The sequence below is a fragment of the Triticum urartu genome, chromosome 6 (genome assembly GCF_003073215.2).
Source record: "Triticum urartu cultivar G1812 chromosome 6, Tu2.1, whole genome shotgun sequence".
NCBI lineage: Eukaryota > Viridiplantae > Streptophyta > Magnoliopsida > Poales > Poaceae > Triticum > Triticum urartu.
Genome location: NC_053027.1, coordinates 43412364 through 43484452, shown reverse-complemented (window position 1 = coordinate 43484452; position 72089 = coordinate 43412364). Strand labels below are relative to the sequence as shown.

At 44.2% G+C, this 72089-nt stretch overlaps 2 long non-coding RNA genes across 2 annotated transcripts; both read left to right on the top strand.

Annotated features, from left to right (window-relative positions):
• The first annotated feature begins 25969 nt into the window (after window positions 1–25969).
• LOC125515802 lies at window positions 25970–29235 on the top strand. Its single transcript, XR_007287132.1, has 2 exons — window positions 25970–28126; window positions 28716–29235. It is a non-coding gene; the product is annotated as an uncharacterized LOC125515802 (long non-coding RNA).
• A 13217-nt stretch (window positions 29236–42452) lies between these two features.
• On the top strand, window positions 42453–47647 carry LOC125516106. Its single transcript, XR_007287235.1, has 2 exons — window positions 42453–46543; window positions 47128–47647. It is a non-coding gene; the product is annotated as an uncharacterized LOC125516106 (long non-coding RNA).
• Window positions 47648–72089: the final 24442 nt, after the last annotated feature.

Genomic DNA, 72089 nt, shown 5'->3' with positions numbered 1-72089 from the left:
GATACCGACGATCGAATCTCGGGCAAGTAACATATCGATTGACAAAGGGAATCGTATACGGGGTTGATTGAATCCTCGACATCGTGGTTCATCCGATGAGATCATCGTGGAGCATGTGGGAGCCAACATGGGTATCCAGATCCCGCTGTTGGTTATTGACCGGAGAGTCGTCTCGGTCATGTCTGCTTGTCTCCCGAACCCGTAGGGTCTACACACTTAAGGTTCGGTGACGCTAGGGTTGTGAAGATATGTATATGCAGAAACCCGAATGTTGTTCGGAGTCCCGGATGAGATTCCGGATGTCACGAGGAGTTCCGGAATGGTCCGGAGGTAAAGAATTATATATAGGAAATGCTGTTTCGGCCATCGGGACAAGTTTCGGGGTTATCGGTATTGTACCGGGACCACCGGAGGGGTCCCGGGGGCCCACCGGGTGGGGCCACCTGTCCCGGGGGGCCACATGGGCTGTAGGGGGTGCGCCTTGGCCTACATGGGCCAAGGGCACCAGCCCCACTAGGCCCATGCGCCTAGGGTTTCCATGGGGGAGGAGTCCAAGTTGGTGGAAGGCACCTCTAGGGTGCCTTGGGGGGGAGGGAATCCTCCCCCTGGCCGCCGCACCTAGGAGATCAGATCTCCTAGGCTGCACACCACCCCCCCTTGGCCCTCCTATATATAGTGGGGGAGAGGAGGGACTTCATACCACAGCCCCTGGCGCCTCCCTCTCTCCCCGTTACGTCTCTCTCGCGTAGTATAGGCGAAGCCCTGCTACTGTGACGCCCTGCATCCACCACCACGCCGTCGTGCTGCTGGATCTTCATCAACCTCTCCTTCTCCCTTGCTGGATCAAGAAGGAGGAGACGTCTCCCGTCCCGTACGTGTGTTGAACGCGGAGGTGCCGTCCGTTCGGCGCTTGGTCATCGGTGATTTGGATCACGTCGTGTTCGACTACATTATCACCGTTCTTTGAACGCTTCCGTGCGCGATCTACAAAGGTATGTAGATGCATCCAATGACTCGCTGCTAGATGAACTCCTAGATGATCTTGGTGAAACGAGTAGGAAAATTTTGTTTTCTGCAACGTTCCCCAACAGTGGCATCATGAGCTAGGTCTATGCGTAGTTCTTCTTGCGCGAGTAGAACACAATTTGTTGTGGGCGTAGATTTGTCAACTTTCTTGCCGCTACTAGTCTTTTCTTGCTTCAGCGGTATTGTGGGATGAAGCGGCCCGGACCAACCTTACACGTACGCTTACGTGAGACCGGTTCCACCGACTAACATGCACTAGTTGCATAAGGTGGCTGGCGGGTGTCTGTCTCTCCCACTTTAGTTGGAGCGGATTCGATGAACAGGGTCCTTATGAAGGGTAAATAGAAGTTGACAAATCACGTTGTGGCTTTAACGTAGGTAAGAAGACGTTCTTGCTAGAACCCTAATTCAGCCACGTAAAACTTGCAACAACAATTAGAGGACGTCTAACTTGTTTTTGCAGCAAGTGGTTTGTGATATGATATGGCCAAAGTTGTGATGAATGATGAATGATCTATATGAGATGTATGAGATGTTCATGCTATTGTAATAGGAATCACGACTTGCATGTCGATGAGTATGACAACCAGCAGGAGCCATAGGAGTTGTCTTTATTCTTTTATATGACCTGCGTGTCATCGAGAAACGCCATGTAAATTACTTTACTTTATTGCTAAACGCGTTAGCCATAGTAGTAGAAGTAATAGTTGGCGAGCAACTTCATGGAGACACGATGATGGAGATCATGATGATAGAGATCATGGTGTCAAGCCGGTGACAAGATGATCATGGAGCCCCAAGATGGAGATCAAAGGAGCTATGTGATATTGGCCATATCATGTCACGTTAATTATTTGATTACATGTGATGTTTATCATGTTTTGCATCTTGTTTACTTAGAACGACGGTAGTAAATAAGATGATCCCTCATAACAATTTCAAGAAGTGTTCTCCCCTAACTGTGCACCGTTCCTAAAGTTCGTCGTTTCTAATCACGCCGTGATGATCGGGTGTGATGGATCCTTACGTTCACATATAACGGGTGTTGACGAGCCTAGCATGTACAGACATGGCCTCGGAACACATGCAAAACACTTAGGGTTAACTTGACGAGCCTAGCATGTACAGACATGGCCTCGGAACACAGAAGACCGAAAGGTCGAGCATGAGTCGTATAGAAGATACGATCAACATGAAGATGTTCACCGACGTTGACTAGTCCGTCTCACGTGATGATCGGACACGGCCTAGTTAACTCGGATCATGTAATACTTAGATGACTAGAGGGATTTCTAATCTAAGTGGGAGTTCATTAATAATTTGATTAGATGAACTTAATTATCATGAACTTAGTCTAAAATATTTTACACTATGTCTTGTAGATCAAATGGCCCACGTAGTCCTCAACTTCAACGCGTTCCTAGAGAAAACCAAGCTGAAAGACGATGGCAGCAACTATACGGACTGGGTCCGGAACCTGAGGATTATCCTCATAGCTGCCAAGAAAGATTATGTCCTACAAGCACCGCTAGGTGATCCACCCGTCCCACAGAACCAAGACGTTATGAACGCTTGGCAGACACGTGTTGACGACTACTCCCTCGTTCAGTGCGGCATGCTTTACAGCTTAGAGGCGGGGCTCCAAAAGCGTTTTGAGAGACATGGAGCATATGAGATGTTCGAAGAGCTGAAAATGGTTTTTCAAGCTCATGCCCGGATCGAGAGATATGAAGTCTCCGATAAGTTCTTCAGCTGTAAGATGGAGGAAAATAGTTCTGTCAGTGAGCACATACTCACTATGTCTGGGTTGCATAACCGCTTGTCTCAGCTGGGAGTTAATCTCCCGGATGATGCGGTCATTGACAGAATCCTCCAGTCGCTTCCACCAAGCTACAAGAGCTTTGTGATGAACTTCAACATGCAGGGGATGCAAAAGACCATTCCTGAGTTGTTCTCAATGCTGAAATCAGCGGAGGTAGAAGTCAAGAAGGAACATCAAGTGTTGATGGTCAATAAAACCACTAAGTTCAAGAAAGGCAAGGGCAAAAAGAACTTCAAGAAGGACGGCAAGGAGGTTGCCGCGCCCGGCAAGCAAGCTGCCGGGAAGAAGCCAAAGAATGGACCCAAGCCTGAGACAGAGTGCTTTTATTGCAAAGGGAAGGGTCACTGGAAACGGAACTGCCCCAAATGCTTAGCGGACAAGAAGGCCGGCAACGCCAAAGGTATATTTGATATACATGTAATTGATGTGTACCTTACCAGTACTCGTAGTGACTCCTGGGTATTTGATACCGGTGCCGTTGCTCATATTTGTAACTCACAGTAGGAGCTGCGGAATAAACGGAGACTGGCGAAGGACGAGGTGACGATGCGCGTCGGGAATGGTTCCAAGGTCGATGTGATCGCCGTCGGCATGCTGCCTCTGCATTTACCTACGGGATTAGTTTTAAACCTCAATAATTGTTATTTAGTGCCAGCTTTGAGCATGAACATTGTATCGGGATCTCGTTTAATTCGAGATGGCTACTCATTTAAATCTGAGAATAATGGTTGTTCCATTTATATGAGAGATATGTTTTATGGTCATGCTCCTATGGTGAATGGTTTATTCTTAATGAATCTCGGGCGTATTACTACACATGTTCATAATGTGAGTACCAAAAGATGTAAGGTTGATAATGATAGTCCCACATACTTGTGGCACTGCCGCCTTGGTCACATAGGTGTCAAACGCATGAAGAAGCTCCATGCTGATGGACTTTTAGAGTCTCTTGATTATGCATCATTTGACACGTGCGAACCATGCCTCATGGGTAAAATGACCAAGACTCCGTTCTCAGGAACAATGGAGCGAGCAACCAACTTATTGGAAATCATACATACTGATGTGTGCGGTCCAATGAGTGTTGAGGCTCGCGGTGGCTATCGTTATGTTCTCACCCTCACTGATGACTTGAGTAGATATGGATATGTCTACTTAATGAAACACAAGTCTGAAACCTTTGAAAAGTTCAAGGAATTTCAGAGTGAGGTTGAGAATCAACGTGACAGGAAAATCAAGTTTCTACGATCAGATCGTGGAGGAGAATACTTGAGTCACGAATTTGGCACACACTTAAGAAAATGTGGAATAGTTTCACAACTCACGCCGCCTGGAACACCTCAGCGTAACGGTGTGTCCGAATGTCGTAATCGCACTCTATTGGATATGGTGCGGTCTATGATGTCTCTTACCGATTTACCGCTATCTTTTTGGGGCTATGCTTTAGAGACTGCCGCATTCACTTTAAATAGGGCTCCGTCGAAATCCGTTGAGACGACATCGTATGAATTATGGTTTGGGAAGAAACCTAAGCTGTCATTTCTAAAAGTTTGGGGATGCGATGCTTATGTCAAGAAACTTCAACCGGAGAAGCTCGAACCCAAGTCGGAAAAATGCGTCTTCATAGGATACCCTAAAGAAACTATTGGGTACACCTTCTACCTCAGATCCGAAGGCAAGATCTTTGTTGCCAAGAATGGGTCCTTTCTAGAGAAAGAGTTTCTCCCGAAAGAAGTAAGTGGGAGGAAAGTCGAGCTTGATGAAGTATTACCTCTTGAACCGGAAAATGGCTCAACTCAAGAAAATGTTCCTGAGGTGCCTGCACCGACTAGAGAGGAAGTTAATGATAATGATCAAGATACTTATGATCAACCTCCTACCGAAATTCGAAGGTCCACAAGGACACGTTCCGCACCAGAGTGGTACGGCAACCCTGTCTTGGAAATCATGTTGTTAGACAACGGTGAACCTTCGAGCTATGAAGAAGCGATGGCGGGCCCGGATTCCGACAAATGGCTAGATGCCATGAAATCCGAGATAGGATCCATGTATGAAAACGAAGTATGGACTTTGACTGACTTGCCCGTTGAACGGCGAGCCATAGAAAATAAATGGATCTTTAAGAAGAAGACAGACGCGGATGGTAATGTAACCATCTATAAAGCTCGACTTGTCGCTAAGGGTTATCGACAAGTTCAAGGGGTTGACTACGATGAGACTTTCTCACCGGTAGCGAAGCTGAAGTCCGTCCGAATCATGTTAGCGATTGCCGCATTTTATGATTATGAAATATGGCAAATGGACGTCAAAACGGCATTCCTTAATGGTTTCCTTAAGGAAGAATTGTATATGATGCAGCCGGAAGGTTTTGTCGATCCTAAGAATGCTGACAAGGTGTGCAAGCTCCAACGCTCGATTTATGGGCTGGTGCAAGCATCTCGGAGTTGGAACATTCGCTTTGATGAGATGATCAAAGCGTTTGGGTTTACGCAGACTTATGGAGAAGCCTGCGTTTACAAGAAAGTGAGTGGGAGCTCTGTATCATTTCTCATATTATATGTAGATGACATACTATTGATGGGAAATGATATAGAACTCTTGGACAGCATCAAGGCCTACTTGAATAAGAGTTTTTCAATGAAGGACCTTGGAGAAGCTGCTTATATATTAGGCATCAAAATCTATAGAGATAGATCGAGACGCCTCATAGGTCTTTCACAAAGCACATACCTTGATAAGATATTGAAGAAGTTCAATATGGATCAGTCTAAGAAGGGGTTCTTGCCTGTATTACAAGGTGTGAAATTGAGCTCAGCTCAATGTCCGACCACGGCAGAAGATATAGAAGAGATGAGCGTCATCCCCTATGCATCAGCCATAGGTTCTATTATGTATGCCATGCTGTGTACTAGACCTGATGTAAACCTTGCCGTAAGTTTGGTAGGAAGGTACCAAAGTAATCCCGGCAAGGAACACTGGACAGCGGTCAAGAATATCCTGAAGTACCTGAAAAGGACTAAGGAAATGTTTCTCGTTTATGGAGGTGACGAAGAGCTCGTCGTAAAGGGTTACGTCGACGCTAGCTTCGACACAGATCTGGATGACTCTAAGTCACAAACCGGATACGTGTATATTTTGAATGGTGGGGCAGTAAGCTGGTGCAGTTGCAAGCAAAGCATCGTGGCGGGATCTACATGTGAAGAGGAGTACATGGCAGCCTCGGAGGCAGCACATGAAGCAATATGGGTGAAGGAGTTCATCACCGACCTAGGAGTCATACCCAATGCGTCGGGGCCAATCAAACTCTTTTGTGACAACACTGGAGCTATTGCACTTGCCAAAGAGCCCAGGTTTCACAAGAAGACAAGGCACATCAAGCGTCGCTTCAACTCCATCCATGAAAATGTTCAAGATGGAGACATAGAGATTTGTAAAGTACATACGGACCTGAATGTAGCGGATCCGTTGACTAAACCTCTCCCTAGAGCAAAACATGATCAACACCAGAATTCCATGGGTGTTCGATTCATCACAATGTAACTAGATTATTGACTCTAGTGCAAGTGGGAGACTGTTGGAAATTATGCCCTAGAGGCAATAATAAAAGCATTAATATTATATTTCCTGTTCATGATATTGTCTTTATTCATGCTATAATTGTGTTATCCGGAAATCGTAATACATGTGTGAATAACAGACACCAACATGTCCCTAGTAAGCCTCTAGTTGACTAGCTCGTTGATCAACAGATAGTCATGGTTTCCTGACTATGGACATTGGATGTCATTGATAACGAGATCACATCATTAGGAGAATGATGTGATGGACAAGACCCAATCCTAAACATAGCACAAGATCGTATATAGTTCGTTTGCTAGAGTTTTCCAATGTCAAGTATCTTTTCCTTAGACCATGAGATCGTGTAACTCCCGGATACCGTAGGAGTGCTTTGGGTATACCAAACGTCACAACGTAACTGGGTGACTATAAAGGTAGACTACGGGTATCTCCGAAAGTGTCTGTTGGGTTGACATGGATCGAGACTGGGATTTGTCACTCCGTATGACGGAGAGGTATTGCTGGGCCCACTCGGTAATGCATCATCATAATGAGCTCAAAGTGACCAAGTGTCTGGTCACGGGATCATGCATTACGATACGAGTAAAGTGACTTGCCGGTAACGAGATTGAACGAGGTATTGGGATACCGACGATCGAATCTCGGGCAAGTAACATATCGATTGACAAAGGGAATCGTATACGGGGTTGATTGAATCCTCGACATCGTGGTTCATCCGATGAGATCATCGTGGAGCATGTGGGAGCCAACATGGGTATCCAGATCCCGCTGTTGGTTATTGACCGGAGAGTCGTCTCGGTCATGTCTGCTTGTCTCCCGAACCCGTAGGGTCTACACACTTAAGGTTCGGTGACGCTAGGGTTGTGAAGATATGTATATGCAGAAACCCGAATGTTGTTCGGAGTCCCGGATGAGATCCCGGACGTCACGAGGAGTTCCGGAATGGTCCGGAGGTAAAGAATTATATATAGGAAATGCTGTTTCGGCCATCGGGACAAGTTTCGGGGTTATCGGTATTGTACCGGGACCACCGGAGGGGTCCCGGGGGCCCACCGGGTGGGGCCACCTGTCCCGGGGGGCCACATGGGCTGTAGGGGGTGCGCCTTGGCCTACATGGGCCAAGGGCACCAGCCCCACTAGGCCCATGCGCCTAGGGTTTCCATGGGGGAGGAGTCCAAGTGGTGGAAGGCACCTCTAGGTGCCTTGGGGGGGAGGGAATCCTCCCCCTGGCCGCCGCACCTAGGAGATCAGATCTCCTAGGCTGCGCACCACCCCCCCCTTGTCCCTCCTATATATAGTGGGGGAGAGGAGGGACTTCATACCACAGCCCCTGGCGCCTCCCTCTCTCCCCGTTACGTCTCTCTCGCGTAGTATAGGCGAAGCCCTGCTACTGTGACGCCCTGCATCCACCACCACACTGTCGTGCTGCTGGATCTTCATCAACCTCTCCTTCTCCCTTGATGGATCAAGAAGGAGGAGACGTCTCCCGTCCCGTACGTGTGTTGAACGCGGAGGTGCCGTCCGTTCGGCGCTTGGTAATCGGTGATTTGGATCACGTCGTGTTCGACTACATCATCACCGTTCTTTGAACGCTTCCGTGCGCGATCTACAAAGGTATGTAGATGCATCCAATGACTCGTTGCTAGATGAACTCCTAGATGATCTTGGTGAAACGAGTAGGAAAATTTTGTTTTCTCCAACGTTCCCCAACAAAAGTCTCATCGTAGTCAACTCCTTGAACTTGTCGGGAAACATCTTAACGACAAGTTGAGCTTTCTTAATGGTGAAACTTACCATCATTGTCTGTCTTCCTTTTAAAATCCATCTGCACCCAACAGCCTTACGTCCATCAAGTGGTTCTTTCAAAGTCTATACTTTCTTTTATACATGGATCCTCTCTCGGATTTTATGGCCTTGAGCCATTCTTCGGAATCTGGGCCCACCATCACTTCTCCATAGCTCGTAGGTTCATTGTTGTCTAGCAACATGACTTCCAAGACAGGATTACGTACCACTCTGAAGTAGTATGCATCCTTGTCGACCTATGAGGTTTGGTAGTGACTTGATCCAAAGTTTCATGATCACAATCATAAGCTTCCACTTCAATTGGTGTAGGTGCCACATGAACAACTTCCTGTGCCCTGCTACACACTAGTTGAAGTGACGGTTCAATAACCTCATCAAGTCTCCACCATCCTCCCACTCAATTCTTTCGAGAGAAACTTTTCCTCGAGAAAGGATCCGTTTCTAGAAATAATCACTTTTGCTTCCGGATCTGAAATAGTAGGTATACCCAACTATTTTTGGGTATTCTATGAAGATGCATTTATCCGCTTTGGGTTCGAGCTTATCAGCCTGAAACTTTTTCACGTAAGCATCGCAGCCCAAAACTTTTAAGAAATGACAACTTAGGTTTCTCTAAACCATAGTTCATACGGTGTCGTTGCTACGTCTTGAGCTTGCGTTGGTTTTCCCCGAAGAGGAAGGGATGATGCAGCAGAGTAGCGTAAGTATTTCCCTCAGTTTTTGAGAACCAAGGTATCAATCCAGTAGGAGCCCACGCTCAAGTCCCTCGTACCTGCACAAAGCGATAGCTACTCGCAACCAACGCGATTAGGGGTTGTCAAACCCTTCACGGTCACTTCCGAGAGTGAGATCTGATAGATATAATATTTTTGGTATTTTTGATATAAAGATGCAAAGTAAAAAGTAAAGGCAAAGTAAATAGCAAAACAATATAGAAGTGATGGAGATTGATATGATGAGAATAGACCCAGGGGCCATAGGTTTCACTAGTGACTTCTCTCAAGAGCATAAGTATTCTACGGTGGGTGAACAAATTACTGTTGAGAAATTGATAGAATTGTGCATAATTATGAGAATATCTAGGCATGATCATGTATATAGGCATCACGTCCGTGACAAGTGGATCGAAACAATTCTGCATCTACTACTATTACTCCACTCATCGACCGCTATCCAGCATGCATCTAGAGTATTAAGTTAAAAACAGAGTAACGCCTTAAGCAAGATGACATGATGTAGAGAGATAAATTCATGCAATATGAAATAAACCCCATCTTGTTATCCTCGATGGCAACGATAAAATACGTGCCTTGCTGCCCCTTCTGTCACTGGTTAAGGACACCGCAAGATTGAACCCAAAGCTAAGCACTTCTCCCATGGCAAGAACTACCAATCTAGTTGGCCAAACCAAACGGATAATTCGAAGAGACTTGCAAAGATAACCAATCATGCATAAAAGAATTCAGAGAAGATTCAAATATTATTTATAGATAGACTTGATCATAAACCCACAATTCTTCGGTCTCAACAAACACACCGCAAAAAGAAGATTACATCGAATAGATCTCCACAAGAGAGGGGGAGAACTTTGTATTGAGATTCAAATAGAGAGAAGAAGCCATCTAGCTACTAACTATGGACCCGAAGGTCTGAGGTAAACTACTCACACTTCATCGGAGGGGCTAGGATGATGTAGAAGCCCTCCGTGATGACGGCCCTCTTCCGGCGGAGCTCCGGAACAGGCCCCAAGATGGGATCTCGTGGATACAGAAAGTTGCAACGGTGGAATTAGGTTTTTCGCTCCTGTTCTGATTGTTTGGGGGTACGTGTGTATATATAGGAGGAAGGAGTACGTCAGTGGAGCACCGAGGGGCCCACGAGGCAGGGGGCGCGCCCTGGGGGGGGGGGGGGCCCCCCCCCCCCGTGACCACCTCTTTGATCCCTTGTAGTAGGCTCCAAGTCTCCTGGATCATGTTCGGTGAGAAAATCACGTTTCCGAAGATTTTATTCCGTTGGACTCCGTTTGATATTCTGTTTATACGAAACACTGGAATAGGCAAAAAACAGCAATTCTGGGCTGGGCCTCCGGTTAATAGGTTAGTCCCAAAAATAATATAAAAGTGGAAAATAAAGCCCAATATAGTCCAAAACAGTAGATAATAGAGCATGGAGCAATCAAAAATTATAGATATGTTGGAGAAGTATCAGGCATCCCCAAGCTTAATTCCTGCTCGTCCTCGAGTAGGTAAATGATAAAAAGAGAATTTTTGGTGCGGAGTGCTACTTGGCATAATTTCAATGCAAATCTTCTTAATTGTGTTATGAATATTCAGATTAGAAAGATTCAAGACAAAAGTTTATATTGACATAGAAAATAATAATACTTCAAGCATACTAACAAAGCAATTATGTCTTCTCAAAATAACATGGCCAAAGAAAGTTATCCCTACAAAATCATATAGTCTGGCTATGCTCCATCTTCCCCACACAAAGTATTTAAATCATGCATAACCCCGATGACAAGCCAAGCAATTGTTTCATACTCTAACTTTTTCAAAACTTTTTCAATCTTCACGCAATACATGAGCGTGAGCCATGGATATAGCACTATAGGTGGAATAGAATGGTGGTTGTGGAGAAGACAAAAAGGAGAAGATAGTCTCACATCAACTAGGCGTATCAACGGGCTATGGAGATGCCCATCGATAGATATCAATGTGAGTGAGTAGGGATTTCCATGCAACGGATGCACTAGAGCTATAAATGTATGAAAGCTCAACAAAAGAAACTAGTGGGTGTGCATCCAACTTGCTTGCTCACGAAGACCTAGGGCAATTTGAGGAAGCCCATCATTGGAATATGCAAGCCAAGTTCTATAACGTAAAATTCCCACTAGTATATGAAAGTGACAACATATGAGACTCTCTATATGAAGAACATGGTGCTACTTTGAAGCACAATATATGAAACTCGCTATATCATGGTGCTATTTTGAAGCACAAGTGTGGAAAAAAAGGATAGTACCATTGCCCCTTTTTTTGGGCCTTCTTTTTTTCTTTGGCCTTTCCTTTTTTGGGGGACAATGCTCTATTGAATGATGATCATCACACTTCTATTTATTTACAACTCAACGATTACAACTCGATACTAAAACAAAGTATGACTTTATATGAATGCCTCCGGCGGTGTACCGGGATATGCAATGAATCAACAGTGACAAGTATGAAAGAATTATGAACGGTGGCTTTGCCACAAATACTATGTCAACTACATGACCATGCTAAGCAATATGACAATGATGGATGTGTCATGATGAACTAGATGGTGGAAAGTTGCATGGCAATATATCTCGGAATGGCTATGGAAATGCCATAATAGGTAGGTATGGTGGCTGTTTTGAGGAAGGTATATGGTAGGTGTATGATACCGGCGAAAGGTGCGTGGTATTAGAGAGGCTAGCAAGGGTGGAAGGGTGGGAGTGCGTATAATCCATGGACTCAACATTAGTCATAAAGAACTCATATACTTATTGAAAAAATTTAGAAGTTACCAAAGCAAGGTATTACGCGCATGCTCCTAGGGGGATAGATTGGTAGGAAAAGACCATCGCTCGTCCCCGACCGCCACTCATAAGGAAGACAATCAATAAATAAATCATGCTACGACTTCATCACATAACGGTTCACCATACGTGCATGCTACGGGAATCACAAACTTCAACACAAGTATTCTTTAAATTCACAACTACTCAACTAGCATGACTTCAATATTATCACCTCCATATCTCAAAACAATTAGCATGCTTCAATCTTTTATTAGTATTCAACACACTCAAAAGAAAGTTTCACAAATCTTGAATACCAAGCATATTATTATTAGGCAAATTACTATGCCATTAAGAGACTCTCAAATTAATATAAGTGAAGCATGAGAGATCAATAGTTTCTTTAAAACGAATCCACCACTGTGCTCTAAAAGATCTAAGTGAAGCACATAGAGAAAACTTATAACGCTCAAAAATATATGTGAAGCACATAGAGCAAAATTATCTAGCTCAAAAGATATAAGTGAAGCACATAGAGCAAAATTATCTAGATCAAAGGATATAAGTGAAGCACATAGAGTATTCTATCAAATTTTAATTCAGGTATGGCTCTCTCAAAAGGTGTGTACAGCAAGGATGATTGTGGCATACTAACAAACAAAGGCACAAATAATACAAGACGCTCCAAGCAAAACACATATCATGTTGGTGAATAAAAATATAGCTCCAAGTAAATTACCGATGGAAGTGGACGAAAAGAGGGGATGCCTTCCGGGGCATCCCCAAGCTTTGACTTTTTGGTGTCCTTGGATTATGTTGGGGGTGCCATGGGCATCCCCAATCTTAGGCTCTTGCCACTCCTTGTTCCATGATCCATCAAAAGAATTCACCCAAAACTTGAAAACTTCACAACACAAAACTCAAGATAGAAAACTCGTGAACTCCGTTAGCGAAAGAAACAAAAGACCACTTCAAGGTACTGTAATGAACTCATTATTTATTTATATTGGTGTTAAACCTACTGTATTCCAACTTATCTATGGATTATAAACTATTTTACTAGCCATAGATTCATCAAAATAAGCAAACAACACACGAAAAGCAGAATCTGTCAAAAACAGAACAGTCTGTAGTAATCTGTAGCTAGCACAGAATCTGGAACCCCAAAAATTCTAAAATAAATTGCTGGACGTGAGGAATTTATCTATTAATCATCTTAAAAAATAATTAACTAAATAGCACTCTTAAAATAAAAATGACAGCAGTTCTCGTGAGCGCTAAAGTTTCTGTTTTTTTACAGCAAGTTCAACAAGACTTTCCCCAAGTCTTCCCAACGGTTCTACTTGGCACAAACACTAATTAAACACAAAAAAACACAACCAAAACAGAGGCTAAATAATTTATTTATTTAATAACAGCAAGGAAAAATATTGGGTTGTCTCCCAACAAGCGCTTTTCTTAAAAGCCTTTTTAGCTAGGCATTGATAATTTTAATGATGCTCACATGAAAGACAAGAATTGAAGCACAAAGAGGGCATCATAAAACATGTGACAAACACATCTAAATCTAACATACTTCCTATGCATAGGAATCTTATAGGAAAACAAATTGTCAAGGCAAGCAAAAACTAGCATATGCAAGGAAGCGGAAAGAAACAATAGCAATCTCAACATAACGAGAGATAATTTAGTAACATGAAGATTTCTACAACCATATTTTCCTGTCTCATAGTAATTACATGTAGGATCATAAGAAAATTCAACAAAATAGCTATCACATACAATATTTTCAACATGATCCACATGCATGCAAAGTTGACACTCTTCCAAAATAGTGGGATTAACATTAACTAAAGTCATGACTTCTCCAAACCCACTTTTATCAAGATTTTCATAAGATTGAACATTCTCCAAATATGTGGGATCTAAAGTTGACACTCTTCCAAACCCACTTTCAATAATATTGCAAACACTATTATCAATCTCATATTCATCATGGGGTTTAAATAAATTTTCAATATCATAAGAAGAATCACCCCAATCATGATCATTACAACAAGTAGTAGACATAGCAAAACTAGCATCCCCAAGCTTAGGGTTTTGCATATTATTAGCACAATTGACATCAAGAGAATTTATAACAAAATCATTGCAATCATGCTTTTTATTCAAATATCTATCATGAGTCACTTCATAAAGCACTTCATCACGATTTTCAGATTTACGGATTTCAGGCAAAAGCTTATAAAGATATCCAAATCACTAGGAATTGGTTCATCATAATTGGATCCCTTAAAAAGATTAGCAAGCGGATGAGGATCCATAGATCTTTAGTTCTCTGTTTAGTAATAAATAAACAACTATTCCAACCATACGAGCAAACAAAAGGCAAGCGCGCAAAAAGAGAGGGAGGATAGAGAGAGAAAGGGCGAATAAAATGGCAAGGGTGAAGTGGGGGAGAGGAAAACGAGAGGCAAATGGAAAATAATGTAATGCGAGAGATAGGGATTGTGATGGGTACTTGGTATGTTGACTTTTTGCATAGACTCCCCGGCAACGATGCCAGAAATGGCTCGTTGTCGGGAGTCAAATCTTGACTTGCGCGAACCTCCCCGACAATGGCGCCAGAAATCCTTCTTGCTACGTCTTGAGCTTGCGTTGGTTTTCCCCGAAGAGGAAGGGATGATGCAGCAGAGTAGCGTAAGTATTTCCCTCAGTTTTTGAGAACCAAGGTATCAATCCAGTAGGAGCCCACGCTCAAGTCCCTCGTACCTGCACAAAGCGATAGCTACTCGCAACCAAAGCGATTAGGGGTTGTCAAGCCCTTCCCGATCACTTACGAGAGTGAGATCTGATAGATATAATATTTTTGGTATTTTTGATATAAAGATGCAAAGTAAAAAGTAAAGTCAAAGTAAATAGCAAAAAAATATAAAAGTGATGGAGATTGATATGATGAGAATAGACCTGGGGGCCATAGGTTTCACTAGTGGCTTCTCTCAAGAGCATAAGTATTCTACGGTGGGTGAACAAATTACTGTTGAGCAATTGATAGAATTGTGCATAATTATGAGAATATCTAGGCATGATCATGTATATAGGCATCACGTCCGTGACAAGTAGATCGAAACGATTCTGCATCTACCAATATTACTCCACTCATCGACCGCTATCCAGCATGCATCTAGAGTATTAAGTTAAAAAACAGAGTAACGCCTTAAGCAAGATGACATGATGTAGAGAGATAAATTCATGCAATATGAAATAAACCCCATCTTGTTATCCTCGATGGCAACGATACAATACGTGCCTTGCTGCCCCTTCTGTCACTGGGTAAGGATACCGCAAGATCGAACCCAAAGCTAAGCACTTCTCCCATGGCAAGAACTACCAATCTAGTTGGCCAAACCAAACGGATAATTAGAAGAGACTTGCAAAGATAACCAATCATGCATAAAAGAATTCAGAGAAGATTCAAATATTATTCATAGATAGACTTGATCATAAACCCACAATTCATCGATCTCAACAAACACACCGCAAAAAGAAGATTACATCGAATAGATCTCCACAAGAGAGGGGGAGAACTTTGTATTGAGATTCAAAGAGAGAGAAGAAGCCATCTAGCTACTAACTATGGACCCGAAGGTCTGAGGTAAACTACTCACACTTCATCGCAGGGGCTAGGATGATGTAGAAGCCCTCTGTGATGACAGCCCTCTTCCGGCGGAGCTCCGGAACAGGCCCCAAGATGGGATCTCGTGGATACAGAAAGTTGCGGCGGTGGAATTAGGTTTCTGGCTCCTGTTCTGATCGTTTGGGGGTATGTGTGTATATATAGGAGGAAGGAGTATGTCGGTGGAGCACCGAGGGACCCACGAGGCAGGGGGCGCGCCCTAGGGGGGGCGCCCCCACCCTCGTGACCACCTCTTTGATCCCTTGCAGTAGGGTCCGAGTCTCCTGGATCACGTTCGGTGAGAAAATCACGTTTCCAAAGATTTTATTCCGTTTGGACTCCGTTTGATATTCTGTTTATCCGAAACACTGAAATAGGCAAAAAAACAGCAATTCTGGGCTGGGCCTCCGGTTAATAGGTTAGTCCCAAAAATAATATAAAAGTGGAAAATAAAGCCCAATATAATCCAAAATAGTAGATAATATAGCATGGAGCAATCAAAAATTATAGATACGTTGGAGACGTATCAGTCGTCTCAACGGAATTGTGTGGTGCCCTATTTAAAGTGAGTGCGGTTGTCTCTAATGCCTAACCCATAAAAAATAGTGGTAATTCGATAAGAGACATCATGGTATGCACCATATCCAATAGGGTGCAGTTGTGATGTTCGGACACACCATCACACTATGGTGGTCCAGGCGGTATTAGTTGGGAAACAATTTCCACAATGTCTTAATTGTGTGCCAAACTCGTAACTCAGATATTCATCTCTATGATCATATCATAGACATTTTATCATCTTGTCACGACGATCTTCAACTTTACTCTGAAATTACTTAAACCTTTCAATAATTCAGACTTGTGTTTCATCAAGTAAATATACTCAGCATCTACTCAAATCATCTATGAAGTAAGAACATAACGATATCCACTGCGTGCCTCAGCACTCATTGGACAACACACATCAAAATGTATTACTTCGAACAAGTTGCTTTCTTGTTCCATCTTACTGAAAACGAGGCCTTTCAGTCATCTTGCCCATGTGGTATGATTTGCATGTCTAAAGTGATTCAAAATCAAGTGAGTCCAAACGATACATCTGCATGGAGTTTCTTCATGCATATCTACCAATAGACATGGTTCGCATGTCTCAATCTTTTCAAAAATGAGTGAGTCCAAAGATCCATCAACATGGAGCTTCTTCATGCGTTTTATACCAACATGACTCAAATGGCAGTGCCACAAGTACGTGGTACTATCATTACTATCTTATATCTTTTGGCATGAACATGTGTATCACTACGATCGAGATTCAATAAACCATTCATTTTAGGTGCAAGACCATTGAAGGTATTATTCAAATAAACAGAGTAACCATTATTCTCCTTAAATGAATAACCATGTGGCGATAAACATAATCCAATCATGTCTATGCTCAACGCAAACACCAAATAACAATTATTTCGGTTTAATACCAATCCCGATGGTAGAGGGAGCGTGCGATGTTTTATCACATCAACCTTGAAAACATTTCCAACACATATCGTCATCTCACCTTTAGCTAGTCTCCGCAGCCTTTTATTTTGAGTTACTAACGCTTAGCAACCGAACCGGTATTTATTACCCTGGTGCTACTAGGGGTACTAGTAAAGTACACAATAATATGATGTATATCCAAAATACTTCTGTCGACCTCGCCAGCCTTCTCATCTACCAAGTATCTAGGGTAGTTTTGCTTAAGTGACCGTTCCCCTCATTATAGGAGCACTTAGTCTCGGGTTTGGTTCAACCTTGGGTTTCTTCACTAGAGCAGCAACTGATTTGCCGTCTCATGAAGTATCCCTTCTTTCCCTTGCCCTTCTTGAAACTAGTGGTTTAACCATCAACAATTGATGCTCCTACTTGATTTCTACTTTCGCGGTGTCAAACATCGCGAGTTGCTCAAGGATCATCATGTCTATCCCTGATATGTTATAGTTCATCACGAAGCTCCAATAGCTTGGTGGCAGTGACTATGGAGAACCATCACTATCTCATCTGGAAGATTAACTCCCACTCGATTCAAGTGATTGTAGTACTCAGACAATCTGAGCACATGCTCAATGATTGAGTTTTTCTCCCTTAGTTTGCAGGCTTAAGAAACTTGTCAGAGGTCTCATACCTCTTGACATGGGCACTAGTCTGAAATTCCAATTTCAGTCTTTGGAACATCTCATATGTTCTGTGACGTTTCAAAAACGTCTTTGGTGCCACAATTCTAAACCGTTAGTATTACGTACCGAACTATCACGTAGTCATCAAAACGTGTATGTCAGATGTTTCCGAACATCTACAAACGATGCTCGAGGTTCAACACACTGAGCGGTGCATTAAGGACATAACCCTTCTGTGCAGCAATGAGGACAATCCTCAGTTCACGGACCCAGTCCGCATAATTGCTACTGTCAACTCTCAACTAAATTTTCTCTAGGAACATATCTAAAACAGTAGAACCAAAGCATGAGCTACGACATAATTTGCAAAGACCTTTTGACTATGTTCATGATAATTAAGTTCATCTAATCAAATTATTCAATGAACTCCCACTTAGATAGACATCCATCTAGTCATCTAAGTGATACATGATCCGAGTCAACTAGGCCGTGTCCGATCATCACGTAAGATGGACTAGTCATCATCGGTGAACATCTTCATGTTGATCGTATCCACTATACGACTCATGTTCGACCTTTCGGTCTTCCGTGTTCCGAGGCCATGTCTATACATGCTAGGCTCGTCAAGTTAACCTAAGTGTATTGCGTGTGTAAATCTGGCTTACACCCGTTGTATGCGAACGTTAGAACCTATCACACCCGATCATCACATGGTGCTTCGGAACAATGGACCTTAGCAACGGTGCACAGTTAGGGGGGACACTTTCTTGAAATTATTGCGAGGGATCATCTTATTTATGCTACCGTCGTTCTAAGCAAATAAGATGTAAACATGACAAACTTCACATGCAAATCATAAAGTGACATGATATGGCCAATATCATTTTGTGCCTTTGATCTCCATCTTCGAGGCGCGACATGAACACCATCATCACCGGCATGACACCATGATCTCCATCATCATGATCTCCATCATCGTGTCTTCATGAAGTTGCCTCGCCAACTATTACTTCTACTACTATGGCTAACGGTTAGCAATAAAGTAAAGTAATTACATGGCGTTTTCATTGACATGCAGGTCATAAATAAATTAAGACAACTCATATGGCTCCTGCCGGTTGTCATACTCATCGACATGCAAGTCGTGATTCCTATTACAAGAACATGATCAATCTCATACATCACATATACCATTCATCACATCCTTTTGGCCATATCACATAGCATACCCTGCAAAAACAAGTTAGACGTCCTCTAATTGTTGTTGCATGTTTTACGTGGCTGCTATGGGTTTCTAGCAAGAACGTTTCTTACCTATGCAAAACCACAACGGTGATATGCCAATTGCTATTTACCCTTCATAAGGACCCTTTTCATCGAATCCGATCCGACTAAAGTGGGAGAGACAGACACCCGCCAGCCACCTTATGCATCAAGTGCATGTCAGTCAGTGGAACCTGTCTCACGTAAGTGTACGTGTAAGGTCGGTCCGGGCCGCTTCATCCCACAATGCCGCCGAATCAAGATAAGACTAGTAACGGCAAGCAAATTGAACAAATCATCGCCCACAACTACTTTGTGTTCTACTCGTGCATAGAATCTACGCATAGACCTAGCTCATGATGCCACTGTTGGGGATCGTAGCAGAAATTGAAAATTTCCTACGCATCACCAAGATCAATCTATGGAGTAATCTAGCAACAAGGGGAAGGGGAGTGCATCTACATACCCTTGTAGATCGCTAAGCGGAAGCGTTGCAAGAACGCGGTTGGTGGATTCATACACACAGCGATTCAAATTGCGGTCGATTCCGATCTAAGCGCCGAACAACGGCGCCTCCGCGTTCAACACACGTACAACCCGGTGACGTCTCCCATGCCTTGATCCAGCAAGGAGAGAGGGAGAGGTTGGGTAAGACTCCGTCCAGCAGCAGCACGACGGCGTGGTGGTGGTGGAGGAGTGCGGTACTCCAGCAGGGCTTCGCCAAGCACTACGAGAGACGAGGAGGAAGAGAGGTAGGGCTGCGCCTTGGGAGAGAGAGACTCGTGTGTTGTGCAGCCCCAGAACCTACACTATATATAGGGGCAAGGGCAAGGGGAGGCGCCCTAGGGTTTCCCCTAGGGGGGGCAGCGGCCAGGGCAGATGGGATCTCCCCCTTGGGTGACTTGGCCCCCAAGCCAGGAGGTGGGCCCCAAACCCCCTGGTCACGTGGGAATAGGTGAGGGGGGCGCACAGCCCCTTAGTGGGCTGGTTTGCCCCCTTCCCATGGCCCATGAAGCCCCCCAACACTTGTCGGGGCTCCCGAAACACCTTACGGTCATGCTGATCATCACTCAGTACCTCCGGAACACTTCCGGACTCCAAAGCCCTTTGTCCAATATATCAATCTTCACCTCCGGACCATTCCGGAACTCCTCGTGACATCCGGGATCTCATCCGGGACTCCGAACAACATTCGATAACCGCGTACATACTTTCCCTATAACCCTAGCGTCATCGAACCTTAAGTGTGTAGACCCTACGGGCTCGGGAATAATGCAGACATGACCGAGACATCTCTCTGGTCAATAACCAACATCGGGATCTGGATACCCATGTTGGCTCCCACATGTTCCACGTTGATCTCATCGGATGAACCACGATGTCAAGGATTCAGTCAATCCCGTATACAATTCCCTTTGTCTACCGGTATAGTACTTCCCCGAGATTCGATCGTCGGTATCCCGATACCTTGCTCAATCTCGTTACCGACAAGTCTCTTTACTCGTTCCGTAACACATCATCCCGCAACTCCTTGGTCACATTGTGCACATTATGATGATGTCCTACCGAGTGGGCCCAGTCTCGATTCGTGCCAACCCAACAGAAACTTTCGGAGATACCCGCAGTGCACCTTTATAGCCACCCAGTTACGTTGTGACATTTGGTACACCCAAAGCATTCCTACGATATCCGGGAGTTGCACAATCTCATGGTCTAAGGAAATGATACTTGACATTAGAAAAGCTTTAGCATATGAACTACACGATCTTGTGCTAGGCTTAGGATTGGGTCTTGCCCATCACATCATTCTCCTAATGATGTGATCCCGTTATCAACGACATCCAATGTCCATGGTCAGGAAACCGTAACCATCTATTGATCAACGAGCTAGTCAACTAGAGGCTTACTAGGGACATGTTGTGGTCTATGTATTCACACATGTATTATGGTTTCGGTTAATACAATTATAGCATGAACAATAGACAATTATCATGAACAAGGAAATACAATAATAACCATTTTATTATTGCCTCTAGGGCATATTTCCAACAGATCGATGGAGGAGTACAACCGATACGTGAGGATCGCAGACGGCGACCCTGTGAAGCTAGCTAGGATGTTGGAGATATAGTCTTGGTTTGACAATAAGGACCAACTAGCGGCGACAGCGACATCCATGGCCAAATATCTGTAACAGAGCGAAAAGGAGGCGATACTCCCGGAGGGAGTCACGCCGGAGTACATAGAGCTGCTCCTCTAGGCCATGGAGCAAACAGATTCACCGAATCCGATCGTGAGGTAGCGGTGGTGGGAGTATCAATCCCAGATGGAGCATCCACCAGAGATTGAAGGATCAAGCATCTACAGGGTGCCGTTTGTGAGGGTGTCCTGCCAGAGCGAGCCGGTGGAGTCTTCGTCGACGGAACCCAACTGCAAGAGGAGAAAAGCAATTGGCCCGACGACGCTTCCCCGCCATCGTTTCCCTCGCCGTTCACATTGTCTCATGGGGCGGCTGTCTGCCACCGAGGAATAGGAGGGGGCTGCCCCCCTGCCCAATAGTCGGGCAGGTTGTGAATTGTGAGGAGGAGCTTAGGGTTGTCAGTATTTGCAGGTTGTGAATTGTGTTTTGTGTTGTGTATTTTGAGAGTACTTTCAGATATGAATGTCTTTTGAATTTCAGATTTGCAGTATTGAGCATATGAAGTATTTTATGAATTCTAGAGATCTATTTTTTAGCACTTAAAAAAATGTAGTTTCATAGGAGTATAAAAGTGCAGACAATGTGATTCTCAGAGAAGAAACTGCAAGTTTCAGTTTCAGATAAGAAACTACAAGTTCAGTTTCAGATAAGAAACTTCAATTTTCAGATGCAGATCATTTATATTAACATGGCCTTTTCAAATAGGGTTAACATCATGTTGGAAGTTTTATTCATGGTCAAAAATGGAACTACCAACCAGTTAACATCATGCTGATCAACATTCATGCATATCACATCTTCATATGATGCACAGTCAAAATACCCACACAATGTCGAGTGTGCGAAACATAGAGAAAACGAGGGACGAAGTTTTGGCAAGTGTTGGACGTGGTTTTGGGCTGCCCCGTCTAGGCTTTCATTTTTAACATGCGCAGCCCACGACCTCGGATGGGAGGTCCATAGGCCTGTTTGTATTTTCTTAGGGCCGTCATGTATCGGCCGGCCTATGGACCTCCCATCCGAGGTTTTATTTTTGGCAGCCCAATTTATGTATTTTTTTGAAGAAAACATAGAGGTCTGTTCTATTTTTCTATATAAGAATAGGAACGCCAGGTCCAAGTTATGTTTCCCTTCTAACTATATTATATATATTTACATTATTTTATATGTTGACTGTTTAGTTCACATAATTGGCAAATAGATGACCGCTCTCGCGATCCCCTTCGCCCCCGCCACCACCTCCACCCTCGTCGCCGCCCCCGCCACTACCTCCACCCTCGCCGCCGCCATAGATCTCGCCGCCACCACCGCCTCCTGACTCCGGGCGCGCCTGCCCCCCTCAGCAAGTCCGCTCGCGCGCCCCATGGAGTCGTCGGCCAGATCCACGGGGGAATGGCTGGAAGACAGGCAGATGTACAAGATGCATCTCCCACATGTCTACAAAGCCTTCCCGCGGATGCTCCAGCCGCTCAACTCCGTCGCGCCGGTGGTGCTGCGGGAGACTCAAGGGAGGAGATTGAGGGAGCGGGCGATGCGGATCCGCGAGGACGCTCTCTCCTGGACCCAGTGCACGCGCGAATGGAGGGAAGCAGAGGAGGAAGCTACGAGGGAGGAAGCCAAGGAGGGACCAAATCCGCTCTCTCACTCGCGCAAGTATGCTCGGATGTGCAAGGATCATGTGGATTGGGAGCTGCTGAATCTAGCCCTGCGGATCTACTTCGAAGGAGATTTCTCGGAGAAGCACAGGATGCCCCACCCCAGGGAGCCGCCGATTGCGTTCGTTCAATGGGTGAAAGGGGAAGTGAATTCAGGAGATCCACGCCGTGCTGCGAGATGGGAATGCTTGACTGGACTCATGCCCATCAGCACGCCACCAGAGCAGGAGCAGGTGGATCCCCTACCTTACCTCTCCCCCAAACCTGCAGAAGATTGAAATTAGGCTTGCAATCTGCTTCAATTGAGCTGTCTGGTGGTTATTTCTGCTTCCTAAGAGACAACATCTGGCTGGAGGATGAGAAGAAACCAGAAACTCCGATGAATTTCCCTATCACAATGGGGGGGGCGAGCGCCGGTTGGGCAATGCTACGACCCACCTCCACCCCAAATGGGGCACAATCTGAGCAGGCTCCTGTAATTGCCCAAGATCAATCTGTTGGTGGTTCTGACTCTCAGATCAGTGGGAAATCTCAAGGCAAGAATCAACAAAAGCAGAGATAGGACATCCAAAAAACTGCTCCTGCCCCTGCTTCGGGCCTTATAGCATACTCTAAGGTGATCTGCTACAACGGTGGGGAACCTGAGGATCATTTGGATAAATGTGTCAAGCCCAAGAGTTGTTTTATCTACAAAATGGTTACCCATAAAGTTGAGAATTGCCCTGTCAGAAGGAAAACCCACAGTTCTGCTAGATATGTTGGAAGTGCTGCTCCAGGATTAGGGTTCTACCACATAGACCCACCTGATGAAAATGCTCAGTATCATGGCTCCCTGAAGAATGTGGGGATTGTTCTGGTAGAAGCTGGTGAAGTGACCAAGCAGGAACTTGCCGCTGAGTTTGCAGACATTTACAAAACCAACTGGCCCTGGCCAATCAATGCCCTAGATGAGTGGACATTCTTGGTCAAATTCCCTCCTGAAATAGATATAGTTCAAGTTGCTGGATACCCCTATTTTGGTCTAAAAAGACAATGTTGTAGTCAAGGTTGAAGTCTGGAAAGGCAGGATTGAGGCTGAAGAGGACCTCCAGGAAACTTGGATGAAGATCACGAAATTGAACCCCCAAGTGGTGTGACTGGACTATGCTGGATCAAATCACTTCCACTCTGGGGGTCTTATTGGATGTGGATTGGTAGCATAATTTCAAGTCATTCTATGAAACTATTAGGGTCAAAATCTTATGTAAAGATCCCTCCAAAATCCCTGCTGAAAGGCTTTTTGGAGTTGGGAATAAAATCTACAGGCTACTCATTGAGGTGGAGTCCTTAGCCCCCACTGAAACTGGCACCTCCACCAACCTCTCTGCTGGTACATATGTCTCTACAGCTGAAACTGGTACCAATCTTACTGAAGATGCTGAATCCAACAGGAGCTCTAGATCTGAATCAGATAAAGGGCCTGCTGCCAATTCTGGGGCCCCTAACATCACCAGTCTTTTGGCCACAATCAGATGCTTGGAGAAACTACACCCACTTCAGTCCTCAAGACACGCCTCCCTGATTCTCCATACACTCCTCAATTCAGCATCCAGGAAAAGATCTTGAATTCTATGCTTGATGAAACTGATGGATTCAACCTCCTCAGGGAAATGGAGCTCCTGGAAGATGATGATCTGATGGAATTAGAAGGTTCTGTAGATCTACAAGAGGATCAAGAGGCACTTGTTGAAACAACTGAACTCCCAAACAATTTGGACTCAAAATAGAACTCTGACTTCCCTGCCCTTCCTAAGGAGAAGCACCTTCCCAAATGGTGTCCTGTTCAAGCCACCAGAACCAGTGCCAGGGTAGCTGGTGACAAGAGAACCATTATTGAAAAGGCTCAACAGCTCAAAGAGGTTCAGAACCTGGAAGTGCAAAAACCCCGGGGTATGAAACACACTTCCTTTTCCAACTTTAATGATCCTTCCTTCAATGCCATTGCTGCTAAGATTGGTGTAGATGTTACTTCTCTTAATGATGGCATTGAATGCTCTTCCTTTATTTACCCTCACCAAAACAGATCTGAAGGCTTTGTTTGTGAGAATTTTTCTCTAGATGGTAGTTCTAGTTTAGACTGCGTTGACCCCCTACTGAGCCAAGTGCGGGTCTCTGGTCTCTGATACATCTCTGTCGTATCTACTTTTCCAAACACTTTTGCCCTTGTTTTGGACTCTAACTTGTATGATTTGAATGGAACTAACCCGGACTGACGCTGTTTTCAGCAGAATTGCCATGATGTTGTTTTATGTGCAGACGGAATGACCTGAAACTCCATGGAACATCTTAGAAAAAATAATAAAAAATACTCGCCAAAGATGAAGACTAGGGGGATGATCTGGAGTCTGTTCGGGGCTTCGGAGAGGGGGATTCGTCGCCGTCATCATCATCAACCATCCTCCATCACCAATTTCATGATCCTCACTGCCGTGCGTGAGTAATTCCATTGTAGGCTTGCTGGACGGTGATGGGTTGGATGAGATTTATCATGTAATCGAGTTAGTTTTGTTAGGGTTTGATCCCTAGTATCCACTATGTTCTGAGATTGATATTGCTATGACTTTGCTATGCTTAATGCTTGTCACTAGGGCCCGAGTGCCATGATTTCAGATCTGAACCTATTATGTTTTCATGAATATATGTGAGTTCTTGATCCTATCTTGCAAGTCTATAGTCACCTACTATGTGTTATGATCCGGCAACCCCAAAGTGACAATAATCGGGACCACTCCCGGTGATGACCATAGTTTGAGGAGTTCATGTATTCACTATGTGCTAATGCTTTGTTCCGGTTCTCTATTAAAAGGAGGCCTTAATATCCCTTAGTTTCCAATAAGACCCCGCTGCCACGGGAGGGTAGGACAAAAGATGTCATGCAAGTTCTTTTTCATAAGCACGTATGACAATATACGGAATACATGCCTACATTACATTGATGAATTGGAGCTAGTTCTGTGTCACCCTATGTTATGACTGTTACATGATGAACTGCATCCGGCATAATTATCCATCACTGATCCGATGCCTATGAGTTTTCCATATACTGGTTCTCGCTTATTTACTTTCCCGTTGCTACTGTTACAATCACTACAAAATACCAAAAACATTACCTTTGCTGTCTTTACTTTTGTTGCCGCTACCACCACTATCATATTACTTTGCTACTAAATACTTTGTTGCAGATATTAAGTTTCCAGGTGTGGTTGAATTGACAACTCAGCTGCTAATACTTGAGAATATTCTTTGGCTCCCCTTGTGTCGAATCAATAAATTTGGGTTGAATACTCTTGTGACGCCCCGTTACGTCCAACAGAGTCAGGCGTAACGGAAGCCGTCACTTTAGAGTTGCGCCAGGATCAGTTAAGGAGAACAATGTCATGTACAAGACGGAGCAGCTGCCATGAGTAGGCAAGCTTTTATTACATGGACACCTCAAGTGTCGACTAAGCCTATGCGGCCATGACGATAGATCGTCACCCGCTTCTAGTACGAGCCTTTTAGACCAACCATGGAGGGCATCTACTCTTCATAGCCTTGATTGTCGACTTCCTCATAGTCATACTCCACTTTAGAATAACCGAAGTCGTTAAGATGACCAGACTCATCATAAGTACCATTCTCTATCGCCTCGGAGTTCTCATAACTCTCTTGCTCTGAAAAACAACATAAGTGCAGCTGAGTACGTATAAAATACGTACTCCGCAAGTCGTCGGGAAAAGTGGATGCATGAGTTTTTAAAGAGGAAAAACTTTATCGGTCACAGCTACCACCACCGAGCCATTATCTCAAAATCCTATATAGGTAAAAATATTTTCCCTTAACCAATTTTGTTGAAAACCAAATTTTATTCATAAAATCTACTGGGACAGAGCGACGTGGGATCTTACATCCTGTGTTAGAGGAAAACCCACACGACGCACTTCCAATCTCGGAAGCTGGGAGTGATATTACATTTACTCTGATCAGAGGTGTACTGCTTTGCCCATAGCATCACTTGGTACAAGTCGTCCATGCGCTACCCGTGCGCACGACTAGACCAAGGAACCAGAACCTTTAACCAGCCCGTACACTACCTCTGCTTTTCCACCTTGCCTTACTAAAGGCCCGCGGGTCGAGACCCCTGACCGGCGGTCCCACCCTAGGGTGACTGTACCTACCCGGCTACAGCCACCTTCTCACCCATGCAGAGGCAGCTACTTGGCATGGGTAGTCGGTTCAGCCTGTCCCATTCCAAGTCTATGGTAAGTACGATTTGCGCCGCTTTTGAAGTAAGCGCCAGTTGGTTGTGTCCTAATGTGATACCCTATGTAGAGGAGCCCGCCATCCAAGCCAACCCTACCCGGGTTGCCTTCACCAACATAAGCTCCTCTACCAACCAAATATTTATTTATAATGTAGCCTTGCCCGGGTCACAACTACTCAATACAGATACTTCACCTGATCTGGTCCAATTGCCAAATGAGTGGATCCACCTGATGCAAATCTCATTTCATTTATGAAAAATATTTATTTTTAATTCTTATGCAAAATTTTAGAAATGACCCATAGCCCGGAAAATTTTTATCAAGACATGATCAAGGAGATGACGACTTGCCGGGTAGTGCTTCGACCAACTCGGAACCACCAGATGCGACTCCTACGAGTCCGAGATCGACTCTTGATAATTATTTCACAAACCTGTTTATAATGCTTAATTAAAATCTAAACATCCAGCAACACGGCCATGTTGGGCAAGCCATAATTAATTAACTAGGTACTGATACATCCTAGTGTTTCATTGAGATATAAAATGCATCTAAGCCATCCAAATCAGAGTAGCATGCACGTATGTCATCCAGTCCAGAGAGTGATAAAAGAAATGATAAGTAAAAGGAAACAGTAGCCTAGTACTGTACTACTTGTACTTTGCTGGTTAAGCCCCAGCCCGTGTCTATCCAGAAAGACTACTCAACTTCTCTGCTGTCCCACGAACAGAACCAGCCCGCTCACCTCTCTCTCTCCCCCAAGAACAGAGCACGACCGCCGTCGCCTCGATCTGCCCCGTCCGGGCATCTCCGGCGACACGGCGGACACCTACAGATTCCCCTCATCTCCCTCTACCATTTCCCCCTATTTATTTGATCCGCCGCCGCCAAAAACGTCGCCACCACTCAATCCTAGCGCCGCCTGATCCAGGTCCGGTGGGCTTGCCACCGGCTGCAGCGGCAACGACGTCTCCATGCCTACATCCTCCCCCCAGCGCAGCCACACGCACAAGGCATGCAGCCACAGGCGTCGGGCCTGTGCGGCTTCACCGGCGCTGCTCGGTTGCCATGACTTTGCTGCTAACGGTGTGGAGTAGCCACATCCTACTGCTACTACTGGTAAGTACTAATCCTGATTCCTTCTCCATGAAGTGCTTCAAATTTCACAACAAGTGCCTGGTATATATGAATGTGGATGTGCATATATTGTTCATTTTATCTCAGGCCCTACTATTCCCCTCTCAGCCATATTGCCTTCTTTCTCTTTGTTTATCTCAAGGCCACGAAATTAATCAAGATTTAATCTATGGTGTGGTCATGGTATTGCTACTGATTAGATCTAAATGCTGTTCCTAACTAGTGCTACTCATCCTTGAATACCATATAGAAGTAAACAGTGGCAGTGAAACTCCAAAAAAAATTACTTGTGAGTAGATTATAAACATCAATCTCTCAGTGTTTGCTACAGATTGGCAGGGATTAATAAATAGGACAAGGTAGTATACACAGGAAGGTTGATCTTTTGGATACATACATACATACATGTCTTAGCAAGTTACTAGTACCTAGGATTTGATTCTTGGCATGTTAGATCTAGTACAAGCCACGGATGTCATTCACAGAAACTTTTACAAGCTTTTGCAATTGATCTAATTAGTTTTGACTAACTTGGGTGTTTACGCAAACATTTTGTTCTTTTTACTGCAAGGTAAATAGATCAAGGTGAATAGATGCTTATGGACTGATTCAAACCGAGGTGGAGATAGATAAGAAATCAAGCAAGAAGGGCTAACACAACAAGGTACTTGATTAATACCTAGTGGCGCATGCAACCCAAAGAGCTTCAGAGCAGGGGAAGATAGCAGTGTGGCAGAAGGTGAAAAGGCAGAGGGGTTTCACTAGCGGATGATTGTGTGTGGCCACAGTGAAAGGGATGGCTCCTATTTATTGTGGGGTGAATAGCTATGTCGGTTTGGAGAGGCATTACATCTGGCACGCATGCGTGGTTAGTCTTGCATGCATGCCTCCACTTGTGCCTCTTGTGGGCTGTACTAGGGACAAGTGTAATTTGCTTGGCTGGCCATTAGTTGGCATTTACTTTGTATGAAGGAAATGAGACAAGGGTCTATAAAATATAGGAAGATTTGGAGAAGAATTGTTGTGCATGACTAAATGCTATTTGCTGTAATAAAAATAATAATTAAGTGTAGTTATTTCTATTATTTTAATTAATGTTTTGGCAACGCCATTGAAATTATCGTTATCTAATTATATTTTATTTTATTTATGGTTTTTACATCCTTTCCCCTTTAGAGAAAATTTCGTCCTCGAAATTTGTTGAGGCGCACCTCGAAAAGGTAAGGATATTTTTCTCGGAGGTCATCTTCTTTTTCCCAAGTCGCTTCTCGCACCGGATGATTTCCCCATTGCACCTTGCAATATCTAATTGTTTTACTCCTGAGTTTCTTTTCCTCGGTGTCTAGAATACGACTAGGATGCTCCTCATACGTTAGGTCCTTTCGGAGGGTTAATTCTTCCTCCGAGACTCTCTCAAATGGTGGCTTTACGCTCTTGCGTAATTGGGAAACATGAAATACATCATGAACCCCTTGTAGGTGCGCTGGCAATTCTAATTTGTATGCCACCGTACCTCTTCTTTTTAAGATCCGATAGGGACCAATATATCGCGGACTTAGTTTTCCTTGTACTTCAAAGCGCTTGACACCTTTAATTGGTGAGACTTTTAAATAAACAAAGCCTTCGGGTTGGTATTGTATATCGCGTCGTCTCCTGTCCGCATAGCTCTTTTGCCGGCTTTGCGCTGTCTTGAGCCGCTCTCTAATTATACAGACTTTTTCCTCGGTTTCTTGGACCAAGTCGGGTGCTAAGAGTTTCTTTTCTCCGATTTCCATCCAACATATTGGGGTTCGGCATCTTGGACCGTATAAGGCTTCAAATGGGGACATACCAATACTAGCTTGGTCGCTATTGTTATACGCGAACTCTGCTAAGGGTAAGTGCTTGCTCCACGAGTCACCAAAATCTAGCACGCAAGCCCTTAGCATGTCTTCTATGATTTGGTTCACCCTCTCGACTTGATCTGATACTATTCTGGAAGGTGTTCCATGTAGAGCTACTATCCTGTGGATATATAGCTCAGCCAATTTTTCTCTGGAGCAACCCGGGGCTAAAGGGATAAAATGGGCAGATTTAGTGAGTCGGTCAACTATGACCCATATGATTTCCTCTCAATTTCTTGTCTTGGGCAGTCCGGTGATAAAGTCCATGTGGATTTCCTCCCAGTTCCATTGCGGAATTTGGAGAGGTTGCAAGAATGCTGGTGGTCGCTGGTGTTCCGCCTTTACTCTCTTACAAGTGTCACACTCGTCCACATACTGAGCAATTTCTCTTTTCATATTTCTCCACCAAAATGTACCTTTGACATCGCGGTACATTTTTGTGCTACCAGGGTGTATGGTGTACGGAGTGTTGTGTGCCTCCTGGAGTATTATTTGCTTAATATCAAGGATATTTGGCACACATAACCGGGTTTTATACCAAAGTGACCCGTCTTCTGCTATTCGGAACTTTGATGGTTGACCTTCTTGTATTCTGCGTTTTTCCTCACAAATGAACTCATCTTTGGTTTGGTTTTCCTTGATTTCGTCCAACAAATTGGGTCTGATTGTTAATGTGGTTAGGATTTTGTCAACCGGTTCATGTATGAATTCAATTCCCATCATTCCCAGCTCATGTATCAGATGCTTATCATAGGTTGGGATCTTGACATGATTGCATGAGGTTTTTCAGCTAAGGGCGTCTGCCACCACATTAGCCTTTCCTGGGTGCTAGTTAACACTAAGGTCATAATCCTTAATGAGTTCTTACCACCGTCTTTGTCTCATATTCAACTCCTTTTGCGTGAAGATATACTTGAGGCTTTTATGGTCCGTGTATAGTTCACAACGGTTTCCATAAAGGTAGTGCCTCCACATCTTCAACGCAAATACCACTGCAGCTAACTCGAGGTCATGGGTGGGGTAGTTTTGTTCATGGGGCTTTAACTGGTGAGAGGCATAGGCTATGACTCTCCCATCTTGCATTAGCACACATCCCAAACCAACTCTAGAGGCATCGCAATATACTGTGAATGCTTTGCCTGGTTCGGGTAGAGCCAATACAGGAGTGGTTGTGAGCCATTTCTTTAACTCCTGAAAACTTTGCTCACACTTATCATTCGAGTCAATTGGAACTCCCTTCCTTAGTAATTTGGTCATAGGGGCTGCTTTCTGGGAGAAGCCTTCTATGAACCTCTGATAATATCCAGCTAAACCAAGGAAGCTACGAATCTCTGTTACGTTGGTTGGGGATTTCCACGCCAACACTGCATCCACCTTAGCAGGGTCTACAGCTATCCCTTTCCCTGATATAATGTGTCCTAAGAAGGACACTTCTTCTAGCCAAAATTCACACTTTTTGAATTTGGCATAGAGTTGTTTTTCTCTCAAGGTCTGTAGCACTATCCGGAGGTGTTCAGTATGTTCCTCGATACTTCGAGAGTATATGACGATATCATCGATGAACACTACCACAAACTTGTCTAAATAGGGCATGAGGACTAGGTTCATCAGGTTCATGAAAACTGCTGGTGCATTTTTGAGCCCAAAGGGAACAACCATGAATTCATGGTGACCATATCGGGTTATGAAAGCAGTCTTAGGTATATCTTCTTCCTTTACTTTTAGTTGGTGGTACCCTGACCGGAGATCTATTTTTGAGAAGACGGTAGCTCCTTTCAATTGGTCAAATAGATCATCTATCCGGGGTAGTGGGTACTTATTCTTAATGGTCGCCTCATTCAAGGCTCGATAATCCACACATAGCCTCATACTTCCGTCCTTTTTCTTAACAAATAAGACTGGTGCTGCCCAAGGTGACACACTTGGTCGAATAAACCCTTTTTCTTCTGGTTCATCCAATTGTTTTCTTAATTCCTTTAGTTCTTCCGCGGACATACGGTATGCTCGTTTTGATATGGGTGCCGTACCTGGGATGATATCAATTGTGAACTCTATCTCCCTGTCTGGTGGCATCCCGGGCAATTCTTCCAGAAATACGTCAAAAAATTCTTGGACTACAGGTACATCTTTAGCCTCCTTTTTGTCCAAAGTGGCTATTGAGGCTTGGTTTGATTTCGGTCGGGTTCTTCTACTATTAAAGGTTATCCGTTTATTTTCTAGGCTTCTCAAGGATATGGATTTTTCTGCACAATCCATTCTTGCTCCATGACTCGCTAAGCAGTCCATTCCAAGAATAACGTCTAACCCTCTTAGGCCAATGACAAATAGGCTAGCATTAAAGGTTATGCCCTCAATGCAAATGGGACGGTTGTGGCACACATGTTCAACAATTATTGGGCCTCCAGGTGAATCTACTTTTATGGGTTTGGCTAGGGGGTCCGGTCTAGATTATGCGTCTCAACAAAGCGTTGCGATATGAAAGAATGTGTTGCTCCTGGGTCAAACAATACTAGTCCTACTCCGGGAGGGATTAGTAGGTTACCCGTCACTATGTCTGAAGCCGACTCCACTTGTGCCACATCCATATGTGCCAGACGGAATGGTCCACGTGCAAGACCGCCACGACCACGCCCGCAGTTGGCAGTGGACGCACTCCCGTGTACTTGTGCTGAATTAGCCTGGCGCTTATTTTGAGGTGGGACAGCTCCATTTGTGCCAGATTGTGGTTCACCCTTGCTTGGGCACTGATTTTTGTAGTGTCCCTTTTGTCTACAACGAAAACAGACAACACTCGCCTTTGGGCAATCTTGAGCCAAGTGTGGTCCATTGCACACGTGACATTTGATAGGGGCTCTTAGAGGCATAAAAGGTGGTCTAGGAGCTTGACGGAAAGGAGTACGGACGGGCCCGACCATTGGCACGCGGACTAGGCCAACAGGACGATTCCCACTTCTCATGGCAAACCTTGGGTCCATCCTAGCTTTCTTCCTTCGCTATTCCTTTATGGCGATTCGCCGATTCTCGATTGTAATGACTCGGTCTACTAGTTCCCGAAACTCGGTTATTTTTATAGGAGCTATAATAAGCTGTATGGACGGGTTCAATCCTTCTATGAACCGGTACACCTTTTTGGTCTCAGTGTTTGTGTCCTCTGGTGCATAGCGGGATAGTAAGTTAAACTCATCTAGATACTCTGCGATGGTCTTAGACCCTTGCTTGAGGTTCAGGAATTCCTTCCTCTTTACTTCCATCGCACTTTGCGGGACGTAGTTATCTCGAAATATCCTCTTAAGTTCGTCCCAAGTAACTATGAGGTTTTCGGGTATGATAATTTGGACATTTCTCCACCATGTGGCGGCAGGACCAATTAACTGATGGGACGCATACCGAACTTTTTCTTGGTCCGTGCATCCCACAGTGTTAAGTTTTAGCTCTATGTCCATCAACCAATCATCTGTAGCTAATGGATCTGTGGCGGTTGAAAAGGTTGGTGGTCTAGTCTTTTGGAAGTCTCCAATCGTGACACCTTGTTCTGGGTTTTTAGTCAGTTGGCCTCTCATCATACCGAACATCTACTCCATGAATTTATTCTGGTGTTCTAGAGAGTCTCGACGAGACTGCTCCATCCATTGATACATTGGAGCAAGTTGATCGGATCCTGGGGCATGATGGGTTAATGGTGGAGGCGGAGGTAACGTCACTCTAGACGGCAAATCTGCCATGTTCCTTAGCGACTCGGGTGCTAAATCTGATGGGTTCCCATTGTCTTCGAACGACTGACTACCAAATGCCATCACTACTGATCTGGTGGGCAAGGCATGTTGGAAATATGCCCTAGAGGTAATAATAAATTGATTATTATTATATTTCCTTGTTCATGATAATCGTTTATTATCCATGCTAGAATTGTATTGATAGGAAACTCAAATACATGTGTGGATACATAGACAACAGCATGTCCCTAGTAAGCCTCTAGTTGACTAGCTCGTTGATCAATAGATGGTTACGGTTTCCTGACCATGGACATTGGATGTCGTTGATAAGGCGATCACATCATTAGGAGAATGATGTGATGGACAAGACCCAATCCTAAGCCTAGCACAAAGATCGTTTAGTTCGTATGCTGAAGCTTTTCTAATGTCAAGTATCATTTCCTTAGACCATGAGATTGTGCAACTCCCGGATACTGTAGGAATGCTTTGGGTGTGCCAAACGTCACAACGTAACTGGGTGGCTATAAAGGTACACTACGGGTATCTCCGAAAGTGTCTGTTGGGTTGGCACGAATCGAGACTGGGATTTGTCACTCCGTGTGACGGAGAGGTATCTCTGGGCCCACTCGGTAGGACATCATCATAATGCGCACAATGTGATCAAGGAGTTGATCACGGGATGATGTGTTACGGAACGAGTAAAGAGACTTGCCGGTAACGAGATTGAACAAGGTATCGTGACAAGTTTCGGGGTCACCGGTATTGTACCGGGACCACCGGAAGGGTCCCGGGGGTCCACCGGGTGGGGCCACCTGCCCCGGGGGCCACATGGGCTGTAGGGGTGCGCCTTGGCCTATATGGGCCAAGGGCACCAGCCCCAAGAGGCCCATGCGCCAAGAGAAGAGGGAAAGGAAGAGTCCTAAAAGGGGAAGGCACCTCCGAGGTGCCTTGGGAAGGAGGGACTCCTCCCTTGGCCGCACCCTTCCTTGGAGGAAGGGCCAAGGCTGCCCCCCCCTCTCCCTTGGCCCTATATATAGTGGGGGAAGGGAGGGCAGCAACACCTAAGCCCTGGCGCCTCCCTCTCCCTCCCGTGACACATCTCCCTCTTCCCGCAGCGCTTGGCGAAGCCCTGTTGGAATCCCGCTACTTCCACCACCACGCCGTCGTGCTGCTGGATCTCCATTAACCTCTCCTCCCCCCTTGCTGGATCAAGAAGGAGGAGACGTTGCTGCTCCGTACGTGTGTTGAACGCGGAGGTGCCATCCGTTCGGCACTAGGATCATCGGTGATTTGGATCACGACGAGTACGACTCCATCAACCCCGTTCTCTTGAACGCTTCCGCTTAGCGATCTACAAGGGTATGTAGATGCACTCTCCTTCCCCTCGTTGCTGGTCTCTCCATAGATAGATCTTGGTGACACGTAGGAAAATTTTGAATTTCTGCTACGTTCCCCAACAGTGGCATCATGAGCTAGGTCTATGCGTAGTTTCTATGCACGAGTAGAACACAAAGTAGTTGTGGGCGTTGATTTTGTTCAATATGCTTACCGTTACTAGTCCAATCTTGATTCGGTGGCATTGTGGGATGAATCGGCCCGGACCAACCTTACACGTACGCTTACGTGAGACCGGTTCCACCGACTGACATGCACTAGTTGCATAAGGTGGCTGGCGGGTGTTTGTCTCTCCCACTTTAGTCGGATCGGATTCGATGAAAAGGGTCCTTATGAAGGGTAAATAGCAATTGGCATATCACGTTGTGGTCTTTGCATAGGTAAGAAACGTTCTTGCTAGAAACCCATAGCAGCCACGTAAAATATGCAAACAACAATTAGAGGACGTCTAACTTGTTTTTGCAGGGTATGCTATGTGATGTGATATGGCCAAAGGATGTGATGAATGATATATGTGATGTATGAGATGATCATGTTCTTGTAATAGGAATCACGACTTGCATGTCGATGAGTATGACAACCGGCAGGAGCCATAGGAGTTGTCTTTATTTATTTATGACCTGCGTGTCAACATAAACGTCATGTAATTACTTTACTTTATTGCTAACCGTTAGCCATAGTAGTAGAAGTAATAGTTGGCGAGACAACTTCATGAAGACACGATGATGGAGATCATGATGATGGAGATCATGGTGTCATGCCGGTGACGATGATGATCATGGAGCCCCGAAGATGGAGATCAAAAGGAGCAATATGATATTGGCCATATCATGTCACTATTTGATTGCATGTGATGTTTATCATGTATATACATCTTATTTGCTTAGAACGACGGTAGTAAATAAGATGATCCCTCATTAAAATTTCAAGAAAGTGTTCCCCCTAATTGTGCACCGTTGCGACAGTTCGTTCATTTCTAAGAACCACATGATGATCGGGTGTGAAAGATTCCAACGTTCACATACAACGGGTGTAAGACAGATTTACACATGCAAACACTTAGGTTGACTTGACGAGCCTAGCATGTACAGACATGGCCTCGGAACACAGAAGACCGAAAGGTCGAGCATGAGTCGTATGGTAGATACGATCAACATGAAGATGTTCACCGATGTTGACTAGTCCGTCTCTCGTGATGATCGGACACGGCCTAGTTGACTCGGATCATGTAATCACTTAGATGACTAGAGGGATGTCTATCTGAGTGGGAGTTCATAAGATGAACTTAATTATCCTGAACATAGTCAAAAGGTCTTCGCAAATTATGTCGTAGCTCGCGCTTTAGTTCTACTGTTTAGATATGTTCCTAGAGAAAAATTAGTTGAAAGTTGATAGTAGCAATTATGCGGACTAGGTCCGTAAACTGAGGATTGTCCTCATTGCTTCTTAGAAGGCTTATGTCCTTAATGCACCGCTCAGTGTGCTGAACCTCGAACGTTGTCTGTGGATGTTGCGAACATCTAACATACACGTTTTGATAACTACATGATAGTTCAGTTAAACGGTTTAGAGTTGAGGCACCGAAGACGTTTTTGAAACGTCACGAAACATATGAGATGTTTCGAGGGCTGAAATTGGAATTTCAGGCTCGTGCCCACGTTAAGAGGTATAAGACCTCCGACGATTTTCTTAGCCTGCAAACTAAGGGAGAAAAGCTCAATCGTTGAGCTTGTGCTCAAATTGTCTGAGTACAACAATCATTTGAATCGAGTGGGAGTTGATCTTCCAGATGAGATAGTGATGTTTCTCCGAAGTCATTACCACCAAGCTGCTAGAGCTTCGTGATGAACTATAATATATCAGGGACATATATGATGATCCTTGAGATATTCGCGATGTTTGACACCGCGAAAGTAGAAATCAAGAAGGAGCATCAATTGTTGATGGTTGGTGAAACCACTAGTTTCAAGAAGGGCAAGGGCAACAAGGGATACTTCATGAAATGGCAATTCAGCTGCTGCTCTAGTGAAGAAACCCAAGGTTGAACCCAAACCCGAGACTAAGTGCTTCTGTAATAAGGGGAACAGCCACTGGAGCAGAATTACCCTAGATACTTGGTAGATTAGAAGGCTGGCAAGGTCGATAGAAGTATATTGGATATACATTGTGTTGATGTGTACTTTACTAGTACTCCTAGTAGCACCAAGGTATTAGATACCGGTTCGGTTGCTAAGTGTTAGTAACTCGAAATAAAAGCTACGGAATAAACGGAGACTAGCTAAAGGTGAGCTGACGATATGTGTTGGAAGTGTTTCCAATGTTGATATGATCAAGCATCGCACACTCCCTCTACCATCGAGATTGGTGTTAAACCTAAATAATTGTTATTTGGTGTTTGCGTTGAGCATAGACATGATTGGATTATGACTATCGCAATACGGTTATTCATTTAAAGAGAATAATAGTTACTCTGTTTATTTGAATAATACCTTCAATGGTCTTGCACCTAAAATGAATGGTTTATTGAATCTCGATCGTAGTGATACACATGTTCATGCCAAAAGATAGTAATGATAGTACCACCTACTTGTGGCACTGCCACGTAAGTCATATCGGTATAAAACGCATGAAGAAGCTCCATGTTGATGGATCTTTGGGCTCACTCGTTTTTGAAAAGTTTGAGACATGCGAACCATGTCTATTGGTGTATATGCATGAAGAAACTCCATGCAAATGGATCGTTTGGACTCACTTGGTTTTGAATCACTTGAGACATGCAAATCATGCCACATGGGCAAGATGACTAAAAGCCTCGTTTTCAGTAAAATGGAACTAGAAAGCAACTTGTTGGAAGTAATACATTTTGATGTGTGCAGTCCAATGAGTGCTGAGGCATGTAGTGGATATCTTTATGTTCTTACTTCACAGATGATTTGAGTAGATGTTGAGTATATTTACTTGATGAATCACGAGTCTGAATTATTGAAAGGTTCAAGTAATTTCAGTGTGAAGTTGAAAGATCGTCGTGACAAGAGGATAAAATATCTATGATATGATCATAGAGATGAATATCTGAATTACGAGTTTGGCACAGAATTAAGACATTGTGGAAATTGTTTCACAACTAATACAGCCTAGAACACCATAGTGTGATGGTGTGTCCGAACATCGTAACTGCACCCTATTGGATATGATGCATACCATGATGTCTCTTATCGAATTACCACGATAGTTTATAGGTTAGGCATTAGAGACAACCGCATTCACTTTAAATAGGGCACCACGTAATTCTGATGAGATGACACCGTATGAACTATGGTTTAGAGAAACCTAAGCTGTCATTTCTTAAAAGTTTGGGGCTGCGACGCTTATGTGAAAAAGTTTCAGGCTGATAAGCTCGAACCCAAAGCGGATAAATGCATCTTCATAGGACACCCAAAACAGTTGGGTATACCTCCTGTCTCAGATCCGAAAGCAATAAGGGATTGTTTCTACAATCGGGTCCTTTCTCGAGGAAAAGTTTCTCTCAAAAGAATTGAGTGGGAGGATGGTGGAGACTTGATGAGGTTATTGAACCGTCTCTTCAACTAGTGTGTGGCAGGGCACAGGGAGTTGTTCCTGTGGCACCTACACCAATTGAAGTGGAAGCTTATGATAGTGATCATGAAACTTCAGATCAAGTCACTACCAAACCTCGTGGGATGACAAGGATGCGTACTACTTCAGAGTAGTACGTAATCCTGTCTTGGAAGTCATGTTGCTAGACAACAATGAACCTACGAGCTATGGAGAAGCGATGGTGGGCCCGGATTCCGATAAATGGCTCGAGGCCATATAATCCGAGAGAGGATCCATATATGAAAACAAAGTGTAGACTTTGGAAGAACTACTTGATGGTCGTAAGGCTGTTAGGTACATATGGATTTTAAAAGGAAGACGGACAATGATGGTAAATGTCACCATTAAGAAAGCTCGACTTGTCGTTAAGAAGTTTCCCAACAAGTTCAAGGAGTTGACTACGATGAGACTTTCTCACTCGTAGCGATGCTAAGAGTCTGTTGGAATTATATTAGCGATTACTGCATTATTTATGAAATCTTGTAGATAGGATGTCAAAACATTGTTTCCTCGACGATTTTCTTGAGGAAAGGCTGTATGTGATACAACCGGAGGGTTTTGTCAATCCTGAAAGATGCTAATAAGTATGCAAAGCTCCAGCAATCCTTCTAAGGACTGGAGTGAGCATCTCGGAGTTGGAATGTATGCTTTGATGAGATGATCAAAGATTTTGGGTGTATAAAAAGTTTATGAGAAACTTGTATTTCCAAAGAAGTGAGTGGGAGCACTATAGAATTTCTGATGAATATATGTTGTCGACATATCATAGATCAGAAATGACGTAGAATTTCTGGAAAGCATATAGGGTTATTTGGAAAGTGTTTTTCAATGGAAAGCCTGGATTAAGCTACTTGAGCATTGAGCATCAAGATCTATAAGGATAGATCAAAACGCTTAATGGTATTTCAAATGAGCACATACCTTGACATGATCTTGAAGGTGTTCAAGATGGATCAGTCAAAGAAGGAGTTCTTGCCTGAGTTGTAAGGTATGAAGTTAAGACTTAAAGCTCGACCACGGCAGAATAGAGAGAAAGGACGAAGGTCGTCCCCTATGCTTAAGACGTAGGCTCTACAGTATGCTATGATGTGTACCGCACCTGAAGTGTGCCTTGCCATGAGTCAGTCAAGGGGTACAAGAGTGATCCAAGAATGGATCACAGGACAGCGGTCAAAGTTATCCTTAGTAACTAGTGGACTAAGGAACTTTTCTCGATTATGGAGGTGGTAAAAGAGTTCGTCGTAAAGGGTTACGCCGATGCAAGCTTTGACACTAATCCAGATTATTCTGAGTAGTAAACTGGATTCGTATAGTAGAACAGTTATTTGGAATAGCTCCAAATAGAGCGTGGTAGTTGCATCTACAAGATGACATAGAAATTTGCGAAGTACATACGGATCTGAAAGATTAAGACCTGTTGACTATAACATCTCTCACAAGCATAACATGATCAAACCCAGAACTCATCGAGTGTTAATCACATGGTAATGTGAACTAGATTATTGACTCTAGTAAACTCTTTGGGTGTTAGTCACATGGGGATGTGACCTTGAGTGTTAATCACATATCGATGTGAACTAGATTATTGACTCTAGTGCAAGTGGGAGACTGTTGGAAATATGCCCTAGAGGCAATAATAAATTGATTATTATTATATTTCCTTGTTCAGGATAATCGTTTATTATCCATGCTAGAATTGTATTGATAGGAAACTCAGATACATGTGTGGATACATAGACAACACCATGTCCCTAGTAAGCCTCTAGTTGACTAGCTCGTTGATCAATAGATGGTTACGGTTTCCTGACCATGGACATTGGATGTCGTTGATAACGGGATCACATCATTAGGAGAATGATGTGATGGACAAGACCCAATCCTAAGCCTAGCACAAAGATCGTTTAGTTCGTATGCTGAAGCTTTTCTAATGTCAAGTATCATTTCCTTAGACCATGAGATTGTGCAACTCCCGGATACCATAGGAATGCTTTGGGTGTGCCAAACATCACAACGTAACTGGGTGGCTATAAAGGTACACTATGGGTATCTCCGAAAGTGTCTGTTCGGTTGGCACGAATCGAGACTGGGATTTGTCACTCCGTGTGACGGAGAGGTATCTCTGGGCCCACTCAGTAGGACATCATCATAATGCGCACAATGTGATCAAGGAGTTGATCACGGGATGATGTGTTACGGAATGAGTAAAGAGACTTGCCGGTAACGAGATTGAACAAGGTATCATGATACCGACGATCGAATCTCGGGCAAGTATCGTACCGATAGACAAAGGGAATTGTATACGGGATTGATCGAATCCTCGACATCGTGGTTCATCCGATGAGATCATCGTGGAACATGTGGGAACCAACATGGGTATCCAGATCCCGCTGTTGGTTATTGACCGAAGAACGTCTCGGTCATGTCTGCATGCTTCCCGAACCCGTAGGGTCTACACACTTAAGGTTCGGTGACGCTAGGGTTATAGAGATATTAGTATGCGGTAACCCGAAAGTTGTCCGGAGTCCTGGATGAGATCCCGGACGTCACGAGGAGTTCCGGAATGGTCCGGAGGTAAAGAATTATATATAGGAAGTGCTATTTCGGCCATCGAGACAAGTTTCGGGGTCACCGGTATTGTACCGGGACCACCGGAAGGGTCCCGGGGGTCCATCGGGTGGGGCCACCTGCCCCGGGGGCCACATGGGCTGTAGGGGGTGCACCTTGGCCTATATGGGCCAAGGGCACCAGCCCCAAGAGGCCCATGCGCCAAGAGAAGAGGGAAAGGAAGAGTCCTAAAAGGGGAAGGCACCTCCGAGGTGCCTTGGGGAGGAGGGACTCCTCCCTTGGCCGCACCCTTCCTTGGAGGAAGGGCCAATGCTGCGCCCCCCCTCTCCCTTGGCCCTATATATAGTGGGGGAAGGGAGGGCAGCAACACCTAAGCCCTGGCGCCTCCCTCTCCCTCCCGTGACACATCTCCCTCTTCCCGCAGCGCTTGGTGAAGCCCTGTTGGAATCCCGCTACTTCCACCACCACGCCATCGTGCTGCTGGATCTCCATTAACCTCTCCTCCCCCCTTGCTGGATCAAGAAGGAGGAGACGTCGCTGCTCCGTATGTGTGTTGAACGCGGAGGTGCCGTCCGTTCGGCACTAGGATCATCGGTGATTTGGATCACGACGAGTACGACTCCATCAACCCCGTTCTCTTGAACGCTTCCGCTTAGAGATCTACAAGGGTATGTAGATGCACTCTCCTTCCCCTCGTTGCTAGTCTCTCCATAGATAGATCTTGGTGACACGTAGGAAAATTTTGAATTTCTGCTACGTTCCCCAACAAGGCATAGGTTATAACGATAGCTACTACATGAGAAAATATTTTACTTATTTGATTAGAGGTGAGATTTTAGCTCAAACAGTACATTTCACTCTGCCTGTTTTGGAGCATCAATTTAAACAGTGCACTTAACAGCGGCATACTAGAAAATTTTGCAAAACTTTTTTTTTTTGACTTGTTGTTGGCCGAAGAATAAAAGCAGTCAAACAAAGTGGATTTTTTTACAGAGGCAAGAAATTAAGCACAAGTCAAAAATAAAGCCATTTACACGTGCACATGCACACATGAGTTCTTCACGTACTGGATTAAAATCATGCAATCATCAAGTGTGACATACATCAATTGAACTCATGAAGTGCTAGGAAAAATGTAGCAGCATCAGCACGTAATATAAATACTAGCCAAACACGTGATGTACCAATGGCATGTACTTGAATGAAGAGATCATTAAAAAAATCTACCATACATCAGACGCCATTATGAGGCATTGGCAACAATGTGGCAACAACATCACATATAGTATTCCATCATTCAGAGCAAGGAGCATAAAAAGAACCAGAATTTAAAATGAATATGGAGGCATGGCATATGCATCACACGAGACCATCTAGTAATAGAATTTCAGTACATCCATAAGTCCACCAGTCCACATGGATACATCACATATCATAGCAGCAACACCACACATGACTCTGTGTCGCACATCATCAGGCTACCACGGCTATCTACACGTGTACCTGGAACAAAAGTATACCTGCCGACCTATCTGTCCGTCGGAACTAGTCTAGCTAACTACGGCTGTGCAAACTCTGGAAGGGTAGCTACGGCTACAAGACCTTTCCAGATATGCACAGAATCCAAAAGGACAGCCTCCATGCATCTGCCTAAACATCTAATAAGTGGCGGAACTAACTCTGGGAGGTGTAGCTATGATGCTACAACCTTGCCAGAATACTAACTACTACTACTAGTAGCACGTCAATCCTCCCTAACAAGAGGACTAGGTGAAATGGTGAGGAGCAAGTCGGGGTCGAGGGCAGAAGTTGGTGCAGGCAGAGACACACTCGGTGCAGCAGCGTCAGACTCGGGTGCGCTGATGGTGCTAAGAGGGTACTCAGAGGGAGTGTGCTAAGAGGGTGTGACGTCGGAAGCGACACGAAGGTACTCCAGGGGCTGAGAAGACACCTGGCGGGAGTCGAGTGCTAGAAGCTCTGAGTAAGTGACGCCAATCACTAAAAAGTCGGGGGTGCCATCGGGAGAAGGTGGAGCAGGGTCGGTAGCTGGAGAACCTGGTGGAGTGTGGGGAGTGTGCTCTGGAGGTGGTGGGACTACAACGGAACTCAGAGTAGGAGCAACCTGAGAGGAAGGCTCGTCGGTGACAAGAGACTCCTGGTCAATCGGGTACCCTACCCGGCCTGGAGAGGCGGAAGGTGAGCTGTCGATCTGAAGAGGGTTGAGGGCCATACCCGGATGGGTGTAGTCCCTCAACGCAGTGGACATCTCGCTGTTTGCCCGCTCAAGCTCGGAACAACGCCTCTGAAGAGTGTCAACCTGATCTAATAGGTCCTGAACGAGCTGAGGTGCAGGTGGACGCTCGTACAGTGTGGAGGGATGTGACACTGCGCGAGAGGAGGAACCCCTGATGACTCTAGGAGCTGGGTGGTCTGCCCGAGTGGGTGGGACTGTCGGGTACAGAGGTGGACGAGCGGCAGTCGAAGCTGGTGGTGGTAAAAATGTGGGAGGTAAAATAGGAGGACGTGGTGAAAGTGGAGGGAAAGTGGAAGTGGTCGAAAAAGGCGAAGGAGTGACAATGGGCGTAGGTGCAGACGAACTCCCTGCTCCTCTAGCTGATGAGGCCACTCGCCTCTGCCCGCGTACTGAAGGAGAGGGTGGTAGGCGTGGAAAAGGTGTAAAGCGGCATCTCGTGCCGCACCCTAAAGTGCTGAAACAAAGTCGTAACGGGCAACACTGTACCTAGAAGGGACTTCTAAGCTCTCAGGAATGTGCACTGTGACTAAGTACCCCGTGGAACACGGGTCGTGAAACACTGTGTAGTACGGTGCAATCAACACACCCAGAAGACCAAGAAGCTCAACCAAGAACAGAGCAAAACCACCATACTCAGGACCCATACCAAACATCCTACCACTCCTCATCCTACATTAAGAAATTTAAGAATTCAGTTAGTTATAACACAGTGTAAAATTAATTTTACCAAGGACAGTAAATAAACAATTAAACACATTTTTCTTGCACAATTGTGTGCTCTAAATTATTTAATCTTCACTTGACTTGAGTCATTTTTTAAAGAAAACTTTTAGTTTATTTTAGGTAAGGAGGGAACCTATCTTTCCTAGGGCTCAGACGGTCTCTAACCAAGTACATGACTGTTTCCTTAACGCTGCTCTGATACCACCTCTTCTATGACGCCCCGTTACGTCCAACAGAGTCAGGCGTAATGGAAGCCGTCACTTCAGAGTTACGCCAGGATCAGTTAAGGAGAACAATGTCATGTACAAAACGGAGCAGCTGCCATGAGTAGGCAAGCTTTTATTACATAGACACCTCATGTGTCGACTAAGCCTATGCGGCCATGACGATAGATCGTCACCCGCTTCTAGTACGAGCCTTTTAGACCAACCATGGAGGGCATCTACTCTTCATAACCTTGATTGTCGACTTCCTCATAGTCATACTCCACTTTAGAATAACCGAAGTCGTTAAGATGACCAGACTCATCATAAGTACCATTCTCTATCGCCTCGGAGTTCTCATAACTCTCTTGCTCTGAAAAACAACATAAGTGCAGCTGAGTACGTATAAAATACGTACTCCGCAAGTCGTCGGGAAAAGTGGATGCATGAGTTTTTAAAGAGGAAAAACTTTATCGGTCACAGCTACCACCACCGAGCCATTATCTCAAAATACTATGTAGGTAAAAATATTTTCCTTTAACCAATTTTGTTGAAAACCAAATTTTATTCATAAAATTTACTGGCGACAGAGCGACGTGGGATCTTACATCCCGTGTTAGAGGAAAACCCACACGACGCACTTCCAATCCCGGAAGCTGGGAGTGATATCACATTTAATCTGATCAGAGGTGTACTGCTTTGCCCATAGCATCACTTGGTACAAGTCGTCCATGCGCTACCCGTGCGCACGACTAGACCAAGGAACCAGAACCTTTAACCAGCCCGTACACTACCTCTGCTTTTCCACCTTGCCTTACTAAAGGCCCGCGGGTCAAAACCCCTGACCGGCGGTCCCGCCCTAGGGTGACTGTACCTACCCGGCTACAGCCACCTTCTCACCCATGCAGAGGCAGCTACTTGGCATGGGTAGTCGGTTCAGCCCATCCCATTCCAGGTCTATGGTCAGTACGATTTGCGCCGCTTTTGAAGTAAGCGCCAGTTGGTTGTGTCCTAATGTGATACCCTATGTAGAGGAGCCCGCCATCCAAGCCAACCCTACCCGGGTTGCCTTCACCAACATAAGCTCCCCTACCCACCAAATATTTATTTATAATGTAGCCCTGCCCGGGTCACAACTACTCAATACAGATACTTCACCTGATCTGGTCCAATTGCCAAATTAGTGGATCCACCTGATGCAAATCTCATTTCATTTATGAAAAATATTTATTTTTAATTCTTATGCAAAATTTTAGAAATGACCCATAGCCCGGAAAAAATTTATCAAGACATGGTCAAGGAGATGACGACTTGCCGGGTAGTGCTTCGACCAACTCGGAACCACCAGATGCGACTCCTACGAGTCCGGGATCGACTCATGATAATTATTTCACAAACATGTTTATAATGCCTAATTAAAATCTAAACATCCAGCAACACGGCCATGTTGGGCAAGCCATAATTAATTAACTAGGTACTGATACGTCCTAGTGTTTCATTGAGATATAAAATGCATCTAAGCCATCCAAATCAGAGTAGCATGCACGTATGTCATCCAGTCCAGAGAGTGATAAAAGAAATGATAAGTAAAAGGAAACAGTAGCCTAGTACTGTACTACTTGTACTTTGCTGGTTAAGCCCCAGCCCGTGTCTATCCAGAAAGACTACTCAACTTCTCTGCTATCCCACGAACAGAACCAGCCCGCTCACCTCTCTCTCTCCTCCAAGAACAGAGCGCGGCCGCCGTCGCCTCGATCTGCCCCGTCCGGGCATCTACGGCGACACGGCGGACACCAACAGATTCCCCTCGTCTCCCTCTACCATTTCCCCCTATTTATTAGATCCGCCGCCGCCAAAAACGTCGCCACCACTCAATCCTAGTGCCGCCTGATCCAGGTCTGGTGGGCTTGCCACCGGCTGCAGCAGCCACACGCACAAGGCGTGCAGCCACAGGCGTCGGGCGTGTGCGGCTTCACCGGCGCTGCTCGGTTGCCATGACTTTGCTGCTAACGGTGTGGAGTAGCCACATCCTACTGCTACTACCGGTAAGTACTAATCCTGATTCCTTCTCCATGAAGTGCTTCAAATTTCACAACAAGTGCCTGGTATATATGAATGTGGATGTGCATATATTGTTTATTTTATCTCAGGCCCTACTATTCCCCTCTCAGCCATATTGCCTTCTTTCTCTTTGTTTATCTCAAGGCCACGAAATTAATCAAGATTTAATCTATGGTGTGGTCATGGTATTGCTACTGATTAGATCTAAATGATGTTCCTAACTAGTGCTACTCATCCTTGAACACCATATAGAAGTAAACAGTGGCAGTGAAACTCCAAAAAAATTACTTGTGAGTAGATTATAAACATCAATCTCTCAGTGTTTGCTACAGATTGGCAGGGATTAATAAATAGGACAAGGTAGTATACACAGGAAGGTTGATCTTTTGGATACATACATACATATCTTAGCAAGTTACTAGTACCTAGGATTTGATTCTTGGCATGTTAGATCTAGTACAAGCCACGGATGTCATTCACAGAAACTTTTACAAGCTTTTGCAATTGATCTAATTAGTTTTGACTAACTTGGGTGTTTACGCAAATATTTTGTTCTTTTTACTGCAAGGTAAATAGATCAAGGTGAATAGATGCTTATGGACTGATTCAAACCGAGGTGGAGATAGATAAGAAATCAAGCAAGAAGGGCTAACACAACAAGGTACTTGATTAGTACCTGGTGGCGCATGCAACCCAAAGAGCTTCACAGCAGGGGAAGATAGCAGTGTGGCAGAAGGTGAAAAGGCAGAGGGGTTTCTCCAGCGGATGATTGTGTGTGGCCACAGTGAAAGGGATGGCTCCTATTTATAGTGGGGTGAATAGCTATGTCGGTTTGGAGAGGCATTACATCTGGCACGCATGCGTGGTTAGTCTTGCATGCATGCCTCCACTTGTGCCTCTTGTGGGCTGTACTAGGGACAAGTGTAATTTGCTTGGCTGGCCATTAGTTGGCATTTACTTTGTATGAAGGAAATGAGACAAGGGTCTATAAACTATAGGGAGGTTTGGAGAAGAATTGTTGTGCATGACTAAATGCTATTTGCTGTAATAAAAATAATAATTAAGTGTAGTTATTTCTATTATTTTAATTAATGTTTTGGCAACGCCGTTGAAATTATCGTTATCTAATTTTATCTTATTTTATTTATGGTTTTTACAACTCTACCCTCGAAAGTTGTTGCGATCCCCTATACTTGTGGGTTATCAAGATCAATTTATGGCGCCGTTGCCGGGGAGCATAGCTCTATTCTTTGAGTCACTTGGGATTTATATCTACTGGACACTATGAAGAACTTGAAAGACGCTAAGACAATAATTTATCTCTTAACTACGAGGGGAGGTAAGGAACTGCCATCTAGCTCTGCACTTGATTCACCTTCTGTTATGAGTAGGCTAGCGACACTTAAACCTGCTTCTGCTATTTGCTCCGATATGTCGCATGTTATTGATGATGCCACTTCTGCTATGCATGATACTTATGATGAAACTGCTTCTATGCCTGATACTAATGTACCCTTTGGTGAATTTCTTGATGAACAAATTGCTAGGGCTAGAGAAAAAGAAATTATTGAATCTGAATACGAATATGATAGTGATGATGAAAATATGCCTGCTATTCCTGAGGGTTATCTTTTTGATATGGAATCTTCTGCCGCTATTTTAGCTTGTATGGATAGGTATGAGCTTAAGAGGTTATTAGTTAAATGGAACAAAGAATCACTTAGAGATAAAATGAAACCCGACCCTGTTTTTACTACTTCACCTATATGTGTTCCTGATAAGGATTATGAATTCCCTGTTGATCCTGATATAATTACTTTGGTTGAATCTGATCCGTTTTATGGCTATGAATCTGAAACTGTTGTGGGACATCTTACTAAGTTAAATGATATAGCTGCCCTCTTCACTAATGATGAGAGATCGCGTTACTTTTATATACTCAAAATATTTCCGTTCTCATTAAAGGATGATGCTAAGATATGGTTTAATTCTCTTGATCCTGGTTGTGTGCGTAGTCCCCAGGATATGATTATTACTTCTCTGCTAAATATTTCCCTGCTCATAAGAAACAAGCTGCTTTGAGGGAAATATACAACTTCGTGCAAATTAAAGAAGAGAGTCTCCCACAAGCTTGGGGGAGGCTTATCAAGTTACTTAATGCTTTGCCTGATCACCCTCTTAAGAAACCTGAAATACTTGATATCTTTTATAATGGACTAACCGATGTTTCCAGAGATTACCTGGATAGTTGTGCTGGTTCTCTTTTCATGGAAAGAACACCTGATGAAGCTGAAATTCTATTGAATAATATTTTGACAAATGAAAATAATTGGGCACCTCCTGAGCCAGCTCCTGCTCCAATTACTGAGTCTATTCCTAAACCAACTCCTAAGAAGAGAGGTGTTCTATTCCTCAGTCCCGAAGATATGCAAGAGGCAAAGAAATCTATGAAAGAAAAAGGTATTAAAGCTGAAGATATTAAGAATTTACCTCCTATTGAAGAAATACATGGTCTTAATATACCGCCTGTTGAAGAAACATATGATCTCAATTCTTTATTTACTGAAGAACCTCCTGATCCCGATATCCCGACATAGGTAGTAAAGGTAAATTCTCTCTATAGATATGATAAAGATGAAGTCCCTCATACTAAAATTGCTAGTCAGTGCTTGGATGAGTTTGATAACTTTATGTTTAAGCAAGATGACTTCAATGCTTATTGTGATAGACAACTAAAAGAAAATGCTTATATGATTAGACGCTTGGGTGATTATATGGCTAATATTAAAGGTGAACTTAAACTTGTTAGCAAACATGCTTCTATGGTTACCACTCAAGTAGAACAAGTACTTAAGGCTCAAAAAGAAGTGCTTGATGAAATGAATAGTAAGAAAAATGATTATGCTGTTAGAGTGGCTACTAGAACTGGTAGAATGACTCAGGAACCTTTGTATCCTGAAGGCCACCAATGTCTACTACACAACCTTATTCTTGTAGACGTTGTTGGGCCTCCAAGTGCAGAGGTTTGTAGGACAGTAGCAAATTTCCCTCAAGTGTATGACCTAAGGTTTATCAATCCATAGGAGGCGTATGATGAAGATGGTCTCTCTCAAGCAACCCTGCAACCAAATAACAAAGAGTCTCTTGTGTCCCCAACACACCCAATACAATGGTAAATTGTATAGGTGCACTAGTTCGGCGAAGAGATGGTGAAAGAAGCGGTATATGGATAGTAGATAAAGGTATTTGGAATCTGAAAACATAAAAACAGCAAGGTAACTAATGATAAAAGTGAGCATAAACGGTATTGCAATGCGTGGAAATAAGGCCTAGGGTTCATACTTTTGCAAGTGTAAGTTCCCTCAACAATACTAACATAATTGGATCACATAACTATCCCTCGACATGCAACAAAGAGTCACTCCAAAGTGACTAATAGCGGAGAACGAACGAAGAGATTATGGTAGGGTACGAAACCACCTCAAAGTTATTCTTTCCAATCAATTCGTTGGGCTATTCCTATAAGTGTCACAAACAGCCCTAGAGTTCGTACTAGAATAACACCTTAAGACACAAATCAATCAAAACCCTAATGTCACCTAGATACTCCAATGTCACCTCAAGTATCCGTGGGTATGATTATACGATATGCATCACACAATCTCAGATTCATCTATTCAACCAACATAAAGGACCTCAAAGAGTGCCCCAAAGTTCTACCATAGAATCGCAACGAAAACGTGTGCCAACCCCTATGCATAAGTTCATGGGCGGAACCCGCAAGTTGGTCACCAAAACATACATCAAGTGAATCACGTGATATCCCATTGTCACCACAGATATCCACAGCAAGACATACATCAAGTGTTATCAAATCTTTAAAGACTCAATCCGATAAGATTACTTCAAAGGGGAAACTCGATTCATTACAAGAGAGAAGAGGGGGAGGAGAAACATAAGATCCAACTATAATAGCAAAGCTCGTGATACATCAAGATCGTGCCAAATCAAGAACACGAGAGAGAGAGAGAGAGATCAAACACATAGCTACTGGTACATACCCTCAACCCCAAGGGAGAACTACTCCCTCCTTGTCATGGAGAGCACCGGGATGATGAAGATGGCCACCAGAGAAGGATTGCCCCCTCCGGCAGGGTGCCGGAACGGGTCTAGATTGGTTTTCGGTGGCTACGGAGGCTTCTGGCGGCGGAACTCCCGATCTATTGTGTGTTCTGGAAGTTTTAGGGTACGGCAATATATATGGGTGCAGGAAGTACGTCGGAGGAGCCACGGGGGCCCCACAAGGCAGGGGGCGCTCCCTAGGGGGGAGGGCGCCCCCACCCTCGTGAGCACCTCCCGTATCTCCTGACATGGAGTCCAAGTCTATCTGGTGGCTTTCGTTCCAAAAATAACTTCTCCAGTTGATTTCGTTCCGTTTCGACTCCGTTTGATATTCCTTTTCTTCAAAACACTGAAATAGGCATAAAACAGCAAATCTGGGCTGGGCCTCCGGTTAATAGGTTAGTCCCAAAAATAATATAAAAGTGGAAAATAAAGCCCAATATTGCCTAAAACTGTAGATAATATATCATGGAGCAATCAAAAATTATAGATACGTTGGAGACGTATCAGCCACCCTAAGAGAATCGAGCAAGATTCTCAGAGAAATAATATTGATGTTCCTAGTTCTTCTAAAAAGAAGAAAAAGAAAAATGATAGAACTGTGCAAACTTCTAGTGAACCTATTGCTGAACCACCTGATAATCCAAATGATATATCTATGTCTGATGCTGAACCACAATCTGGTAATGAACATGAACCTAATAAAAATATTATTGATGATGTTCATGATGATGCTCAACCTAGTAATGACAATGATGTAGAAATTGAACCTGCTGTTGATCTTGATAACCCACAATCAAAGAATCAACATTATGATAAAAGAGACTTTGTTGCTAGGAAACATGGTAAAGAAAGGGAACCTTGGGTTCAGAAACCCATGCCTTTTCCTCCAAAACCATCCAAGAAAAAGGATGATGAGGATTTTGAGCGCTTTGCTGAAATGATTAGGCCTATCTATTTGCGTATGCGATTAACTGATGTGCTCAAAACAAATCCTTATGCTAAATATATGAAGGATATCATTACTAATAAAAGAAAGATACCGGAAGCTGAGATTTCCACCATGCTTGCTAATTATACTTTTAAGGGTGGAATACCAAAGAAACTTGGAGACCCCGGAGTACCTACTATACATTGCTCCATTAAAAGAAATTATATTAAAACTGCTTTATGTGATCTTGGAGCCGGTGTTAGTGTTATGCCTCTCTCTTTATATCGTAGACTTGACTTGAATAAGCTGACACCTACCAAAATATCTTTGCAAATGGCTGATAAATCAACTGCTATACCTGTCGGTATTTGTGAGGATGTGCCTGTTGTGGTTGCAAACATTACTATTTTAACGGACTTTGTTATACTTGATATTCCCGAGGATGATAGTATGTCTATTATTCTTGGAAGACCTTTTCTTAATACTGCAGGGGCTGTTATTGATTGCAACAAAGGCAATGTCACTTTTCATGTTAATGGTAATGATCATACGGTACACTTTCCGAGGAAACAACCTCAAGTTCATAGTATCAACTCCATTGGAAAAATTACATCGATTATAATTGGAGGTTTTGAATTCCTCTTCCTACTGTCAAAAAGAAATATGATATACTTATTATTGGGGAGGTGCATATCCCCATTGAGGTAACTTAGTGTTATTCAAAATTTCTCCGGTTTCATGATTATCGAAATGAGTTTGTTAACAAGACTTGATCAACCTTGTTAGTGGATTCTTTTTGATGAGCATGAGATGGATGAAACTAGAAGCACAACCTTCTGTACCCTCTCTATATTTTTTGTTAATTAGTAGAAATAAAGTAAAAATAGTATTTTTCTGTCAGTTTCCTGACTTACCGTGCAATATAAAAATATCCCGAAAATAAAAGTCCTCAGAATGACATGCCAATTTAATATGATTTTTTTGGGAATATTTGAGGATTTACTGTGCAAAAATTACCACGGGAGGAGTTGCCACCTGGCCATGAGGGTGGTGGGCGCCCCCCCTCTAGGGCGCGCCCCCTGCCTCGTGGGCCCACGGTGGCCCTCCTCCACTTATCCCAACACCCATCTTCTTCCTCTGTCTCACACAAACCCGAAAAACCAACTCAAGCACGAGTTCCAGCCACTTTTGCTGTGATTTTTGATCTCCTTGCTCAAAGCACCTCTCGCAAAACTGCTTGGGGAGATTGTTCCTTGGTATGTGACTCCTCCATTGGTCCAATTAGTTTTTGTTCTAGTGCCTTATTCTTTGCAAATTTGTGCTGCATAGGTGACCATGTTCTTGAGCTTGCATGTCAAATTTATATGGTTCCAAGTAGTTCTAATGCTTGATTTAGGCTCTAGGCACTTGTAGGAGTAGTTGCTATCAGTTTTATTGAAGTTGGTTCACTTTTGTTTGAAATTACTAAAAATTTCAGAATTTTTCAGAGAAAAACAATATGCTTAGGAAGATGTTCCAAGGTGGTTCTTCTAAGAAGCAAGGACCCAGGATTGCTATGCGCGATGCTGATGAGGATCCACCAAGAGACGCTCCAGTACGGCCTTGCGAATGGCCGTCGGAAAATTTTATGGACCGTGCGGGAATTAAAGAAGAATTCAAAGCATATTTGCGCAATGCCGGTCTTGATGATTTTGAGGCTAACGAATGCCCCCATTATCATGATCTCACAAGTTCATTTGTGAGGAGGTTTGAGTATTCATCTTCGCATAATTCTCCTTCAGTCATGTTTGATCTCTATGACAAATCTTATACCATGGACTTAGAGGATTTCACTTCTGCTTGCAAACTTCCATCATGGAGCAGTGTTAGGGATCCCCCTAAATCTGAATTTAGGAACTTTCTTGCTAGTATAACTGTGGGGGAATCTAGAGATATAACGCAGGCTACCATAGAGAGCATTCACTTTCCTGCTATACATTATTTTGCTCTCTTCATCGGTAGATGCATAAATGCTAAGGATGAAGCACGTCACATGTGTGTCCCTGATCTTAGCATTCTTAGGAGTGTTGTGTTAGGAGACCAATCTTATCATATGGGAGCCATTGTAGCTCGTAGGTTGCATCATAATAGACATAATGGATATTTCTTTGGAGGAATTTATGCAACCCGCTTAGCTCATTTTCTTGAGATAGACATTCGTGAGGGTGATACGGAGTTGCCTCCTGCATATTTAGATTGTAACTCTATGGCTTCGAACCAGTTTGTCGAGAGGCCTGAATCACCTCTCTTATATCGTTTAATTTTTGATAAACGACGTCTTTTCCGTATTACTCTCCCTGCTCCTTCCTTCTTTGATTCAAATACAAAAAGAAGATATGTTATTACCAGAAAGGAGGCAGAAGAGTACGAGAGGAGAGCGGAGGCAGCTCGACTCCACGCTGCAGCTCAGCAAGTGATAACCACTGCACATCAGTATGATCCCAACTATTCTTCGTCGCAGTACGACCCCAGCTACACTTACGGGTATCCGCCAGGCTATCCCTGGCAATAGACCAACTTAGGCCAAAAGCCTAAGCTTGGGGGAGTACGTATTTCTCACAGACATTACATTTATGTTCACACACACTCATTGCTAGATGTCGGTGCTCATACTCTTTCACTGTAATATCCATGCTAGTTTATTTTCTTTTTCCTGCTTTCTTCTTCTGTGTTTGTTAAACCTTAAGAAAAACCAAAAAAAATTAGTAGTAATTTATTTTTCTGCTGTAGTAGTAATAATTAAAAATAAAACCAAAAATATTTCCCGTTCTTCTTTTTCTTGTTGGGAGCTTTCCTGTGTAAATAGTTTTATTTCTTTTCTTTTCTTTGGGGTCAGTAGGAGAGGACCATAATTAAATTGTTGAAGTGGCTCTTATATGCATTATTGTTGATTTAACCAAGAGCCCATATTGCCTTGTCTTCTCCTGTTTATTGAATGCTCGCAGATTCCAGCTTAGTCCAGTGCACGTGCACTCTTATTATTATTCACATCGTTCGGTCATGCAAGTGAAAGGCAATTATGATGATATATGATGGGCTGACTGAGATGAGAAAAGCTGGTATGAACTCGACCTCTTTTGTTTTTGTAAATATGATGAGTCCCTCGTTCTTGATTCAGCTTATTATGAATAAACATGTTTGCAATGACAATTAGAGATCATAGTTGCTTGTGCCATGCTTGATTAGCTATGAGTTATAATGATTTACCTTGTGTGCCAACATGCTATTGCGATGATTATGATGTGGTATGATGGGGTGGTATCCTCCTTTGAATGATTTAAGTGACTTGACTTTGCACATGTTCACGCATGTAGTTGAAACAAAATCAACATAGCCTTCATGATATTTATGTTCATGGTGGATTATATCCTACTCATGCTTGCATCCAATGTTTATTAATTTTAATGCATGTACATGGCTGTTGTCGCTCTCTAGTTGGTCGCTTCCCAATCTTTTGCTAGCCTTCACCTGTACTAAGCGGGAATACTGCTTGTGCATCCAATCCCTTAAACCCCAAAGTTATTCCAGATGAGTCCACCAACCTTCCTATATGCGGTATCTACCTGCCGTTCCAAGTAAATTTGTATGTGCCAAACTCTAAACCTTCAAATAAACATTCTGTTTTGTATGCTCGAATAGCTCATGTATCAACCAAGGTTGTCCTTATCTTCCGTGTTAGGCGGGTTATTCTCAAGAGGAGTGGACTCCGCTCCTCACTCACGAGAAAATGGCTGGTCACCGGGATGCACAGTCCCATGCTTTATGCAAACTAAATCAAAATTAATTGCAAACAAAACTCCCCCTAGGACCTGATGTATGTTGGAGACACTCGTCGTTTCGAGCAAGTCATTGATTGATGCTTGTTGGTGGAGGGGGAGTATAAAATTTACCATTCTGTTTGGGAACCGCCTATAATGTGTTTAGCATGGAAGATATCGCCATCTCTTAGTTGCTACGTTGACAATGAAAGTATACCACTCAAAATAAAACTTATCTCTATTGCAAAACCGAGCTCTGGCACCTCTACAAATCCCTGCTTCCCTCTCCGAAGGGCCTATCCATTTACTTTTATCTTGAGTCATCACCCTCTTATTAAAAAGCACTAGCTTGAGAGCACAGCTGTCATTTGCATTCATCACTATTAATCTATGCTGGATGTGACGATGATTGGATCTCTTTTACCATGAATTACAATGTCTAGTCAGTCCTTGATCTTTAAAGGTGCTCTGCATTTATGTTTTGCGGTCTCAGAAAGGGCTAGCGAGATACCATCTTGTTATATCATATTATGATTGTTTTGAGAAAGTGTTGTCATCCGAGATTTATTATTATGACTTGCTAGTTGATTATGCTATTGATATGAGTAATTATGAGACCTGAGAATTATTGCAAATGTGGTTAGTTATGATCTATACTGAAAACTGGAATGCTGGCTTGACATAGTTACAACAACAAGAGCAAATAGAGTTTGTAAAAGTTTTTCTTTCTTTCTTTCAGTTTGTCAACTGAACTGCTTGAGGAAAAGCAAGGGTTTAAGCTTCGGGAGTTGATACGTCTCTGTCGTATCTACTTTTCCAAACACTTTTGCCCTTGTTTTGGACTCTAACTTGTGTGATTTGAATGTAACTAACCCGGACTGACACTGTTTTCAACAGAATTGCCATGATGTTGTTTTATGTGCAGAAAACAAATATTCTCGGAATGACCTGGAACTCCATGGAACATCTTAGAAAAAATAATAAAAAATCCTCGCCAAAGATGAAGACCAGGGGGCCCACACCCTATCCACGAGGGTGGGGGTCGCCCCCCTAGGGCGCGCCCCCTACCTTGTGGGCCCCCTGGATGCCCTCTGACGCCAACTCCAACTCTATATATTTGCTTTCGGAGAGAAAAAACCAGAGAGAAGAAATCATCGCGTTTTACGATATGGAGCCGCCGCCAAGCCCTAAAACCTCTCGGGAGGGCTGATCTGGAGTCCGTTCGGGGCTCCGGAGAGGGGGATTCGTCGCCGTCGTCATCATCAACCATCCTCCATCACCAATTTCGTGATGCTCACCGCCGTGCGTGAGTAATTCCATCGTAGGCTTGCTGGACGGTGATGGGTTGGATGAGATTTATCATGTAATCGAGTTAGTTTTGTTAGGGTTTGATCCCGAGTATCCACTATGTTCTGAGATTGATGTTGATATGACTTTGCTATGCTTAATGCTTGTCACTAGGGCCCGAGTGCCATGATTTCAGATCTAAACCTATTATGTTTTCATGAATATATGTGAGTTCTTGATCCTATCTTGCAAGTCTATAGTCACCTACTATGTGTTATGATGTGGCAACCCCGAAGTGACAATAACCGGGACCACTCCCGGTGATGACCATAGTTTGAGGAGTTCATGTATTCACTATGTGCTAATGCTTTGTTCCGGTTCTCTATTAAAAGGAGGCCTTAATATCCCTTAGTTTCCAATAGGACCCCGCTGCCACGGGAGGGTAGGACAAAAGATGTCATGCAAGTTCTTTTCCATAAGCACGTATGACTATATACGAAATACATGCCTACATTACATTGATGAATTGGAGCTAGTTCTGTGTCACCCTATGTTATGACTGTTACATGATGAACCGCATCCGGCATAATTATCCATCACTGATCCGGTGCCTACGAGTTTTCCATATACTGGTTCTCGCTTATTTTCTTTCCCGTTGCTACTGTTACAATCACTACAAAATACCAAAAACATTACCTTTGCTGTCTTTACTTTTGTTGCCGCTACCACCACTATCATATTACTTTGCTACTAAATAATTTGTTGCAGATATTAAGTTTCCAGATGTGGTTGAATTGACAACTCAGCTGCTAATACTTGAGAATATTCTTTGGCTCCCCTTGTGTCGAATCAATAAATTTGGGTTGAATACTCTACCCTCGAAAACTGTTGCGATCCCCTATACTTGTGGGTTATCAGTCTCTTATTTGTAGACATGAACGGGGCAAGCATCCTAGGAACAACATTTCTCCATGAATGCTCTGTTCTGGAATATTAGAGGTATTGCTGCTCCTGGTAGGAAATCCCTTATTATTGACACCATTAACAAAACCCATGCTACCATCCTTGGGTTCCAGGAAACTAGGAAAGAGGATTTTTCCTCTTCTTTTCTTAAATCTCTCATTAGCAACAGAGATTTTGACTGGCATGTTCTTTCATCCAAAGGATCTGCTGGAGGCATCCTGATGGGAATAGATTTAAGCATTTTTAGGCTGTTGCTTGGTCACACCTAGACTTTTCTGTAGTTGTTTAGTTAATTTGAAAACTATTGGTCAAATCTTTAGGATTATCACTGTTTATATGGCTCTCCTTATGAGGAAGGCAAAGAAGCTTTTATTTCTGAACTTCATACCTTATTTCTAGATACTCACATTCCCACCCTGATTGGAGGGGATTTTCATTTAGTTAGGAATGCTGCAGATAAAAGCAATGGTTCCATTAATCATAAATGGAGTGACTGCTTCAATGCCTGGATTGAGATCTGGAGCTTGCTTGAAATTAAAAAAATTCTAGGAAATTTACCTGGGCCAATAATCAAATAGACTTGATTATGTCCACCATTGACAGAATTTTCTGTGACATAGAATTAGATAGTTTCTTTCCCCTTTCTAGTTGTAGAGCTCTGCCCAGATGTGGTAGTGACCACACTCCTTTGCTCTGGGACTCTGGTCTTAACCAAACTCCAAAGAGCAATAGTTTTAAATTTGAAAAGCGGTGGTTGCTTAGAGAAGATTTTACTGAGCTAGTCAGGAAAATCTGTTATGAGCCTACTGGGAGTAACTGCCCCCTAGATAACTGGCAGATCAAAATCAGGAGATTTAGAAGAACTACCAAAGGGTGGAACTCTAATGAGGAAGCTAATCTTAGAAGATACAAAAGGCTTCTCCTCCTTGAGTTTGATTCTCTAGATATTAAGGCAGAAACCATTGACCTCTTTGAGGCTGAGACTAATAGATTAAACTTTGTCCATGGAGAGCTCAGGAAAATTTGGCTTCAAGAAGAAATCAAAGCCAAACAAAGGTCTAGAGATAGGAACATTAAGGAGGGTGATAGAAATACTGCTTACTTCCATGCAGTAGCTCACCAGAGGAGGAGGAAAACCCTCATTCACTCCCGTGATGGCCCTAATGGCCCTGTTACTGAGGTAGATGAGATGCTGAAAGTGGCTAGTGACTTCTACAAAGACCTGTTTAAGAAAGAAAACCCTTCTGGGTTCTCTCTACAAAACAATTTTTCTTTGCTTCTGAAAAAGTCTCTCCTACTGAAAATGAGCTGCTAGAAGCCCCCTTTTCAGAGACAGAGGTGAAGGAAGCCATTTTTAGCTCTTATCCTAATGGGGCTCCTGGTCCTGATGGGATTCCCTTCTTGTTTTACCAGCATTTTTGGGACTTGGTGAAAAATGATCTCTTAGATCTTTTCCAAGTCTTTCATAGAGGAGACTTGGACATATACAGGCTCAACTTTGCTATGCTCTCTCTTATTCCTAAAGAGCCTGAGGCCACCTCTATGAAGAAATTCAGGCCTATCAGCCTGATTAACTGTAGTTTTAAGATTTTCTCTAAAGTCCTCACCACTAGGCTCTCTAAAGTCCTGCAGAGCTTGATTGCTAGCAATCAATCTGCATTTCTGAAAGGGAGATACATTTTAGAGAGTGTTGTTACTGCTCATGAAGTTCTTCATTCAGTCCACTCAGGAGGTGATAAAGGACTTGTCCTTAAATTGGATTATGAGAAAGCCTTCGATCAAGTTGACCTTGATTTCCTTATGAAACTCCTGGAGCTTAGAGGTTTTGGGGGTAAATGGACTAGTTGGATCCAGCAACTTACTCATGAGGGGTCTGTTGGGGTCCAAGTTAAATAACTGTGAAAGTGATTTTTTCCTTGCTGGTAAAGGCCTTAGGCAAGGTGACCCCATCTCCCCGCTTTTGTTTAATTTAGTAGCGGACGTTCTTACTAAAATGCTGAGCAAAGCTGCTGATCATAGTCTGATTGCAGGGCTCTGTCCTGAGGTCTGCCCTGGTGGCATCATCTGCCTTCAATATGCAGATGATACCATCCTTTTCTTAGACAATGACTCCACACATGCTAGCAATCTGAAAACTGTTCTAACCTGTTTTGAACAAGTCTCGAGCATGAGAATCAACTACTCTAAAAATGAACTCATCCCTATCAACATGGATGATCAGGAGCTAGCTGACTTCCTCTCTATTCTAGTCTGTAATAAAGGTAACTTCTCCATTAAGTACCTAGGTATCCTTCTCCACTATGATAAACTGAGGAGAGAGGATATCCAACCCCTTCTGGATAAAATTATTAAAAGGATTGCTGGGTGGAGGGGCAAACTTCTCTCTTACAGAGGTTGATTGATCCTCATACAAGCTTGTTTGGCTAGCATTCCAGTGTATCTCCTCTCCTTCTTCAAGTTCCCTAAATGGGCAGTGAACCTCATGTAAGTGCATCTAGTGCCCCTTAGTGATTTTGGTGTATTGAAGACTTATAGGTTAAGGGACTAATGCGTTTGTGAGTGTACACATGTCTATAAGTCTATGAGGAGTTTGATATTTACAGAGAAAGTCGACCCCTAAAAATGAAGTTCTTCGACTGAAGACTTTGGATCTCTGAAGACTTTCTGAAGACTTTGAAAGTGAAGAAATTGGTGTGACCGTGAAGACTTGGTATTCATTCGAGGAACATGAAGCGTGAAGACTTTTGTTTTCTTAGTTTCATTTTCTCTTTCTTGAGTCATAGGAAACACCGTACTGTTAAAGGGGGTCGAGGAAATACTAAGGAAAAATTTCCATGTGATGCTCAACTCAAAATCCTACACCTACCAATCCCTTCGAGTGAAGCCATTGGAAATCTCATACAGTTTAGTCAATTTCTTCAGTGACAGAGACGAAGTTCTTCTAGTCTCTGAGGAATTTGTCCTGGCTGAGGAGTTAGGAATTCGCCAGTGCGGATTTCCTACACAGTGAGGAACATGATAGCCCTGAGGATTTTGCTACTCAAAATTCCGACCGTTGCTGTGCTATGCGCCAACTATCCCAAAATATCTATCCACCTAACGGTCATATCATTGAAGGGAATTTATGTCTTATCATGTCGGGCTACTCCCTAGGCTATAAATAGCCGCCCCCTACAACCACTAGCTGGTTGGCTGCTCCGAGAGAAACTGACACTTGTCATTTGAGAGCAATCCATCCTCTGAGGACTTTGAGCGAAAATCATCAAGTAAGGAAAAACCCAAAACCCAAACACCTACAAACCCCTAATGATTGAGCAACACTGAAGAGATTGATCCTGCGTGGATCCGACGCTTGTTACCTTTGAAGACTGTGCTTCTTCCAGACGGTTAGGCGTCATGGTCTAGAGCATCCAAGAGGAATTGTGGATCGCCGAGTGACCAAGTTTGTGAAGGTTTGGAAGTCGCCTAAAGACTTACCACGAGTGATTGGGTGAGGTCTGTGTGACCTTAGCTCAAGGAGAATACGGTGAGGACTTGGTGTCCTGAGCTGCGTGTTCAGGACTGAGTGTCCGGGACTGTGTGTCCTCGAGTTTAAATACTGAGCCGCTCCAACCAGACGTACAACTGAGATAGCAGTTGGAACTGGTCTACGAAATCATTGTCTTCACCAAGCTCACCGGTTCCATTTGCTCAACTCTTTCATTTCCTCATAATTTAGTTGTGTACTTGTTCATATCTGTGTTTGAAGACTCTGACTGAAGACTTTCTCAATTTCCTCAGTTCAATTTCTTCAGTCTGTTTGTCTTCATCCTGTGTTATCCTGTGCTCACGCTACCTGTACTCTGTGTCTGTCTTCATTTCATCATGATGACCATGCTTGTATTCTGTCATGTTTACTTTTGAGTACTTATTCCACTGCTAGTAGTTCTTTGCTAAGGAATTTCCTCACCGGCAAATTCCTCAGTGAAGAATTTCATAAAAATCGCCTATTCACCCCCCCTCTAGTCGATATAACGCACTTTCACCTCATCAATTCTTAGATGTCTCATTGCTTGTGGAATGATTTTGAGGGAAATAGGAAGCTACACCTTGCTAATTGGGCCCTAGTCTCTATGAAAAAAGATTTTGGAGGCCTAGACATACCTAACCTCCAAGAAATTAACATCTGTCTTCTAGGGTCTTGGATTAAAAGATTATATGAGGAAGACCTGAAACCCTGGAAGCTTCTTATTTCCCATAAATACCTAGGAAATAAACCTAATATTTTTGTCCCTTCCTCCAACCCTAAGACCTCTAGATTCTAGAAAGGATTAAAATCTATTATGCATCCCGTGAAATTTGGCTACAGATGGAACATAGGGGATGGGAGCAGAACCAGGTTCTGGGAAGATACTTGGTTTGGCACATCCCCCCTAGCAGTCCAATTTTGGCCTATTTACTCTGTCTGCAATGAGCTTAACAAAAGTGTCAATGAAGTTTGGGACGGTCAATGCCTAAAACTCTCTTTTAGAAGGAACTTTAGTGATAGTCTCATGGAACAATGGTTCCAGTTGGAGGAAATTGCCAAAAGCATTACCTTTACTGCCGAGCCGAATGCCCTGATTTGGCAGCTGGACAATAAGGGGAAGTATTCCTCCAGCTCCCTCTATCATGTTATCAACTTTAGAGGGGTTCAACCCATGTTTATCCCTGCTGTCTGGAAATTGAGAGTTCCTCCTAAAATTCATGCATTTCTCTGGCTTCTCTCCAAAAACAAATTGATGACTAGGGATAACCTTAGGAAGAGACACATCATAAAACCCCTTGATTGTGTTTACTGCTTGGAACAAGAGTCTTGTTCTTACCTATTTTTTGAATGTATAGTTGCTAAACATCTCTGGGCCCACATTGAGGAATATTACTCTAGTCAGATTGGCTCATCCTTCGAATCTGTCGCCAGATTCTGGATTGCTATCAAAAAGTGCTCATTTTTAAAATACTGTTAGCTCAGCTATCCTTTGGTGCCTCTAGAAATATAGAAATGCTATGATTTTCAGTAACACCTCCTGGATTTCCATTCCGCAGGTCTTGAGGTTGATCAGGAACATGGTGAGGAACTGGGCGATTCTCTCCTCCGGATCGGACAAGGACAAGTTGATGAGCTTCGTGGAAACCCTAACAAGATCCCTCCAGAAACCGTTGGCGATCACTTGTGGCTGAACAAGGCTCGACCTGCTCTGGGGCTGGACCAGTGGGCTCGTCTCAAGATCTCCGATGAAGATGATGGGCACCTGGCGCCGAAAAAGAGGGACATCCACCATGCTACGCCTTCCAGCCCGGTGTCTTCGCTTGCTTACTGGTCGCCGCAGGCTGACACGGCCCCTCGGCTGAAGACCATGAAGGCTTCGCTGGACCCTCCTTGTGTCATATGAGTGCTCTATCTGCTCTGCCTTTGGCACCGCTCGGGTGATTTGTGTTATTTAGAGAACTTGTTCATCCACCCCCTAGTTTGTAGCTTTTCTACCTTTTCTTTCGAACTGCTCTTTGAGCTGCTGTATCAGAATATGTTGTGGTTTCGTTCTCAGCAATGGAACCGGGGAGATGCTTACATATGCTCCATGTTTTTCTAAAAAATATATTCTATATGTTATTATGTATTGTTTTTATTGTCATCATATATTTAACAGATACTTACATATGTAAGAAAACAATATCCCACATCTTATTAACTTATAAAAATAATTTCTTAACAAATAAAATCCTGGATTGTTTTGGCACGAAAATCCTAGTGATTGTGTACAAAAGCTTGGTAAGATTTAAGGACGAATGTAATAATATCATTTATTATTTAAATATATTTATAACAAAATGCTCAGCCCCTTTTTATTTTTTTGATAACATTGCTGGCCCAACCCAACATTATAATTAGAATCAACCCAGTAAAATCATGTATTTCGAGAAAGTGCAAATGGCATGTAATTTTTTAGGAAATAAAATAAATGGGCCGCATGGACGCTACATTATTTGTTCACCCAGCCCAGCTAATGGCTGTATCTTCAATCTCTCGTGTTCTTCCTCCAGCGCTGCCGGGACCACCTCCTGCCTCCTGCTACTAGCAGCTCTGCTTAGCACGCTTCGCTATGAAGCGCTACTCCACCGTTGGCCAGGCCATCCCTCCACCCCTCCACACCTCCTGTTCTTCTCCACCGACTGCCGAACCACACCGCACTAGAACCAGTTAACCCTCGTACACCTCTCCATCTGCGACTCTACTCCCGCGTCTTCCCATCTCCGGCTCGTTGATGTCCGGGGCCTCGCCATCGTCCACCACCTTGGATGCGCTCGGCGCGGCATGGTCAACGTGGTCAACGAATGACACCATCGAAAGTAGACTGTGCGTGGAGAGGCTGATAGCTGGGTCCACAGCCGCACACAAGGAAATGCCTCCTTATTACGCACAAAAAATGATTCCTCCACCTGACATCTAGGACCCACCGGAAGGGCCTCTGTATTTCGCGAAAATAACCTGCCCCCAGCTGACATGTCGGACCCACCAGCTATCTTCGCACGCAAGGAAGTGCCTCCTTATTACGCACACAAAAATGAATATTCCCCCTGCCAGTTGGAACCCAGCATAGTGGGAGGCTGACTTGTGGGCCTACCAAGTTGACGGGGACGGATGGCATTGTCAACTTAGTCAATATGAACGATTCTAGCTCTTGTTACCGTACGATGTTCATCCAACGGTCGTAGTGCTTCTTCAACCTCTGGTCTTCTTGCACCAGCCGCCCAAACCAGCGCCGGTCGTGCCGCGTGCTCCTGCCTCCCGTGGCCGCTGTGATGCCGCGGAGGCCTCACCGCCCCCTACTACTCCCACCGCTGGCCAGGCCATCCCTCTACTCACCCACACCCCCTGTTATTCTGCGGCGACAGCAGCCTCACACCGCAGCCGAACCTGTGAACCCTCATACTCCTCTTAGCGTGGGCATCCACTGCTGCATCTTCCCCGGCTCCGAGTCGTCCCCTTCCTAGTCCTCGCCGTCGTCCACTGCCGTGGTGCTCTCGGCGCGGCGTGGTCAACGTGGTCAAGGAATGACTTCCATCGGACGTTGACTGTACGTGGAGAGGCTGACAGCTGGGTCCACGGCCGCAGCAAGGAAGTGCCTCCTTATTACGTGCAAAATAATGATTCCTCCACCTGACAGCGGGGACCCACCGGACGGGCCACCGTATTTCATGAAAAAAATGTTTTCCCCTGACTGCTGGGACCCACCAGCTACATCTTCGCATGCAAGGAAGTGCATCGGGGCAAAAAAACGATTCGCCCCCCTGACTGCTGGGACCCACCAGCTACATCTTTGCATGCAAGAAAGTGCATCCGGGCAAAAAAACGATTCGCCCCCTAACTGCTGGGACCCAGCAGCTACATCTTCGCACACAAGGAAGTGCCTGATAGTCGGGACCCACCTGGTCGAAGCGTACGCAGCGTTGTCATTCTGGTCACGAACGTGTATGTACATATATACTGGTGGATGTAGAGGCATGCACGTGTCGTAGTAGAGGCGCGCACGTAGCATGTACACGTACGTACAGCGGCCAGGGTGCAAGAAAGAAAATACGACCACGTATGTGTACATACGGGCGGGGTCTCGAATGCCTACTCGCGCATACGTACGGCGAGGGCTCGTTGACATGGCTGGGTCGGAACGGAGAAACAACGTGGTCGTCGTGTTCATGGGGAGGCAACGGAATGCGCCGTGTTCATTGGGAGGCAACGGAATGTATGGGAGCCAACCGGCTGGGTCAGAACGGAATGCGTGGTCGTGTTCATCGGGAGGGATTGGACGGAACAGGCGATGGAAACGAGGCCTGGCGTACCACAGAACGGACGAAACGGCCTTGTGTTCGACCGGCCACATTCGAAACGGGATCCTTTTCATCGGGAGGGGTCTGGCATACCGCAAAACGGACGAAACGGACCTCCTACGGACGAAACGGGGGTCCTATTGATCGGGAGGGGTGTGGCGTACCGCAAAACGGACGAAACGGACTTGTGTTGGAGCGCTACGGTTGAAATGGGGGTCATGTTCATTGGGAGGGGCGTGGCGCACCGCAAAACGGGACTCCACGGGATGCTGTTCATCTCCACCGTCGACCTCCTCCAGCCTCCACGGGAAGCAATGTTTAGAGCAAGATAACAACATGCTACAGGGACATAACATAGCAATACAAGTCATGGCATAAATCTACTCAAAGCATATAACAAAAGACCCTTACTGACCATAAGCCAAAAATGATCACAAGATATTATGGCACCCATGTAAATATAGCAAGTTTCGTTAACAGATTCAGACTTAGCAGAAAACTGGACATGGCATAAACAGAGTTATGAAGGCATGTTTGCGAGCTCGATGCACTCAACATAAGACATTGCATGACAAACTAAGCATACTACCAGCAAGAGGACATGATCAAGAAGCTAACCATGGCAAGAACAATCTCATAGCATGCATGGATCAACTACAACAACCTTGGAAAATTGATTAACACGTAAACAATCTCCCAGGAACATTTTATAGCAAAAGTAGAGCAAGATTGAGTCATGCTACGACACTCCATAAATGCAAACAGGGGCATGGATGGATAGAGCATAACCATATACCAAAATCATCCTTACTGAATATACTCAAAAGAAGCATGGATCACTTTGTAGCCACATGAATACATGGCATAAAAATAACAGCAGACAAAGACTTGGTGAAAATCCTAAGATCCTGAAAACAGCAATATTACGAGAGCTACTTTGCATGCTTGTTCTAGTCACCATATTGTTCACAAAAATACTTGGCATACACCCCTGTAAAGATGGCATGGCATAGCCCAAAACACATGTAGGGCTGAAGTTCATAGGAGGCACACATTAATCATGGCAAAAATGACAAATGCTCATAAACTGATAAGAATCAGGATCTAACATTCTATAGCACTCTTGCAACATCAATTATGCATCAAGATGGACTCAAACAAGAATGGTGCAATGGAACAAAATGAGGAGGACATCCTGATGAACATTTTGATATAACATCCATGCAAAATGGAGTTGCGGATGAGGAGATATGGCATGTTGAACAGAGCTAGAAAATGTCATACATCTAGGGACTTAGAGAAAAATAGACCTCTGAGAAAAGTCAACGGGATGGAGTGGTTCCGGGACGGAGGGATGCCGTTTGCTTCCTCTCCCGGTGGATCTGATCCACTCCAGCCCGGATCTCGCCGGAGCTCAAGGAGATCGCCGGAGATGGAGGGAGAGGGCGCCGGAGTACTTGCCGGAGACGCGGATCCGAGGCGGTGGGGTCGCGGAGTGCGGCGGAGCGACGGTCTCCGGCGCGGCGGGCGGCGGCCGGCGAGAGGAGCAGCGACGCGACATGGCGGCGAGGTCGCCGGAGCTCACCGGCGTTGGCGGCGAGCGAGGCGAGGCGGCGAGGACCGGTGGCGGCGGCGCAAGGGTGCGGTGGTGCACCAAGGTGCTTCGGCGGCAAGCGGGCGCTAGGAGGCGCCGGGAGCCGGGCGGCGGAGGAGCAGCGAGGACGCCGGCGCGCGGCGGTGAGGCGACGGCGGCGAACGGTGGGCGAGGCGGGGGCGCGCGGCGGCCGGCGGCGGAGACGAGTGGGTGCGGGCGGCGGCGAACGGGCTCCGCGGCGGGCTCGCGCGGGGCGAATCTGGGCCCCGCGGGCCGCGCGGTGGTGGGAGGCGGCGGCGACAAGTGGCGGCACCGGATTGGGCAGGGCGACGGTGGACGTGTCCAGCCGCCGGGTGGACATGTCCGGCGGCGCGGGGAAGATGGATCTAGGGTTTCATCCGCAAAAATCTCAGGGAAGAGGACACATATATAGGTAGAGGGAGCTAGGAGTTTCCAAATGAGGTGTGGTTTTCGGCCACGCGATCGTGATCGAACGACCGAGAGGATGGAGGGGGTCTAGATGGGTTTTGGGCCACTTTGAAGGGTTGTTGGGCTGCAACACACACGAGGCCTTTATGGTTCCTCGGTTAACCGTTGGAGTGTCAAACGAACTCCAAATGGCACGAAACTTGACAGGCGGTCTACCGGTAGTGAACCAAGGCCGCTTGGAAAATCTCGGTCCAATCCGGGAACGTTTAACACCCGCACACGAAAAGAGGCAAAAAGGGGGCGCCGGATGACATAGGAGTGCCGGAATGCAAAACGGACAACGGGGAAAATGCTCGGATGCATGAGACGAACATGTATGCAAATGCGATGCACATGATGACATGATATGAAATGCATGACACGCAAACAAATGACAAGGCAACAATAAGGAATAACTGGAGGACATCTGGCGCAACGGTCTCAGGGCGTTACAACACTCCACCACTACGAGAGGATCTCGTCCCGAGATCTAGGATGGCACCAGAGGGAAAAGGAAGAGGAAGATAAGAGGTAAAACTAAGTTGCTTCTTTGACAAACGAGTGAAACCAAAGAACCTTGAAAGGTTAAACAAATTGAAAGAAGGAAGCCAACAAAGACGCAAGAAGTTGAAAACACTCCGATAGATAAGAGGAACATGGGATACGACGAGAATCTAGAGGTTAAGTGGCAAGATAGATGTTGAAACCACTCCGGTTAAAACAAGAGAGAGAAGGTGTAAGAATGATATAATTTGGGCAGCACTCCAGCTGTAAATGGAAGGAATTGAACATGAACTTGACAAAAATGGGATGATGGGTGAAGAGAGCAACCTCTCAAAATTATGAGTTGATAACTTGCCGCTAACGGAAAACAATAGATTGGATTGATAAGAACAAGGAGACAAGAAACTTATTTCACCGGGAGGATAAATGAAGAACTTGGATCATTTATAAGCACCATAAATAGCAACGACCCTTAGGGAAAACTTTAGGTGAAATATAACCCAAGATAACTCCAATGAAGAGATTGATGGACTTAAAATACCTCATTCTTAACAACATGTGAATCATGAAACATGGACACAAATTATTAAGAATGACATAATACCACCTCAAATGATACGGTAGAAAGAATTGGACTACGGAATGCACGATGAAGAATGCTTGAGCTCCTTTGGAAAGAAACCCGATGAACACTTCGAGAAGGGATTAAATCCTTGGTGAACCATCATGTAGAACCTCCATGAAGAACTCCGGTAAACAAGGATGATAGAAAGAAAGAGAAGTTGAAAACACCAGGTGAAGTCTTGTGATGCTTTAGATGGATCTTCGCAACGATATAATTGAGAGAGCATGGAACTCCGGGAAAAGAAAAGGTGAAACAAATGAAACCGAGAATTGATGAGCCTCCGAAATAAAGAATTAGTCGCTTGGATGAAACAAGAATAAGAATTACATTATGCTTATCCTTCATCAATTTAAATTGATGACAAGCAACGGATTTGGTATACTACTTATTCTCGTAGAAAGGATTAAGATAGATATCACGCCAACTTGAGAAAGGTCTACAACGATCCACCGGTAGAATTGAAACAACGAATAAATTGATATGATAAACGAAGGAAGAAGAATCTTGGAAGAACCATCGTAAGAATTAAAAACTATCAAGGAAAAGATAGCGAACACCAGGAAGAATTAGCACATGAATGAATATGCTTGATTAGAGAATATTTGTTTGATGCACCAGTATGATTTGGAGACCGAGAGCTGAAAGCTGAGAATGAATAATTCTGAGATGATGGGCTCCGGATGATCACACTGAAAAGACTCCTGAATTGCTCCGGATTGGTAAAAAGAATTCTCACAATCAAAAACAATTATGAGAGGATGGCAACACGCTAGAATCACGAATCTTTGAGAGAACGGATAAGATTTTGAGGAAAAACTCTTCTTCGGTCTTCAAAAATTCAAGAATGACAACGAGAAACACCACCATGAATTGTTGAGGCACTCCAGAATGAAGAATAGAAAGGTTGAGCCAATGGTGATAAGAATTAGAAATATCTTGAAGAAACCAACTGACTGATGATAACTCATTCTTACGTCAAACTTGGAAAAGAATTTGAGAGTAACACCGGGAAGATTGGAAGAGTCAGGTAAGATCCTGGGGAAAAAACCTGTGGGTTAGGGCCCACTCAACAGATACACCATTGAACGAATGCTTGAAAAGAGAGATTGCACCGGTTGAATTAAAAGGATTGAATGAGATAACATCCTCGAAAGAGCTTGAACGAAAGCAGAGTGGAAACACGAATCTTCGAGATATCTTCAGTGCTCCGAAACAAATGGATAGCTAGAGGTGGATGATTAAGAGGTGCACCGGCATGAGAAAACATTTGAAACGAGAAAAAGAATACGATCAACCCTGAAAGGCTTGAGTTGGAACCACCGGAGAAGGAAAAGAACAAAGAATGATGAACTTGAAGCTGCATTAGAATCTTCGTGAGAATCACCGGATAAGAATATTGACAGAAAAGAATGGAGAGACTTCACATCAATAAGCTGGATACTTGATTAAGAAATCTTAGTCATCGAAGAAAAAAGGGTGGGAGGGCGGGAAAACAAAGGCAACTTGGGACGGATGAAACAAACACCGTTGAGAAACTTAGAATTGATCTTGCGGATGTTGAAATGATCGGATCCACTTGAAGAGAAACATGCCGGTTGAAAAGGATTGACATGACAATCTCGATTATCATGAAGGATTAGTATTCACATAGGAACATGAGAACACCACTTAGGAAAGGTATGGAATCAACACTTGACATTGAAGCAACTCGAATACCACAACTCAAAACAAAACAAAGGATCGGCTTGCAGAATAAGCCGAAACAAACATATGATAGATCCCATATCGTATCATGTGTCTGTTGGAAAGATATCCTACGAGCTACTTAAATTCCCACTTATAAACTCCCGAAACTTTCTGGTTATGCAATCAGGTGTTGGGGATACAGGGGAAGCATAATATCTCACCCAAAACTAACAAAGCCTACATCCAGCTGTATCCATCCTTCAACACATAACCAAGAAACCTTCAGAAATCATTTACCTCAACCTTCGAAAAGCATCTGTTATACAAGTTATGGCAATACTCCTGAACTCCCGCCCCAGTACTGGGTGGCATTGAGGTTATCTCACCAAAAACTGCATAAAAGAGATTTTTGATGTCGGCGAAACTCAGGTATTCCAGAACTGCAACGATAAAATTGTGATGACAACACCTCGGAGCTCAACTCCCCGGGACACTGCCACAACCCCTAAATGTCAGGAGGCACCAAGAACAATGTTCTCGTGACAACACCATCGGAACGATTCCAAGATACCCACGTGATCCTAAATTTTTTTAGTGAAAATTTGAGAAGAGAAGAGTCAAAACTGTACGTCAGGAAGCCTCACCAGAGCGACGAAGGGACTGCGGAGTAAAAAGAATCCTACTTTCCAATATATATAATCCTATAAGACTCAAAACTTTTTTCTAGACTCAACAACGCCAGCGATTCGATCAAGCAGGGGGCTCCTAAGTCGGGGAAGGCTCTGATACCAACTTGTAACACCCACGATGCGGCTATATCTCCCACGTGTCGGAACATGACTTAGAGGCATAACTGCATTGTAGGCATGTCGCAAGAGGGGTAATCTTTACACATCCCATGTACTGAATAAGAAAGAGATAAAGAGTTGGCTTACAATCGCCACTTCACACAATACATAATATAGCACTACAACATCCAGAATACAATCATGGTCCGACTACGGAACCAAAATAAAAGAAGACCACCCCTAATGCTAGATCCCCGATCGCCCCGACTGGGCTCCACTACTAATCAACTGGAAATGATACAACACAACGAACAAGATCTTCATGGAGCTCCTCCTTGAGCTGGGTTGCGTCACCTGCACGATATCAACGGCACCCGCAAACTGGTGTTGGAAGTAACCTATGAGTCATGGGGACTCAGCAATCTCACACCCTCGTGATCAAGACTATTTAAGCTTATGGGTAGGAAAAGGTAGTGAGGTGGAGCTACGGCAAACACTAGCATATATGGTGGCTAACTTACGCAAATGAGATCCAGAAGAGAAGCAAAGCACGGTCGTGAACTAGAAGTGATCAAGAAGTGATCCTGAAACTACTTACGTCAAACATAACCCAAGAACCGTGTTCACTTCCCGGACTCCGCCGAGAAGAGACCATCACGGCTACACACGCGGTTGATGCATTTTAATTTAAGTTAAGTGTCAAGTTCTCTACAACCGGACATTAACAAATTCCCATCTGCACATAACCGCGGGCATGGCTTTCAAAAGTTCATAACCCTGCAGGGGTGTCCCAACTTAGCCCATCACAAGCTCTCATGGTCAACGAAGGATATTCCTTCTCCCAGGAAGACCTGATCAGACTCGGAATCCCGGCTACAAGACATTTCGACAATGGTAAAACAAGACCAGCAAAGCCGCCC